General features: G+C 38.8%; 3 protein-coding genes across 3 annotated transcripts; all 3 read left to right on the forward strand.

Moving 5' to 3' along the window:
* The first annotated feature begins 3,938 nt into the window (after positions 1-3,938).
* On the forward strand, positions 3,939-7,311 carry LOC143851866 (acid phosphatase 1-like). Its single transcript, XM_077361368.1, has 3 exons — positions 3,939-4,390; positions 6,688-6,897; positions 6,994-7,311. The coding sequence occupies exons 1-3, from the start codon at positions 4,008-4,010 to the stop codon at positions 7,166-7,168; spliced, it is 768 nt and encodes a 255-aa protein (XP_077217483.1). The 5' UTR covers positions 3,939-4,007; the 3' UTR covers positions 7,169-7,311.
* Positions 7,312-39,799: 32,488 nt separating this feature from the next.
* LOC143865652 (vegetative storage protein 1-like) lies at positions 39,800-43,406 on the forward strand. Its single transcript, XM_077375886.1, has 4 exons — positions 39,800-40,504; positions 40,805-41,139; positions 42,926-43,135; positions 43,232-43,406. The coding sequence occupies exons 1-4, from the start codon at positions 39,800-39,802 to the stop codon at positions 43,404-43,406; spliced, it is 1,425 nt and encodes a 474-aa protein (XP_077232001.1).
* A 13,066-nt stretch (positions 43,407-56,472) lies between these two features.
* Positions 56,473-60,177, forward strand: LOC143851875 (acid phosphatase 1-like). The gene is made up of 3 exons (XM_077361378.1): positions 56,473-56,924; positions 59,554-59,763; positions 59,860-60,177. The coding sequence occupies exons 1-3, from the start codon at positions 56,542-56,544 to the stop codon at positions 60,032-60,034; spliced, it is 768 nt and encodes a 255-aa protein (XP_077217493.1). The 5' UTR covers positions 56,473-56,541; the 3' UTR covers positions 60,035-60,177.
* The last annotated feature ends 11,912 nt before the right edge of the window (positions 60,178-72,089 follow it).

A 72,089-nucleotide genomic window follows, 5' to 3' on the forward strand; every position in this document is an offset into this window, starting at 1 on the left:
AATCCTTATAATAAAGAATATCCTCCATCTTTGGTTTTCAAATCATCCAATTTGATCTTGTAAGCTTGATCATGGTTCCCGTAGAACTCTCAATCTCAATCCACACAAACAACTATGATTCCCAACAACCTCAGCTATGATACCACTTGTTGGGTTTTTCCCCGAAGAAAACCCACTTAAATTACGAAGCAAATATATGTGCGGATTAAATAATCAAACTAACAAGAGAGCAATCACACAAGAGAGCACAAAATATTTACGTGGAAAACCCTCCAACGAAGAGGGAAAAACTATAGGGCGAATTCGACGAAATATTCATTAATCAAATAAGTAACACAACATCTCTTTCTCAAGTTTTCACTCAAAACTTGAGCCAATACAAGAAACAAGAGAAATAAAAGGGTTACCTCATTGCGAACAACAAAACCCACTTTCTCACAAAAAATTACCCACTTCGATCTTCAAGTCGAAGAAACCCAAATCTTCTCGAAGTCTCCGTGCAACGAGAGGATCCAACGGCGCAGTGAAAATCTCTAGGAAGAAACGCTCCAAACGTTAGGTTTTGATCCCACACAAAACCCCCAAAAAAATGCACAAGAAAAACCCTAGATTTCTTCAACTTCTCTTCTCTCTCTTTCTTTTTTTCTTTTTTTTAACACACCCACGATTTCCACTTTTCTTGTTCCTTTCTAACTAGGAATACTTGGTTTCCTATTTAATTAGGATCGTGTGAAGGTGTGGGGCCCACATGGGCTGGACCCACTAACACTCAAAGTCAAGGAAAATTCCTTCTTGAAGAAAAAATATTTTAAAATGAAAAATTCATAAAATAACAAATCCTCTGGATGGAAAAATTATTTTAAAAAGTACAATGATAAAAAAAATTATTTAAAATTATTACAGGGAGCTGATATCTGCACTCCACTTACCTACCACATATATATATATATATATATATATATATATATATATATATATATATGAGGAAAGTGAAGCTACACTGCCGGTGTAGCTAACTTAGCTACACCGCCGGCTTAAAATACATTGGGCCCACATTGTTTTGGTGATCCAAACCATTCATTTGATAGGCCCTCACATAGATAGGGTGTCCACAAAAAATTAGCTCCATAGGATCATCCCAACCCTTCAAACTGTGGAGGCAAAAATGGACAAATTTGTAAAGGTTTTTACACGTTCATTTTTTCCTCCACAAATCGTAGGGTTGGGATGATCCTATGGAGCTGATTTTTGGTGGACACCCTATATATGTGAGGGCCAATCAAATGAATTATTTGGATCACCAAAACAATGTGGGCCCATTATATTTTAAGCCGGCGGTGTAGCTAAGTTAGCTACACCAGCGGTGTAGCTTCACTTTCCTCTATATATATATATATATATATATATATATATATACTCTACGTCGGCAACAATGGCACTAGGGCTGGCAATTTCACCCGAAAAAGTGCGGATCCGCCCCGGCCCGCCCTGTTTGGGGAGGGGATTCCCCAATTTGAGAGGGGAAGGGTAAGGGGAAGGGGATTTTAAAAATTCCCCGGTGTGGGGAGGGGAAGGGGATGGAGTTGTCCCCGCCTCGCCCCGTTAATCAATGCCATTTTTTGTATATTTTTAAGTATTTTTTTTTAAGGAAAACTACTAGAAATTCTGTGGATCGGCTACCAAATTCCCCCAAACATAGACTTAGCTTGTCTTTTCCTTTTAATTAGCTTCTGAGAGCATTTTGGGAACTATAATAACCTTTTGACAGATGTTGAAATAATAAAGACAAGCTGAGTGAGTGAGTTATGCAATTATCAAAAAATCGTAGTGCCAACATCGGTAGCCAAAATAAATTGCATTTTATTATTAAAAGTATGGTATGGTCCGCACCATACGATGATCCAAACCATCCATTAGATGGGGCACACCCTAAATAGGTTGTGCCCCAAAAATCATTTCCATAGGTTGATCCTAACCCTCCGATCTATAGAGGAATAGGATCATTCAGTAACTCTACAGATCGGAGGGTTAGGATCAACCTAAGGAAATGATTTTTTGGGCGCAACCTATTTAGGGTGTGCACCATCTAATGGACGGTTTGGATCATCCTATGGTGCGGGCCATACCTTACTTTTAATAAAGTCAGGAGTGCGATCATCAGAATACAGTAGTGCTCATAACATTTTCCAAAATTAATGATCCAAAATGGGGTTTGGATGTTGGGTACTCTAAGGGCAGGCTATGATACCACTTGATCTAAAATTGAAGTTGGATCGAATCCAATTAGCAATGTGCGGAAATCCCATCATCCAACAACAGCTACTGTCAGTCCAATGGGTCCATCCATCCATCGTCCACACACAAATACCGAATATAGATCTGCCCTCTCTTATTAAATCTTCAAGTAAAAAAACACTGCAAATAAGTGAAATCTGGACGTTCGTTGCTGCCCAGCATTTCAATCAATATATAAAGAAGAGAAGACAAACTCCTTATACCAATCTCTTGCTAATTTAATTAACAGCCAGCCTATCGATTGTTAGTTTATAACATTTTTATACATTGAAATTGCATCAAGTTGATTAGGGACACCCAGCATTAGTGTATCAATGACTAAAGAGGGGGTGATGTTGGGGCGGGGCGGGGCGGGGCGGGGATTTTGTCCCCGAAGGATGCGGGGAGGGGAAGGGGATTAGATATTCCCCGCGGGGAGGGGAGGGGGATTCCCCACCATCCCCGCAGAGGGGAGGGGGGAAATTCCCCGCAGAGGGGAAGGGGTAGGGGACCCCAACATCCGGCCCCGCCCCGCCCCGTTGCCAGCCCTAAATGGCACCCACTCTTACGTCCTTTTCTAACATTTATTTTCATAACCTTTTACAATCAGTCCAAAACCATGAGAATATTGACAGCCATGCCTGTTCCTAAAGTTATTTTTACTAACTTTCAAATCGAGCTGGAAAAAAAGAGCGGACAAAAAGTACGTGATGTGAATGACCTGTCACTGAGTGATAATGACTCATAGCCTTGTTTTTTTTAGCATAAAATTACCAAAATAACTGGCTATTGCATAAAAATGACCGGTTTATATCATCGATTCATCATGGGAAATGGGCCCTTGTGCACTTTCTTAAAAATACTGGACATCACGCTCACTCACCATAATATCGCTTAACAGCATCTCTCTAAGACCAGTTTTTATATGATGTGTGCACGTGGGATGATCCGAACTGTTCATTAATTGGGCCAAAACATAAATAGGCCGTAGCTCATAGATCATCTCTGCAGGATGATCCCAACCGTCGAATCTATAGAGGTTTCTATAATGCGCAGCCCCCCTACAGATATGAGGATTAGGATCATCCTATTGAAATTATCGATCTACTGGTACATTCTATTTACGTACCCCAACAAATGAACCGTTTGGATCATCCTATGAAGTGGGGCCCACTGTACTTTTTCAAAAATATTGGATTTCACTCGCTCACGAGTCACAGCATGTAAAATCTCACCCATCACAAGTAAGGTACTTTCAACCATGGTTTTAAATTTCGATCGAAATCCAAAATTTCGACCGACACCTAAATGCATCAAAACCGAGACGGTAATTTATTTCCGCTGAAATTTCAAAATTTCGGTCGAAATTTTAGTTTTTCCGAAATTTGACCCAAAAATTCTGTTTTTTTAATATTAATTTAATATTTCACCTAAATTTCGACCGAAATTTAAATATGGAATAAAATATTCGTTTCGGGTTATGTACCAGATTTAGACCAAAATTTCAAAAAATTGAAATTCCGGGGGCTGAAACAGGTACGAAACCGAAATTTTAAACCTTGCTTTCAACATGCCTAATCTAATTCTAGGAGTGGCAATATCATTTTCACTACGGCTAGCTTTCTATTGGTCCTTCAAATTCTATTTAAAGGACCACTATAAGGAACCTCAAAAGAGATAAGACTAAGAGACAGTTGTAAATCTCTAGCAATAGGTTCATTGTCCCCTTAGTCATGGAAGGCCTTGCTCTCTTTTTTATCCTTACTACAGCCCTTTCAGTTTCACAAGCGAGAGAGCCCCTCCCAATTCACTTTCTCCGGTCACTCTCCGGTACCGGAGCTGAGCATTCCGATGGGGTCTCGTGCCTGAGTTGGAGACTTGCTGTGGAGACTTATAACATTCGAGAATGGAAAACAGTTCCCGAGTCTTGTGAAGACTATATGGGAAACTACATGATGGGTAATCGCTATCGTAAGGACTCCAAAGTGGTGGCAAATGAAGCCACTTTGTATGCTAAGAGTTTGAAACTCGGAGGTGATGGCAAAGATGTTTGGATCTTTGATGTTGATGAGACTACACTCTCTAATCTACCTTACTATGCTCAGCATGGATTTGGGTCCGTACTCTTTCTCTCTCTTTCTTTCTCATAGTTTAGAAACTCGGCTAGACTCAAAAGTTGGTTGGGTTGAGTCAACTCGGACGAGTCAATGGTGATTTTATAATAAATACTGGTATATTTTGCATCTAAGGCCATTTTGGCAACCATGATTTTTTTGGCTATTGATGATGTTGCTAGTCGCTACCATGTTTTGATAATTGCACTAACCCAGCTTGTCTTTTATTATTTGAACGGGTAATTACAAGTTCCCAAAATGTTTAGCTGAGTTTGTGCGATTATTAAAACATGACAGTGCGCCAATATCACTAGCCTTTTTTGTGGAATATTTAATTTACCCAATGGTGAGGGAGGATGATAGAGGGAAAGACCAAAGAGGGATTTGGGGAGGACTGATGAGATGGACCCAATGTAAATAGGCCCAAAAATCATCTCCATATGATGATCCTAACACCCCGATTTGTATAGGTTGATCAAAGGGTTTGGATCATCCTATGGAGATGATTTAATGGGAAAGGCGTATTTACGGTGGGGTCCAACAAATGAACGGTTTGGATCTTTGAACCAGGTGGTCCCAAGTGATTTTTTATTTATTTAAATACACTTTTTTATAGTGGCCACCTTGTTCAAAGATCTAAATCATTCCTTATTGGCCCCACTAAGGGTTCGTGCTCAAATAGAGAATTAGAGTGAGAATAGGGGTGTAACTCGGGTCGGGTTGGGTCGGATTAAGGCCAACCCTATCCCAATTCCCAACCCGAGATAGCATTCCCTCAACCCTAACGCATCACAACCCATCCCAACCCAACCCGCCTCCCGTTGAGCGTGGTCAACCCTAACCCAACCAAGGTTTTAAATTTAACAGAAATTTCAGCCGAAATTTTGAAATTTCGAACGAAATCTAGTGAAATCGCTTAACACCTATTTTATCTCGTCCATAATTTCGCCTGGAATTTCTGAAATTTCAGCCGAAACTTAGGTAATTTCGGCTGAAATTTCAGGATAATATTAAATATTTATCAAGAACCCAAATTTTTGGGTGAAATCCCTTAAATTACCCAGAAGATTTAGATTTGGATTTCTCACATTTGCAGTTAAGATTTTGAACTAGATCAAATCCTTTGATTTCCAAATCAACTACAACAGTGAAAAAAATTCGATTTTCAAATCTGTTTTGTGAGACATTATTTGGAAATCAATATTTGTGGCAATTGCCTTCACCCCCGCTGCTCCTCGACCTTGCTGCTGCAGCAGCCAGACGTCCCTCCAGCCCTCCTCCAGCCCCCCCCTCTCTCTCTCTCTCTCTCTCTCTCTCATTTCCAAATCTGTTCTGCGAGACATTATTTGGAAATCAATATTTGTGGCAATTACCTTCACCCTCGCTGCTCCTCGACCTTGCTGCAGCAACAACCAGACGTCCCTTCATCCCTCCCTCTTTCCATATCTCTTGTACAACATGAGCATGAATATGAATGATGTATTTTTTTATCCAAAATTCAAATCCAAATCCAAATACAAATACATGAGGTATCCAAACGTGGTCTAACGTTTCGATTTCTACGGATTTCGATTTCAGTCTCGACCGAAACCCGAAATGTCAGATTTCGGTCGAAATTTAAAACCTTCAACCCAACCTGTCTCTAAATCTCTCAACCCTAACCCATCACGTCTAACCCGAAATCGGGTTGGGTTCTCGGGTTAGGTTCGGTTTCACTTAGTGCCAAATAGAAAATGCAATAACTCAAAGAAAATAGAGATAAAATTAGAGGACAGAGATCGGGTTCGGATCTGGTCGCCAAGGCCTCAACCCTAACACAACGCGAAATTAAATTGGATTGGGTTGGCTTGTCCCAATCCTAGCCCATCCCAACCTGCGGAAATGCCAACCCAACCCGAGCCAAAATCAGGTTGAACCCGTCGGGTTCAGGTTGAGCCCGACCCAAGTTGCACCCCTAAGTGAGAATAACTACAGGTGGGGTCTACTTGTTCAAAGATCTATACAATTCACTTGTTAGGCCCCACCAAAGGTTCATACTTTGTAAAAGGGGTTGAATTAATCCTAGAAGAGGGTGAATTTATCACCTGTGAAACCATAAATTTCATTACTTTTTTTTTTTTTTTTTTTTTGATAGGTAAGCTGGGGCTAGGCATGGACCCCTAAAGGCAGAATGGGCGCCTTATCTTTTGAAAGGCAGACTTATCTAATCTAATACTATTTCTTTCCTTATTTCTATTTTGCCTAGCATTGAATAGTGTGGTTTCTGTGGGGTCGTCTAATGGTTTGCTGGTAATTTCAGTGTGGAGACTTACAACTCTACTAGTTTCAATGAATGGGTGTATCTCGGAAAAGCACCTGCATTACCAGAAAGCCTAAAATTATACAAGAAATTAGTCTCTTTGGGATTCAAGATCATCTTTTTAACTGGGAGAGGCGAAGCACAACGAAATATTACTGTCACCAATCTCAAGAACGTTGGATATCACACCTGGGGAAAGCTCATACTAAAGTCTCTTTTCTCTCTTTACATTGATTTTTTTCTCTTAATCTCAGACAATATCATGATTTAACAATATATGTGGCTTTTGGTGATAATATTTTGCAGAGGTTCGAGTGAGGCAGGGACATCTCTACAGTACAAATCTCGGCAGAGGAAGGTACTTGTGGAAGAAGGGTATAGAATTCTGGGGAACATGGGGGATCAATGGAGTGATCTTCTTGGGAAGAGCATTGGAAATCGTACCTTCAAGGTCCCGGACCCTATGTACTACATTGCTTGAGATTGCCCCCTGTTTTTTCTATGTGGCTTTGTTTTATGTTGTTTGATGCTTTGTTTTCAAGGTATTAACTTTGTTGTGAAGCCTCCCTTGAGCATTACTCTTGTTGTCAGGTTTGGATTTGCCTAAGAAATTTGATTCATGAAGTAGTGAATTATATAGATGTAGATGGATGGAAAAACAAGGGATTTTTGTTGATTAGTCCCTACATGGAAAAATAATTGCTTATAAGTCTCTCACAAAAGCATATTAGCTGAACAGTCTTACTTTTAGAAAATATTTGCCAAAAGGTCCCTAAAACTCACGAACTTCAATTTTCTCCGTTAAAAATTTTAAAATGGCAAATTCACCCCACATCCCATTTAATTAGTTTTAGCATTTTTTTAATTTCCCTTCCAATATTTTTGGAAAAAAACTAGGTGTAGACATCCCCATTTTGCTCCGCTTTAATCAACAAAGAAGTTAGCGTTTTGCTATTGGTTTTTCAAGTGTTTTCCATTCCCGTGTCCGTCCCTTATGCTTTCTCGATCTTTTCAATCATTTCCGCCATGTTTCGCATTTTTCCGCTAAGTGTTGAGAGGGTTTATTCACAAGAATCTGAGCAAGGGAGAGATTGGACCCGTCGGTGGGCCCGCATTGAACATTTATTTAAATTTGGATCAACAGGGGGCCCGCATATTGTTTTAGTGAAAAATGAGTTTTGAACCTACTTCGATCTAATGCCTAAAGATGACCATCATGGGAACGGTCAAGATCTCAGAGAAGTCATTTTAACAACAAATTTTGTTGCGATCATCAAGTTGAATTGTTCGGATAATTCTCGGAAATAACTTTGAGGCATAACTTTATAAATTATTGGCTCAGATCATCCCATGAAAAATGATTTGAGGGCCCAACCCATTGGTATTGCAGCCCACTAATTGGGCGGATTGGCTCATCCAATAGTTGATTTGTGGGGTATGACCATCCATGTTGTGACCCATCAATTAGGTAGTTCAGATCATCTTATGGAGATAATTTCAAGGGTGCAACTCATTTATGTTGCGGCCAATTCAAATGGACGGTTTGGATCATCTAATGAAGAAGATCTAGAGGGCGTGGTTAATCAATTGGATGGCTTGAATCATCCCATAGGATTGATTAGGGGAGTACGATTAGTTCGCACTTGATAGCCAGATATTTGAACGGCTCGAATCAGCCCATTGAATTGATTTAGGAGGACACATCATCCTAATTTCAGAAAATAAAATTTGGCAGCCTTATTTCTATAAGAAGGATATTCGGACACATGGGAAAGGGATCAAGCTAGCTTAATTTAATTGCCTCTCGTGGGTCCCAGGTAGACCAATTCAAAATCCCTTTTATTTTATGTTATTCGAATTCTATAAATACTGGTGATATTATATGGGAATTGCTACGTGAGAATTTAGTCTTTCTAAGTATAGAATCTCGGCATTTTTTTTAGTGGGTAACATTCTAACCTAGGGATATAGGTAAGGAAGGAAAGGTTGGGAAAATAGAAAGAGGTTGATTAGGGATTCTCTCGAGCATATAGTGAGGAAAGGAGTAGATATAAAAGAAAAAGAAAAAAAAAAGAGAAAAAAGGAGAAAAATATACAGCAAGCTCTGGTGGGTGGGGAGATTGGAAAGACGGCTCTCTCTCGAGACACTCTTGAACCCTCTCTGTCTATCTTCCCCTCTCTTATCCTTCTCCATCTCACTTTCTTTCGCTCAAAAACAGAATGCCGTAAATCTCTAACTCTCAATCTCTCACAGCTCTCTCTGGTCTCTCGGCTACAAGAAAAAGAAGGAAAAGCCGAGACTCTGTTTTCTCCTCAAAAAAACAGCAGCCTTGTTAGAGAAGAAAAAGAAAAATGGTGGCCTTCATCGCTTCCTCGGTGTTTCCCTCTCCCCCTCATAGCCTCTAACTTTTTATATTCTCCTTTCACCCTCTGTTTTTCCCTCTCATTATCTCTTCCTCTGTTTTTCTCTATATCCCTCGTTCTCACGTTCTGCTTCTTCCCCACTCTCCCTCTGTTTCACTATTTCCCTCAATCCCTCACCCTCTCACACCCAATCCTTCTCCATTAATCTCACCTTCTTAAACCCACCCACATATAAAAAAAAAAAAAAAAAACAAAGAACAGAGTATCGTGTTTCACTCTCTGTGTTGCTCTCCATCTCTCTGTTCCTCTCTGTGTCTCTATCTCTCTATACTCCTCCCCATCTATCTCACTTCTGTTACTCTCCCTCAACCCCTTTGTTTGTCTTCCACCTATTTTCGAACTCTTTTTCTCACTCGGTTTCCCTCTGTCCCTCTCTCACTCTCGGACTCACCATCCTTCTTATTCTCTATCTCTCTATTGCTCTCGGTTTCTCTCTCTCTCTCTCTCTCTCTCTCTCTCTCTCTATATTCTTCTCTATCTCTCTCACAAACTCTATTTTTCACACTCATTCTCTCACTCCCCTCTAGACCTCTCATAGGTCTCACACTCAACAGAGGAGCGGCACTCTCACAGCAGTAAGAAAAACAAAAAGAAAAAAAGAAGAAGAAGAAAAGCGGACTTCGGATCGAGCATCGGCAGGATTTTCGGATTCTTCGGCTCGTGGATTCGGCAAGAATCTCGATCAAAGGTAGGTGCACTATTCTCAGATTTTTTCAGGATTATTTGGTATTTTTAATACATTTTTGCATGATTTTAACATTTAATTGAATTTAATTCAATATTATATGTGTGTGCTCAAAATCATGATCTACATGAGTGTTTCAATTCCGATTCGTCCCGAAATTTAATACACTGATCTATTTAAATAGACTAAAATAACCATCGGATCAGATCGGACGTTGGATCAAAGGATTTCGAAAATTTGAGTGAAGAATGGAATTTCATTTAAAATAATGGCTGAGAAATTACAAAATTTGAAAAAATAGTTATCTCGGGATGATTTATTTTGTGGAATTTTAACTTTTTTGTGTGTTCATCACATCAGAACAAGGTTAAAGGACATTTTCCGAAGTCGTAATTTTCTCAAAAATCATGTTATAAAAATAGAAAACTCTTCAAAAATGTCTGTTTGACAAAGAAAAATAAAATATATACTAAATAGATTCCAAAATTAATGAAATTTTGTGGGACAATAATATGGTACCGATACCTTCTACCATGAATTTTTAAGAATTTTTGGATTTTGTTTGGTATATTATTTGATGCTTTCTTTAAAAACAATCAGATTTTGTGAGATTTTTTACTAACATCAGATCATAATTAAAATTCTCAAAAGTTTTACAGTAGTCTTATATTTTATATTTATTTCTGTTGTAAAATTTTCAATTGATTTGAATCTTTTTTCTTAAAGGATGTAGTGTAAATTCATAATCTGGGCTCCAAATTGAAAAATCCGAAATCAATAGTAAATAGTCTCTAAAATTCATGAAAAGCTCACAACATGCTATGTTTACTCATATCTTATTACTGTAGAAATTTCAATGAATTTAAATTTCTATTTCTAGTAGTTTCTGTGTTATTTTTATAATCTGGTCTCATTATTGTTAAATCAAAATTAAATAGGAGCTTAATGTAAAAATCTGTAAAACTCTTCCAATAAGCTACATACATTTCCATCTTGTTGCTGTAGAAATTTCAATTCATTTCGAATTCATTTGCAATAATTTCACTTGTAAAATCACTCATATGGTTTAAAATTGATAAAATCCATTGAAAAATTAAAATTAATTAAAAATCATCATAAAGTTTCTAAAAAACCTTAAATTTCTGTCACATATTCACTCCTTAATTCATTGAAACAAAAATCTTAGGATCCTTAGATTTCCCTGGTAAAATGGCCAGTGCATCCATAATCGTATCCCAATTGCAATCGATCTTTGACAATTTGAATATTTAAGCCATATCATGTTATTGGCTCCGAGGTTACTATCCATGGAAATCCTGAGATATGCCAGGCAATAAGGTGCTATAACCTAAGTATTAAATTGCATAAAGAAAGAGCACACGATTCCCTCCCGTGGATGCTATTCGAGGTCGAAATTGGTGAACTATAGAACCTTTGGTATTCCTTAAATGTCCAGAAACCGAAAATCCTTGAAATATGAAATTCATTAACTTCATAAGAACCATTAGAGCCCTATTTAGGAACACTTACGTCGTGCCGTGTCCTAGGTTTTAGGGAGTCCTAGAGTTAGGAGTCCAGCCTCATCACGGACGTTCGCTATAGATAGCAACCGTGCCATAGGTCTAGTCACACTAGTCACCCAATCTTTCCCTAGGACAAGCCTAGTTACCTAGGATGTAGGTTAACCTGCATTAGTCTAAGGGACAACTTGCACTTAGATAGGATCATATAGCATCTTAGATGAAATCCTAGGATAATAAAATCTTCAACTTGAATTAAATAACTTCTCTTAAAACTGTTGAAACAGTCAATCCAGTCTAGATCGGTGTCTTAGTTGAGTTAGGCATAAGTAGCTTAGCTTAGGTGCACCGAACTACGTCGACTCTGATCCCAGTGAGGCTTGGGTACGTAGGCAGCTTGGATGTCTGATGGCATACCAACCGCGAGTCGGCTCCATAACAAATTGTGGGGTTTTGTATATTAATTTTCTTGTAAATGCTTAATTAAATCACTTAGGATTTTCCATGAAATTAGAATTTTAGGAGAACTTTCACTTAGATTGAATTCAAACAAATAAAGAAATCAAGATACACATTTAGGATCTACATTGAAATTAGATTTTAGGATGCATGTCACTTAGTTCGCACATTAACAGAGAGTTGAATGAGCCATTTAAAAGAAATTCAAAAGAGCTAACTTTTGGAATTGAAGACCGATTATCGGGCAGGAATGGTGCATGTGGTGGATAACTCCCCATGCCTTCCATTCTTGTAACCAGGTAACGAGTCTAGATTTCTGGTTAATTATGGGTCCTAGATCCCACATCTAGGTGGCGACTCTGTCACTATCTTTTGTGTGGAATTCGGATTGCTTCAGTGATCCCAAGTTCATATAAAAGATGAATCAAAGTCAATAATAAAAGAGCACACGCCAATCGCGTGGGTACGAGAGACCAAGAGAAGGCATGGCGGCTCGCGCCCCACCCCTCTCGCGAGATCGGGTCCCACAGTTTGGCGACTCTGCCGGGGACCACCTAACTTCGTTACAATTCCAAAGAATAACTCATTTGAATTGATTTTAATTGGCTCATGAAAACTCTATCTTATATACTTGTTAGATTAGTTTTTTATTTTCTCATCACATTTTACTCAAATTTAATCTAACAAAACCTGAAGGCATCATAGATTGCGCAAACTTATTGCACACACTTACATCACTTGCATCTAAACCCTTGCATCTCACATGCACACACGTCCTACTTTTCCCAGCCATGTCCATTGGATCCATATGCTAAGGTTTGAAATTATTTCAGATCGTGATGCAGCCAAAAAAATCCGAAGGAGCGTCCTAGATCCGAATGTAGGGCACCGATATCTAAAAACACCGTACACTAATTTTTAATCTGAAATTTTTTAATATTGCTTGAGTCTTCAGAGGAATTATAATCATTACATTCACAAAGGACTAAGTATCGGTAATGTGCAACTCATTATTGGACTCAAAATTAAATGCAAGGTCCTGTTCATTTCAGATTGTGATAACTGAGTGTGAGTGCCAAACCGATTGTTGGACTCAAAATTATGTTTAAATTTGAGTCCAATAATCAATTTGGCACTTAAATTTGAGGCCAACACGATTTAGGCCATGTTTGTTTCATATTGTTACAACCGGATTGTGAGCTCTCCCAACTGATTATTGGCTCAAAATTTCGTTTATTTTTTAGCCAATAATCCGTTGGGGGGGGGGGGATGAATATTTTACGTGAATATTTTTCCCTGTAAATTTTGAGCCAATAATCAGTTGAGGGGGGGGGGGGGGGAATGAATATTTTTCCTTACACGGAAGTTGAGGGGGGGGGGGGGGGAATGAATATTTTTCCTTACACGGAAATGAATATTTTTCCTACCAAACTTTTTCACAAAATTCCTACAATCCAATAAGGGCCTAGGGTAATCAAATGGACATGGCCCACTGAATATTTTACATGAATATTTTTCCTTCCAAACTTTTTCACAAAATTCCTGCAATCCAATAAGGGCCTAGGGTAATCAAATGGACATGGCCCACTCCAACCATGTGAACAATCAGCATCGACCAAACATTGGAGCTAGGGGTGCAACTCGGGTCGAGTTGAGGCCAACCCGACCCGACCTAAGGAGCCCTTTTTCCAACCTGAACACAACCCGACCCAAGGAACCCTTTTTTTCCAACCCGAACCCGACCTGAGTTCAACCCGACCCAACCCGAGTTTTTGCACCCCTTATTTGGAGCCCACTGTGTTGGCTGGCATGCCGCTTTCTGCCTTTCTCTGTATTACGATGAGGTACAGAGAAAGCGGATTACGGTCAAGAATTGGGTTTTTGTTTGTTTGATGATTTGGGTCTTTTGGGGTTTTCACGTGTTGCATTGAACGGAAATGATAAACCATTGCGGGGTTTCTTTCTAATTTTCTCATTTTTCTTGATGTAAGTAGTGGTTGTGCTGATCGAATTTTTTTTCAATGTGTTTTGAACTTGCGTATTGAATAACGATTAACGAATAGGTTTTATTGAGGTTATCGAACTTTATCAGATTTTCCGAATGTGGGTCCTTTCACATTTGTTGGACTTTGGAATGGAGTTTTGGGATGCTATTGATCTTTAATGAAACACAATGAAGAATGATATTAGTAAAGCAGTGAAATATACAACAAAGAATGATGTTACATGTGAGTGCATGGAATAAGGAGGATGTTTGGGTAAATGCTCATCTTTTATTGTATTAACGCATTTTGACCTTCAGGATGGAAAGGACGGGTGCGAAGGTGTTTTCTGCGGAGGCTAGCAAATCCCTTTAGAAAATAAAAAGTCTATTGCATATCATGAATTCTGATGTATCTTTCAGCATGTTTTATTTTGTAAATTAAGGATGAGCATGGGTGCGAATTTTGTTGTGAGAGATTATTGATTTCATTGCATATTGAGATTCCATGGAAATGTTTTGACCCAGTTGGGGTTGATTGTGATTTGATTTGAATCATGTATGCCATTAGTCCAGCCACGTATTGAGGTAACCTACCTACCAGTGGGGTTGATGCACTTGAACTACACAGGATACCTAGCTACCTCTCAGTGGGGTTGTGGCACTGGCGTGTGATCACACAGATCGATCAATTTACGCTTTGTTTATTGGTGGGAGTACCACTGGCTGTGGCCATGTTAGATCGACACCATTACCTGTCAGTGGGATTGTGGCACTGGCCGTGGCCATGTTAGACTAAGGCCATTACCTGTCAGTGGGATTGTGGCACTGACCGTGGTCGAAGGCTATTGGGGAAAAGTGATTTGTTGCATAGTGTTTGAATGGAAAATATTGTTCAGTTTAATTGTTCAAAAGTTATGATCTCTTTCCATGACAAATGACTTTGGAAGTTTGAAATGTTTTAATCATGTTTTACTTTTATGCACATATTTGATTTGCTGATCGTTAAGCTCACCCCGTTATTATCTTATGTTATTTCAGATCCTAAGTACTAAATTGGACGCACTATGGAAATCTTGGGGGCGAGTGAGAAATTTAGCTGATAGGACTACCATCATATTTATTATTTCTTTAAGATCACTGTGACAAAATTTTAATTTTCTTTAACTATCCTTAGCGAAGTGATATGAATGGTGACTTTATGGAGATTTATTTTTATTGACTGGTTAATTTAACTAATGTAGATATTTGTAGCTCTGCATACAATTGATACAAACGATGTGGTTGGATAGCCTCGCGCTCGTGCGGTTGAGTCATGGGCGTGTGGTGCTGTTGTGCACCTGGCCACGACCCTGGTTTGGGGTGTGACAATGTACAACCACATTGGTTTAGAAAACTCACGAAAAGCTGATTTTTTTATTTTTTTTTTAAACACATGCTGCGGTCTCATTGTCGTTTCCTTCAATCGGTCTTACTCTTGGTGCCAATATCATTTTCTATGTAAAATCAAACTCAAAGGGCCCGTTTGGCTGCTAGGAATTGTTTTTTCATGATAAATTGGTCGTCTCCAAGTGGAGATGAGAGTGAAACCGGCTAAAAATCCGGAATCAAAATCGCGGAAGCAGTGTCTCCGGCGAGGAGAAGTTGCTAAAAATTGGGAAACCAAAAACTCTTCTCAAAACCGGATCAACCTTTTCCCTTTCCTGGTTTTTTAACAACTTCTCCACTGGTCCAGCGATTTTGATTCCGAATTTTTAGCAGACTTCCTCCTCATCTCCACTTGAAGATGCCCAATTTATCATGAAAAACAATTCCCGGAAGCCAAAGGTGCCCAAACTGTTAATACATCGTCTTTTTTCCCTTTAAAAAAAATTACCTGACAGGACAAAACAAATCCCACGTTTTTTTTATGACAATAATGTAGGTTTTGGTGCTTAAAGTAGCCTTTAATAGCCAAGGAGAAATATGTTAAATACAGAGGCATGACAGAGTTAAAACAAGAAAGTGTAGTTATCATCCTCCCTTTTTGGTTTTTGACTTTTTGGAGGTGTCTCTTTTCTTACATGTGAAGAAGTCCATAGTTTGCTGTCTTTTTAGGCAACTTTGTAAGTGGGAAGTGATAGCGTACATGGCAGAAGACATTCCGCGGCTTGTTTGTAGCACCTTAGACCAGCCACCTCGTGAATGGAGACAACAACTTTTATCTCCATTCACGACGTGGATGGTCTTACATGCGACAGACCAGCCGTAAAATGCCTTTTGTGATGGACCTTAGCAAATCCCATTCAAATGGGGTTCAAAGTTAAATATAATTATTGGTCTTACATGCGACAGACCTCCGATCTGAATGTTAGAAGGTTAATCGTAACCCTCTATAGATCGGAGGGTTATGATCAGCCTATGGAAATAATTTTTGGGGCACAGTCTATTTAGGCTGTGGCCCATCTAATGGACGGTTTGGATCATCCTATGGTGCGGGCCATGCTGTACTTTTAATAAAGTGAGAGTGCCCTCATCAAAATATAGTAGTGCTGATAACATTTCCCTTTATATGTTGCATGGTTGTCTAGTCCAGTATTTTTCATAAAGTACTGTATGGACCACTCCATGGGATGATCCAAACCGTTCATTTGTTGGGCCACAATGTAACTTGCTCTTTACATATCTTCTCTCTTCATCCTTGGGAACTTTTCCGTTAACTGCGGTGGCAATACGTTCTTGTACCTGATTCTCAGAGGTAGGGCGATATGTTGTGGTTTTATCAGTCATAACGGTGAAAATTTTGCCTTGATTCGCATGTACAGTTGGGGCTCTTATATTTTATATTGCTAGTGGTATTCTTTTTTTATATATGGGGGCGAGGTTTCTGACATATCGCGCAGGGTGAGCAGCCCTTTATAAAACACCATCTCCATGTAGCTTCACTCATCCAACCCATTCATTCTATAGAACCTCACATAGATTAGGTGTCCCTAACAAACCATAACCCATAACCCTAACCATAACCATAACCATAACCATAACCCAAATAATTGTTAGAGTAATTAGGTCAAGCAAGAGGTTGCTTGAAGCATTACACCCAAGGTATCTAATTTGGAATACCAAGTTTGTTGCCTCCAGCCCCTATATATATTAGATACACTAGGGTTTTAATAGGTTAGGGGGCTCTAGCCCAGATAGGCCCACTACACCGGTTCATTATCTTATTGGGCTTATATTAGAACATACATGGGTTATATTATATACCCAACAATCTCCTCCTATGTTCTACATATAGCACAATCTAATAGATAGATAGTGTAATGTTCAAAACAAAATATTGAAACATCCACATCACCATATGGTCTATATCATAAACGATCTGTAATCCAACTGAAAACACGAATCCTTTTATGACAAACCAAGAGTTCTAGATATACAACAAGCTAAACTCAACCAAAAGATAGTGTCACATATAAGTGAACCCCACTGATCTTAGAGGAATTCATTCATGAGGTATGATTCTCATCGAGATCCAAAATAAAGTTCCACAAAAAGGTGAACTCTATACATACTGAAATAAAAGCATAGTCTTTATGACTTAGAAGATTTAAGTAAGTCATCTTCATCAAAGTCCAAATCAAGACAAGCTCCTCCTTTTTCGCCAATCCCTGTGAATTACCAAATATGGATTGCATGAAAATGAATCCAACCAATAGTGTAAACATAAAAGTATCTAGTTCTACCTGAAGAAGAACTTAGTGCAATTCCATAATTCACGAAAGTATCTAGTTCTACCTGAAGAAGAACTTAGTACAATTTCAAAATGGCTGAAAAAGTATCAGTATCACTCTCTCCAGCTTCTTTTGCAAAGAACCATTCATCATTGTCAAGTTTCAATAAAGAACAAGACCTAATAGTTTCTTTTGCAAAGAACCATTTCATGTTTCTTTTTGGAATGTTACAGTCATCTTATCCATATTTGAGTTAAGCTGTATCATCAAGTTTGGAATATACAACCTTTCCCAAAAAGGACATGTCATCAAATGTGGAATGACACACAACAACTGTAAACATCATCGAAACATATCAAGTGCTTATCTTGGCCAAAAGGGAGATTCGAAGATTCAAAATAACATGGATGTAGGTTAAGTCCTGTCTATACAGACTTTAACCCCATCTGCCCCACAATTTTGAATATTCGATCTTTGGTCAACCTTTTGTGAGAGCTTCGACCTATTATCATTCGATTTCGTATCAATCAAAGTGATAATCCCGTGTTCTTGAGATAATTCAGCATGTCATTTTTCAGCCTAAGATATCTCCTCTTACCATTAAAGAGTGAGTTCTTCACAACCATAGTTGTTGCTTGATTATCATAGAACACACTAAAGGAACTAATCCTCAACCGGGTCAGTGGAATATCCATAACCATAATTAGATTCTTTATCTCTTTTACTTCATTTGCATCTGAAGTTAGAGCATAAAGTTCAAATTTGACTTCCACACAACAGCAGTAGATTTGCTGTCGCATAATTCTAATCCTCATGATTCATCAGAATATTCTTCCACGAGAAGTGGATGGTCACCATAGTTTTGAGCATACTCTTGAGTATACGAAAGGTATCTCATCAGCCTCATAAGGGCATCTCTATGCTCATGGCCAGGATTGCTAGTAAAACGACTCAGCATGCCAACTATAAAGGCTATGTCTGGCCTAGTGCAACTTATAGCATACATGAGACTACCAATCAGTTGAGAATAAGTTAACTGATTCACACTGTCTCCTTCATTAGAGATCAGCTTCTTGGTATAATAAAATGGTGTCTCAATCGGTTTGCACTCACTGCATCCCCATAAAGAAAGTAATTTTTCAAGATAATAGGCTTGGCTAAGGGAAATCCCTTGCCTGTCAAAACTTACTTTCATACCAAGAATGGTGTCAACAACACCCAGGTCTTTCATGTCGAATTCTTTACCCAAGGTTAGTTTCACATTACTCACCAGAGAGAGAGAGATTGGAAACAAGAATAAACATCTATATACAAGCAAATAATCATGACCTTATTCGACACAAAACGATAGTAAAGACATTTATCCGAGTAATTGATTAGAAAACCCAAGCTCTTTACTACCTTGTCAAATTTTTGATGCCACAATTTAGGTGCTTGTTTAAGACCATACAAAGATTTGTGTAACTGACAAACTTTGTTCCCGAAACCTTCAATGACAAAACCTTCAAGTTGGTTCATGTAGATTTCCTCTGACAGTTCTCCATTGAGAAAAGCTGTCTTTACATCCATTTGATGCACAATAGAATGCTCAATAGATGCCAAAGCAAGAAGAATTCTTATCGTGGCCAAATGACAGACCGGTGAAAAGACATCAAAGTAGTCTATCCCACTCACTTGAGTATAGCCCTTAGCTACTAAACATGCTTTATATCGAGCTATGGATCAGTCATGATTAAGTTTCTTCTTCAATATCCACCTACAGCCCACAGTCTTAGCCCCTTTTGGCAAATTGACTAGCTGCGAGTTTAGATTTTGCAACAGAGAGCTCATTTCATCATCAATGGGTTCTGCCCACAACAAAGAGTTCCTAGATCTCATCGCTTCCTTATAGGATGATGGATCATTCTCTAAATGGTAGGTTACAAAGTTTTCACCAAATTCTTGGGTACTCTATCACATGGAGGAGCATATAGAGATTTAGGATGTGATTTGCAGTCAAAGCTGCCTCTCCCCAAATGCAAATAGGCATGCCAGCTAACATTAACATGGAGTTTAACATTGAAGTTAACGTCCTGTTCTTACACTCAGCTATGCCAATTAATTGAGGCGAGATAGGAGCAGTAGTTTCAAGGATTACGCCCTGAGAGGCACAGAATTCCTTGAACTCTGTCAATGTGTATCTTCTCCTTCTCTATCACCCCTAACTCTCACACTTGTCAAATGTAATTGGCATATATAATGGTATCTTATGAGTATTAGTAAGTTAGACCATTTTCTGATAGTGCATATTGTAGACACCCCATTTTGACAGTACCCTAAACCTCACTTGTTTGAGCAAAATCCCACAAAACCAATGTTTTAAAACTCCAAATTTCATCCCAAGCTAGCTTAGGGTCCCACCAAGATCCCTGCAAAATTTTGCTGAAATCCGAGTGTGTTTGCCTAGCAAACGAACCCAGGAAGTGTTGTAGTATAAATTCGGAAGGGGGGTGAATGTATCCTGAGAGGGGGGTAAGCTTATCCTGTGGAGGACGAGCCCGGGCCAAATAAGAGAAAATTTGCGGGCGCGCCTTATCAAAATTTCCGCGCGCCCATCAAGTAGTTGTGCCAATATCATTTCCCTCTTTTGCCTATATATATGAAACCAGGCTAATTTAAAAAAAGAAAAAGAAATCTCTTCGTTTTCTTCTTTTAGAGAGAGAAAGAGAAAGAAAAAGAAAGAGAGAGAAAGTAGATCTGCCGTCATCTCCAGCCATTCTCCGACCAATCTGCGGTCAGATTCCGATCATTCTCCGGCCAGTATAATCCTCTAGTTCAGCTAGCGTTTCCTCAACATCAAATGTTCATTTGAAGCTTTAAAAACCTCATTTTCATCCTTTGAAACCCTAACTCTCCTCCGTACTCTTTCTTCTCCGGTCAAAGCTCGTCTTCTCCGATCAGAGTGTTCTTTTCCAAATTTGAGTGATATCTCTGAGATCTTGAGAATCAATACTTCATCTAGTGTTGAAAACTCTGTTTGTACCTCAAAATAGCTGAAATTTCGAATTAAATTCGGTCATCAAGAAGACTATTATTGCAAGAGAAAGAAAGACCGAGCAAAGAGAAGCTCAAAATTTTGAGGAATTAAGAAGAAAGATTTCAATCCTACTTTATTCTACAGAAAAGCTCAAAGGAAGGTGTGATTTCCATTTTATTAAAGAAAAAGCTTCACAAATTCAGGTATGATTTATTATTTATTATTTTTTTTATTGTTTGTGAAAGGAATTTGATTTATAAAAGGTTAATCTGCTAATGATCTTTCGAATTTTAACCTTGCTATTGATTGAAATGTTTGATAATTATGTTGATCTAAGTGCATAAATGAAATTAGGTTTAAATAGCCATATTCGTTAATTTGTGCTCTGTGACATCTTATTTTTGAGTGAATCCTCATGATTTCAAATCTTGAGGGTATTATTTTTGTGTGAGCAAGGTATAGTTAATAGCTTCAAAGAATAATATCTATTTGGATGCCTGAGTGAAAATTTGAAATTCCTTTGAGTGAATTTTCTTTTGGAAATTATAGACAATAGCTGATGCAAATTTTTATTATAAAATGCACATTTTCTTATTTGTTTGTATGTCTGTTTAGCAGTTGATGTATAATAATAATTGCTTTATGATTTTTATTTATGAGAAAATTATAAATAATAAACATATATAAGATTAAGAGTGAAATGAGTTGATAGAGTTAAGGATATTATTTTTTGATATGAAAAGTATTATTCTGTTTAGCTTAAGACCGCAGTTAAGATAATATAACTTGAGAATTGATCATGTATGCATATGTGAGTGTATATGTGTGTACTTATGAGTGCGTGTGTAATTTGTTTGTTTTAAATTCTGAAACCTGTCTATCATAAATGGTTAGTGAGATTTTCTTTTTAGTCATAATTTTTTTATCAAGTTTCTATTTTCATGAGTAGCTATAGATGAGTATAGTATCATTAAATAAAAAGGAAAGAGGGCATTGGACTAAATTGCCATTTGGCTTCACTATCGTCACTGTTTAAAATTTGTCATCATTTCTTTCTAGTAGAAGATCTCAATAGAAGTAATGGTAAAGATAAAATGAGTTCTCTTCATTTTCACATAAGCTTAAATAAGGAGTCAGTTGTTCAAAATGCTTTCCTCTACCCCTTTGTGTGAAGAGTTGTTTACATATCTGTGAGTGTAATACCTCTGTTTTAAAGGATTTTAAGCATAAAATAATACTTCTATTTAAAGTATAAGGTAGTCCCCCATTTAGCCTTGGTCATTTAGAGTGTTGGTTAACTGAAAATTTGGCATTAGTTTAAAGAAGTTTCCAAAACGTAACTCTTTTACACTTGTATAGTTCTGGTGAATTATATTCTCTCGTTTTAATTGTTATAATAGTTTTTTTTTTTTTTTTTTTTTTTTTTTTTTTTTTTTTTGAGTCTGTTGAATGTAGAATTAAGATATTATCATATAAGGGACATATCTGCTCTTGGCTTTTGTTTATATACTTGAAATGTGTGCATACAATTGTATGCATCTGTATTGTTATCTCTTGGTTTCATCTTGTAATAGCATGAGCAGCAAATAGGATATACACTTTAAAATTTAGTGAGATAGCTCATACGATTATTTTCCTTTAAGGCAGTTAGAAAAAAAAAAGACATTCAATAGATGTACACTTGATGTTGGGGATTTTATTTTGATGGTTGGGAAGACTGAAAAAGCTTAATGATTTGGGAACAGATTGAAATGCTTTGTCCCCTTTCATTTTTTTCCATGGTAGCTCATTCTTTTGTCAAGACATGACAGTGCCTATTTTAGCACATTCTTTTGTCAAGCCATGATAATGCCCATCTTAGCCCTTCATTTTGTGGTTGAGGCTTAATGATGACAATGTCAGCCTCCTTTGTTAATATCCCCTATTTTCTGAATCATGGACTGATATTAGAATTAGTGTACTTAATTCATAGAGATTAGATCAATGTGCACAAAGGATTATGGTTACAGGTTTTACCATATATTGTAAAATTTCATGGAGTTTCTTTGATGGTGTAAGGCTGAATTTTACTTGATTCATGTGTCAGTTTTTTTTGTATAAAATTATTATTCACATACACAGCCAATCTTGTATAACACCTTGCTTGCATATGGTTCAGTTTTGTGAAAATCATTACTCACTTAGACAGTCACCCTTGTGTAACTCTTTGTTGGCATATAGTTCAGTTTTTATCAAAACCATTGCCCATATGCATAGTTTAGTTTTGTATAGTTTCTAGCAATAATATAGTTCAGATTTTGGTTTCCTTATGTTTGTACAAGATTCCGAAAGGGCTTTTAGTGTAGTTTAAGATGCTAGAATAGCTATTTTTTATCTTTCATTATACTCTAGTGTATCTATAGTTTTACATATGTGAAATTATACTAAAAGGATTATGATTTGAAGTGCATAAAGCATCACTGGGCATTGGTTATACATGAACATGAATTAGAATCAAGTTTTTTTTATATTATTATTATGACCATGTTATGATATGTATGACTAGTTAGGTTTATTTCTTGTGGGCATGAGTGAAATGACACTGAAATGGCCATATTTCAATGATTAAAATAGTCTTAATACTTTTTTTCTTTTTAAATAAAAGATGGTGTGAACTTGTGTCATAGATGGAGTGAGGTTATGGTAGCAATATTTCATAGGTTGTTGATATGTTGTAAAATTACTCTGTTCAGAAATTCAATCAGGGTATGTTTTTGCATTTTTTTATTTATTATCCTTGTGAGAGTACTGAACTTGTCACTCGTTTCTGGTGTATTTTTGCCGGAATAATTTTCCCTTTAAAGGTTCATTTTGTTGGATTAAGTGCCCTATATTGTCATTTTCCTGAAACTCCTTAAGGTTTTGAACTTGTTTGAAATGTTAGGTGGCAATTTCAATTATACCTTTTTATTTTGATGATATGAAAATGGAAATTAAGATGGTCTTGACCGATATTAAATCAATTGATTTGTCCTTTTGTCATACATATTTTCTTAAATTGTATATGTAATAACATTAAATTTTAAGAAATTTTGAAATTTCATCTCTAAGTTGATGATGATTTTATCCCAGTTTTATGATTAAATGATTTTCAAAATAATTTAGTTTAGTCTGTAATAGTTTCTAAACTAACAGTGTCTCAAAGTAAAATTGAAATAAAATATTTGAACCTTTCAGTTAGATACATATCCTAAAGTCAGAGACTTGCCTAGTCTTTTAGATGCATATCCTGATATATCATAGCCATGGCGATGAAGGCGCTAGCCCAAGCCCATCCTTAGGGAACTCACTTAGTCCAAGTAGCACTCCCCTCTTTCATTTAAAAGATTTGCCCAGTCTTTTAGATGCATATCTTTTAAGACCTTAGGTTCCCCTTTTCATTGCACGGGCAATGAAAGAGTTATTTAGAGCCCCCACTAGGAGACACACTATGTCTCGTAAGGCACTCTTCCCTTGGAGACAAGCCTTGTCTAGAGCTTACCCTTTAGGAAATTTATCCAAGTCTCACAACTCATACCTCTTAGGGGACAAGCTGTGTCTCAGAAAAATCAAACCCTTTTAGGAGACAAGCTATGTCTCATGTAGAAACGCCACACCCCTTTTTGAGGAGACAGGCTATATCTCATGTAGGAAAATTCACCCCCTTTGGAGACAGGATTTGTCTCATTGGCCCTAGTTATCTTTTTGTTTTAGGAGACATGTCATGTCTCATTAGAGCCCTTCTCAGAGTCATTAGCATAGGAGTCTGTCGGTTAGTGTTAGGGGTCAGTCTTTCAGTTTCCGGAGTCAGTCCTATCATCATAGGGGTTAGGATTCTTTCCAACCTCTCATCAAATCATGTGATTTTTTTATCCACTCTTGCAAGGTATAGGATGCTGTCCAACCCTTGCAGAGTCGTGATTCTGTCATTTTCCCCCGCAAAGCATAGGATGTTGTCAAACCTTTGCGGGATATTAGGAGTCTGTCTTACCCTTATGATGATAGGATTATGTCCTCTTGTGTCAAAAACTCAAAAACATTCAAAAATTTTAAAAACATCAAAACATCTGAAAAACCAAAAATCTCAAAAATCAAGAGTCATTAGGAGTAGTTAGGGAATTCTGTTCCGAACTACGTTGGCTTGATCCCTATCCACAGGGTACGTAGTGCAGCTTGGGATTCACATCCCAAGTCCAGCCAAACCTTTAAAAATAAACATTTCAAATCTTCCAAAAATACAAAACTCTTCAAAACCTTTTCAAAAAGATCTTCCCCTAGAGTTAGGAGTATGTCCTAGTTGTTTAGGGTATTTTAGAATTAGGAGTCTGTCCTGATTTGTTGATAGGGTGTGTCCTGTCGTGTAAGTGTCCCTAGAGTTAGGAGGCCTCAAGTCGATTGGTTAGACATTCAGTCGAACCGATGGCTAGACTAGGAAGCATATAGTCAGCCCATGATTTTCCTTAGGTTGCACAGCCTAGTTACACATAGGATGTAGGGCCCACCTGCATTAGCTTAAGGCTAAACAACTTGCATTAGTGAGGGCATATAGAGAGTCCTAAAAATTACAATCCACTTAAACTTAAATAATCGTACAAAAAGCTTTAAAAATCAGTCGAGTCTAGTGGAATCGAGTCTAGGATAGCGGTTCTAGATGGTTAGGCATCGTAGTTTAGAATAGGTCATTGAACTACGTTGACTCCGATTCTTCCCGATGCCGGGATACGTAGAGCAGCTGGGATGGACGGCCATCCCGGTCCGAGTCAAGTCGCATTAGAGTTAGGATTTGTCTTGTCCTGTCATATATAGGATTGATTTGTGTTTTATGTTTTGATGTGTTTTCTTACTTTCTTGTACAGATCCTATACTTTTAGCTATAGCATGCATGTGTTCGCACACCAGAACTTAGACACCAATTAGGTATGACATTCATAACCTAGATACTTTTAGGTGACACTTATTTTATTTCTTTTTTAAGTGTGTTCATTAATCGTCTCCGAGACATGCATGATTAGGTAGACGTCTTTTCGGAGATATTCGTTCTCATTTTATATGACTTTCGCCCAAAACTCTTCAAAATCAATAAGTAAATGGCATAAGAGACCAGGTGTTTACACTTGGGCGGATGAGGTGCTCTTTAGACCTTCCGAATTCGTAACCAGGCACGAACCTTCTTTTATATCTCTGGTTATCCGTTGCAACAGAGCATAGTATGGGATCCTTGGCCCATTTCCTTGGATGGCGACTCTTCTTTGTTTAAGGTACGCCTCGAATCTGGGCTAGTCCCCGAATCGAGAGGTATCTCACCTTTTAACGCCACTCATACTGTGAGGGGCACTTCTTTCGAGAGTTCGTTGGTAGAGATCTTCATTCACGTGGATGATCCATAGAGACATAGCGTGTGGGGCTCGTCCCTCACCGCCTCTCTCGGATCGGGGTCCACACATATGTCCCAATCGGTTGTGTAACAACTTAGGAGCTTCAAGATTGTTAGAGTAATTAGGTCAAGCAAGAGGTTGCTTGAAGCATTACACCCAAGGTATCTAATTTGGAATACCAAGTTTGTTGCCTCCAGCCCCTATATATTAGATACACTAGGGTTTTAATAGGTTAGTGGGCTCTAGCCCAAATAGGCCCACTACACCGGTTCATTATCTTATTGGGCTTATATTAGAACATACATGGGTTATATTATATACCCAACAATAATTTCTAGCCATCTGTTTGAAAACCTCCACTAATCATAACCATAACCATAAAGCATAACCCTAACCCTAACCATAAGCATAATTCTACCTATAACCTACAAAACTAATGGGGTGGATGAGTCAACCAACTATGGGAGATAGGGTATTTAGAGGGCTGCTCAGGGTGAGCGATACCTCAGAAACCTTTTTCCTGTTTATATAAATATTAGAGCATATTAAGTATTAGAAAATAAGTTTATCAACAGATTTTTATTTCAATCTCATCACCCCTTGAATTTCATTTTTTTAGCTTCTAATACTAAGAGAGAGAGTGGGAAGAGAGAGATGAACGGTCTTATACTTCTTGTCATTTGAGAGAGACGAGCTGGAGAGATGAGTTGACGGTCTTACACTCTTTTGGTTAAAAACATAATGTATATACACACCCTCCAATCTTGTTAGAATGCTAATGGTATGAAATGCTATTAGGATCTGTGAATTTTGACACCTGTATTCTTTTTTATTTTATTTTTTCTCTTCCTCCTCCTATGTTATACCTACATATAGTATTGTAAAGTATATATACTTTGAACATTATTTTCTAAGAAGGTACTCTCTTATATCTTATATCAATAGATTTTTTTTCTATTTTTTCTTTATTAAGTATCAGAAATAGGAGATTATAAATTACCAACCTAGGAACAATGTCGGTTCCTGATCTAGCAATAGGATATAAGAGATTATAAATTTATGGAGCATTAATTATGAAAACCCCAACTGTAAATGATTTAGATGAGGAAATGATATATTATGAAAGGCAAGATCGAAGTTGAGTGTTACCAGATGTGTGTGCCATTGAGCGTGGGGGTACTCTTATAGAGAAGGAGTGCACAATGAAGTAGGAAACTTACCCTTTTAGGAGTCTTTCCTTATTGGGTGGTTTCCTTAGAGATAAACACCAAGTTTCCCTTCATGGGAGGATTTCTATCTCGAGCAGTCAACTTTTTAAGAAGGTTTCCCTATTCCAGTAGAACTCTCGGTGACGCTGACTTCCTTACTTGGAGACGTTATTAATTTATAGGGATGGGAGGATCCGTCCGGATATATCCTTCTCCAATAGATTCGCTTTCTAATCTGGGAGTAGCACCACTTTTTGACCATCCAAGGGAGGTACTGATTTTGCCCCTAACATATTGCCCCCACTCTCTTAAGCCATGATATGGGGTTGAGGGAGTAGCTTCTAGTTTTGAGGATCCTTCGGTACTGACCTTTAACGGATCATCGATTTGAGCTTACTGAAGCTCGGTGAGGTGAAGCTTGGAAGCATGAAGAGCATCTTAGCGTATCCGAGCTTCATGGAGGTTATGGGCAAACTTAGGCAAGTCTGACCATCGGGAGAGACCGTAGTTGCCCCTTCATGGAGATTGGTACGGCTCTTCTCATTCATTTTGGTCAGATTTAAACGAATTATGGTTTTTTAGAAAATGACGGTTGTCGCGGGCGAAACGAAGTGTTTCACCCATGTTTTGTCAAACCCCACTCCCACTTACACAACAAATAGACAACAACTAACATCTACAACCTAATACACATAACATATAACCACATAATTAACCCTACTGACATGCACATATAACATATAAGTCTTTTGTTTTTGTTTATTTGTGTTACGGCCGATTAGGCACGTAACAAATTGGTATCAGAGTGGTAGATCCTGTGCCATGGATGTGTCTTCGGAGCTGTGGGAATCCATACATGAAGATCTGCAGGAGATTAAAAAGCACTGGTTTTGAAAATGATGGAAGGACATCAACAATTTGTGGATTGAAAAAAATCAGCATAGTAGTGGAGGAAATACGCAGAGATGGAGGAAGGCTGAAGCTTGAAGATTTTGATGTTCGGACGGAGAAAAAAGCAACAATTGATGATAATGAAAAATCCTATGCCTTCTCAACTTTGATCACAACATATTTCCAAAGTGTGATTTGAAAGATCACAATCATATTTTATGAAGAACCTGAAGGCCTGATGTCAATTCTGATGTTCAACAAAATTGTGTCCCTTAGGATTGGAGACTCTGGTGGAATAACATATTTTCTCTCACAAATAAACCTTGAGGACAAGGTTGCTTGTAAGGGGGAAGGAATCATATGTTTATGTGTTACTATGGTATATATATGATTAACTAAAATGTAGTTATTATGAAGTTAGGGCTTATGGGTTTAGCGTAGTGGGAGTTAGTTGTTGATGATGTGTCTTGTTAGTGGGTGTTGGTTACTTATTAAGTGTTATGTAAGTGGGTTAATTGGGTAGTTATGTGGCACTACCTTTATGCTTGTATTTAAGAAGTTTATGTTAACAAATATGGAGAAAAAAAAATCTACAGCACAAAGGAAACTTTGTTCTAAGAGAGTTGTGGTTCCTCTCGAATCAAGCCATTAGGAGGTTCGGTTGCCTCGAATCAACCATCATCTTCTCTTTTCTCTCTTTTGTTTTTGTTCATTTGTGTCAAAGCGGATTAGAAATCTCTTACCAGGACGAGTTTTTATCTGCTATTTGCCACGTGTGAAGTCCATTTTTTTCCAAAATGCTAATGTGGGACCCACTTCATAGGATACTCCGAACGGTTCATTTATTGGCCCACAGCATAAATAGGTTGTAGCTCCTAGATCATCTCCGTAGGATGATCCTAATCCTCAAATCTATAGAGGTTTCTATAATGTGTGCAATCCCATTACACATCAGAGGGTTGGGATCATCCTATGAAAATGATCTTTGGGTACATCCTATTTCCCAACAATTGAACCGTTTGGATCATCCTATAAAGGGGGCCCCACTGTACTTTATAAAAATTATTGGATTTCACTGAACTCACAGCATAGAAAATCTTGCTGACCAGAAATGAGGTACTTTGCACATGCCTAGTTCTATCGAGTGGCAATATCATTTTCACTACTGCTAGCTTTCTATAGGTCCCTCAAATTCTATATAAAGGACCTATAAGGAGCTTCAGAAGAGAGACGAGTCGCCGTCGCCGTTTTCTCTCACCGTTGCCGTTTTTCGACGGCCTCGCCGGTGTCGCTGTTTTCTCCCTCCGTGCAATCTGACCCTCGGTTGCTGGAAGAGAAAAAACCTCCCGCTTGAGACATGGAACCTCCCGCTTGAGACATGGAACCTCCCGACCCCGGAAAGCAACCCACCTCCTTTCCCCGGAGAGTTGATGGGGAAGGTTGGCCTCTGCAATCTTCTCCCTTTGAATTTTTTTATAACTTTGTTGGCTCTCTTCGTGACAAATTTCAGGAGGCTAAATGTCTTGGAATGGAGCAAGATGAAGCCAACCCTGGTGTGGCTTTGACCATACCCTCTGGGCAAGAAGATACCCTCTGGCCTTCCTACTCAATCCCAAAGAACAGATTCCTTGAGTGCCCTGATTCCTCTCCGATTGAGGGGAAATCCATAGACTATAATCTAGATACCCACTCTAAAACCGGAACTCGTCTGCACAAAAAACTGATTCGACCTTCCCCTCACGGTAAACCCTGTGGCCCCTCCAGGAAACTACCGGAAATTTTTTCCAACCCAAAACTTCTTGCGCGAAGAACTTGTCTGAGTGAAAAGCGCTCACCTACCTCCCCTGCCAAAACCAAACCAGCCCCACCGCCCCCTACACTGAACCGATATCCCCAGACGAATCCTGGAACCCATTCCCGCCCTCTCCAAAATTCAAATGTAACTCCCCCCACCTTTGTGTTCTGCACCACCCCTCCATCTGCTACACTCAAAGTCCAAAACTCCCCAACTGCTGAACCACCGACAGCCACTTCTCAGGCCCACAAATCCCCATATGTTGACCCCCCTCCTTTGTCTAAAATACTCACCTCCCCCAGAGCTCCCTCTAACAGGGGGACAGACACTCAAAACCCCACTAAACCTGACTCTTCTCTCATGAGACCTTGGAGTACCCTTTTCCAAAAGGAAACCTCTCCAATCCCTCCAACTTTGAATTTTATAAACCCCCATGTCTCTCCTGAAGGAATCGAAAAAGCTAAATTCGGAGCTGATGAAGTCAGTACAGGAGGTGAAAAATGGAGGAACTGCCTTCTTGGCTTTTTTCTTGGGAAAAGACCGTACTTCAGGAATTTGAAAGATAACCTCACAAGGAAATGGAAACTCAAGGGAGAAATGCACCTCATGGCTCTCCATAAAGGATTCTACCTCTTCAAGTTCTCCTGCCCAGAAGACTGTATCTCTGTCCTTGAAACAGAAAATCACTCCTATGCTGGAAAACCCCTCATCATCAAAAGATGGACCCTAAAGCTCTTCTTGATCAGGGAAAAATAACCAGAGTACCTATTTGGATCAAATTCCCAGGTCTCCCACTTGAGTTCTGGAATCAAAATGGGATAAGCAAAATTGCCAGCTTGATAGGCACCCCCCTCTACATGGACTCCCATACTGCAGAATGCACAAGATTGAGCTTTGCTAGACTCTGTGTTGAAATACAAATTGGAGCCAAACTCCCTGATTCTGTAATCATAGAAACACCTGAAGGAACCCAATCTCAAGAAGTTCTCTACGAATGGAAACCCTCTGCTTGTCCCCAGTGCCTGACCTTCAGTCATTCCGCCAAAGCTTGCCCAAAATCTGTTAGAGAGGAAAAACCAAAAGACAAACAGGAATGGAGAGCAGTAGAAATGCTACCCTCCCCCGATGAGACAACCCAAACCTCAACTTTAAACCCCACTGAAACCTCCATCCCCAACCTAGTCCCAAACTCTAAGAAACCCAATCCAGCATCAAGCCCAAAGAAAACCACAACTCTGGAGAGCAATAAGGATAAACCCATAATCATTTCAAACAAATTTGACATCCTACTCTGTGAGGTCCAAGAAGAAGGAACAGATGAAGGAACTGAGAAAGATCTATCCAATCCTCCTCCAAGACCTGAAATAGAAAAGAGCAACCCAATTAGTGGCAAAGGCAAAGAGGTACCGATATCTTCTTCTGGTCTTGTAGCCAATGGAGCCACCAAACCCCCTCCCCACTTTGATAACTCCACGGACTTACCCTCAATGGCAGACCCAGTCAACATCCTGTGTTGTCCCGGACCCTCTCTCAAATCTCCCTCCCCTTTTCAAACCCATCACCCCTCCCCCCATCCATCCCCCCACCCATCTCCCCTTCCCCTGCGTCTGGATCATCAATCCCCCTCCACACTCCCCCTCCCTCTCAATCCTGCTCACCAAAACTTCCCTCTCAATCCTCCCCACTTGCCCAGGACCCGCACCTACCCTATGCAAAACCCCCATCAAGATGCTGCCTCAGTCCCCATTAAAATCCTTCCTACTCCAATGATCAAGCTAGGAAGCTGGAACATTAGAGGTATTTGCTCCTCTACAAAGAGAGGAGTTGCTCGAGACCTGATTGCCTCTGAAAACCTTGAGATAATCTGCCTCCTTGAAGTAAAAGCTAAGAAGGATGACCTCCTCCCCTTCATTCAGGAAATCTGCCCCGATTGGAATGTTGTTACCAACTACTCTCATGTGATCAAGGGTAGGATTTGGGTAGCCTGGAACCTCCACTACATTAACTTCACTCCTCTGGGGGACTTTGATCATCATATCCATGGAACTGTCCTTCACCTTCAATCACAAACCTCATGCTTTCTCACTGCTGTATATGCTAGTAACTTTGGGATTCTCAGGAGATCCTTGTGGGACAACCTCAACAGATCAAAGCCCCCAAACTCCCCGTGGCTGATAATTGGAGACTTCAACATCATCAGATACATCAACGAAAAACTGGGAGGAGCTGATCCTAACAGAGAAGACATGAAAGAATTCAATGACTGCATCGATCATTGCTCCCTTCTTGACCTAAAGACTATTGGTCCACTCCTTACCTGGTCTAACAAGTCAAAAAATGATAATCTCAAACTAAGAAAATTGGACAGGGCTCTTGTAAATGATGAGTGGCTCTCCCTTTTTCCACAGTCTTTTGCAGCCAACAAAAACCCCGGCATTTCTGATCACTCTCCAATCATTATCCACTCGCATCCGGAATCCTCCAGGGATCACCCCCCCTTTAGATTTTTCTCTGTTTGGCTGGAAGACCTCTCCTTGTATGAAGTTGTCGAAAGAATGTGGCAAATCAATCTTAAAGGGACTCCCATGTTCAGATTAGTCAGAAAGCTAAAGTTGGTGAAACAAGTTATCAAAAACTGGAATTACAAAATCTATGGAAGAATAGACATCACCCTCCCAATTATCAAGGATCAACTAAATGAAATTCAATCCAAAATTGTCGTTGATCCCACAAACTATTCCCTCAGAGAGACAGAAAGACTCATCAGAGAAAACCTCCTCATTGTAGCAAGGAAAGAGGAAGCCATTGTTAGACAAAAAGCAAGAATTGATTGGCTAAATCTGGGGGACTCCAACTCCAATTTCTTCCACTCAGCCATCAACTCAAGAAGGAACATGAACCACATCCACGGAATGACAAAGTCCAATGGAGAAATCTCTACCTCTAAATCAGAGATTGAAGAATCTTTCGTCAACTACTTCAAAAACACCCTTAACTCTACTGACTCTCACTTCTGGCAGGTCCCTGACCCTTTAAAGGTCATCTCCCCCCTTCAAGCTTCTTCCCTTACCGACCCTATCTCCAAAGAAGAAATTGAAAGAGTCATTCACCAAGCGGATGGAAACAAAAGCCCTGGGCCTGATGGGTTCAATGCTGATTTTTTCAAGGCTTTTTAGTATCTCATTGGGGAAGAAGTGACAGCAGCTATTCAGAATTTCTTCCATTGTGGTAAAATGCTCTCGGAGCTAAACACCACATTCATTACTTTGATCCCTAAATTAGCTGATGCAACCTCCCCAGACAAATTCCGGCCTATCTCTCTCTGCAATTTCTTATACAAAATTATCACCAAAATTCTAGCTTCCAGACTTAGTGGAGTCATTAGCGACATCATCAGCCCCAACCAGTTAGCATTCATAAAAGGTAGGCTCATTCAAGATAACATCCTCCTTACCCATGATGTCATGCACAACTTCCATTCAAAAGACTCCAAACAAGCCATCTGTCTTAAACTTGACCTCCAAAAAGCTTTTGACAATGTAAATCTCCAAAGCCTTTTGACTTTCATGTCCAAACAGGGATTCAATGATACTTGGTGCAACTGGGTATCTCAATGTATCTCCACCCCTCCTTTTCTATCCTCCTAAATGGATCCCCTAAAGGCTTCTTCAGATCCTCAAATGGTTTGAGGCAGGGAGACCCTCTATCCCCCCTCCTATTCACCATTGTCATGGAAATGATGTCTTGTTTCTTAAATGAAGCTCTATCTATTGGCTCTCTTGGAACTCCATTTTCTAGGGGCAAAATAAAAATTTCTCACCTCCTTTTTGTAGATGACGTGATGATTTTTGTAGATGCAAACCCATCCACAGCTAAAGCAATCCTTAGTTGCCTTGATAGATTCAAAATGTGCTCTGGCCTCGACATTAACAAAAAAAAAGCAAAATCTTCTTCAGTAAAGCATGCATCCATGGTAGAGAGACCATCCTTGATATTCTAAAAGTTCCTGAAGGCACCCTCCCAATCAAATATCTTGGTCTCCCCCTAACCTCCTCCAGGATGAACTCTTCTGATTGCATCCCCCTTGTTTCTAAAGTTAGGAAAAAGATCTCCACCTGGTGCAACAAAAACCTATCCCGAGCTGGGAGACTTGAGCTGATCAAATCTGTCCTTAACTCATTTCAGATTTATTGGTCCTCTTCTTTCAACATTCTGTGGGACCCGATCCCGCGAGAGGGGTGGGGCGCGAGCCGCCACGCTCTCTCTTGGTCTCTCGTACCCACGCGATTGGCGTGTGCATTTTAATTATTGATTTTAATTCATCTTTTATGTGAACTTGGGATCACTAAGGCAATCCGAATTCCACACAAAAGAGACTGACAGAGTCGCCACCTAGATGTGAGATCTAGGACTCGTAATTAACCAGAAATCTAGACTCGCTACCTGGTTGCAAGAATGGAAGGTATGGGGATTTATCCACCACATGCACCATTCCTGCCCGATAATCGGTCTTCAATTCCAAAAGCTAACTCTTTAAAATTTATTTTAAATGGCTCATTCAACTCTCTCTAATGTGCTAACTACGGGACATGCATCCTATGATCTAATTTCAATGTGAATCCTAGATGTGTATCTTGATTTCTTAATTGGTTTGAATTCAATCAAAGTGAAAGTTCTCCTAAAATTCTAATTTCATGGAAAATCCTAAGTGATTTAATTAAGCATTTACAAGAAAATTAATATACAAAACCCCACAATTTGTTGTGGAGCCGACTCGCGGTTAGTATGCCATCAGACATCCAAGCTGCCTACGTACCCAAGCCTCACTGGGATCAGAGTCAACGTAGTTCGGTGCACCTAAGCTAAGCTACTTATGCCTAACTCAACTAAGACACCGACCTAGACGGGATTGACTGTTTCAACAGTTTTAGGAGAAGTTATTTAATTCAAGTTGAGGATTTTATTATCCTAGGATTTCATCTAAGATGCTATATGATTCTTATCTAAATGGAAGTTGTTCCTTAGACTAATGCATGTTAGCCTACATCCTAGTTTACTAGGCTTGTCCTGGGGAAAGATTGGGTGACTAGTGTAACTAGACCTAGGGCACGGTTGCTATCCATAGCAAACGTACGTGATGAGGCTGGACTCCTAACTCTAAGACTCCTAAAACCTAAGACTCCCTAAAACTTAGGATAAGACACGACACCAGTGTTCCTAAATTGGGCTCTAAGGGTTCTTATGACAGAAACAGTAATCCAACGGTTCCGAAAGACACGAGATGAATCGATTTCAGTTCTTGAAGTTAATTAATTTCAGATTTCAAGGATTTTCGGTTTCTGGACATTTAAGGAATACCAATGGTTCTAGGGTTCACCAATTTTAGCCTAGAATGGCATCCACGGAAGGGAATCGTGCGCTCTTTCCTTGTGCAATTTAATACTTAGGTTATAGCATCTTATTGCCTGGCATATCTCAGGATTTCCGTGGACAGTAACCTCGGAGCCAACAACATGCTATAGCTTAAATGTTCAAATTGTCAAAGATCGAGTGCAATAGGGATACGATTATGGATGCACTGGCCATTTTTCCAGGGAAATCTAAAGATCCTAAAATTTTTGTTTCAATGGATTTAAGAATTAATATGTGACAAAAATTCAAGGTTCTTTAGAAACTTTATGATGATTTTTAATTAATTTCGAATTTTCATGGATTTTATCAATTTTAAACTATATGAGTGATTTTACAAGTGAAATTATTGCAAATGACTTTGAAATGAATTGAAACTTCTACAGCAGCAAGATATGATGGGATGTAGCTTACTGGACGATTTTTGCAGATTTTTACATTCAGCTCATATTTAATTTTGATTTAACAATAACGAGACCAGATTGCAAAAATAACACAGAAACTACTAGAAATAGAAATCTAAATTCATTTAAATTTCTACAGTAGTAAGATATAAGTAAAAATAGCATGCTGTGAGATTTTTATGAATTTTAGAAACTATTTATTATCAATTTCGGATTTTTCAATTTTCAGACCAGATTATGAATTAACACTACATCCCATAGGAAACAAGATCCAAATAAATGAAACATTTTACAGCAGCACGAAGTATCAAATATAAGACTACTGTAAAAAATTTGTGAATTTTAATGGTGATCTGATGTCAGTAACAATTCTCACAAAATCTGATAATTTTCAAAGAAAGCATTAAATAATATATCAAACAGAATCCAAAATTTCTTAAAAATTCATGGTAGAATGTATCAGTACCATATTATTTTCTCACGAAATTTCATTAATTTTGGAATCCATTTAGTATATATTTTATTTTTCTTCGTCGAAAAGATATTTTTGAAGTTAAAACACGATTTTCGAGGAAATTACGACTCCGGAAAACGTCCTTTAATCTTGATCTGATATGATGAACACAAGAAAAATTTTAAATTCCAAAAAATAGATCATCCTGAGATGGCTATTATTTTGAATTTTGTAATTTCTCAGCCATTATTTTAAATAAAATTCCACTCATCACTCAAATTTTCGAAATCCTTTGATTCAATGTCCGATCCAATCCGATGGTTATTTTAGTCTATTTAAATAGATCAGTGTATTAAATTTCGGGACGAATCGGAATTGAAACACTCATGTAGATCGTGATTTTGAGCACACACATATAATATTGAATTAAATTCAATTAAATGCTAAAAATCGTGCAAAAATACATTAAAAAATATCAAATAATCCTGAAAAAATCTGAGAATAGTGCACCTACTTGTGATGGAGATTTTGGGTATCCTCTGAATAGGACAAGATTTGAAGGCGGGGATATGGAGGATTTCTCTAGTAGTTTTCTTTGGGTCTTCTTCCTCTTTTTTTCTTTTTTTTTTTATTGCGGAGAGATGGAGGGTGACCGAGAGAGATGACACAGAGAGAGAGAGTTGAGAGAGTTAGATGAAGAGAGAGATAGAGATGGAGGGAAAGAGAGAGAGAGTGAGAGAAAGAGTGAGAGAGAAGTCGAGGGAGAGATGACAGAGAGCAATAGAGCGAGATATGACAGAGAGAAGGTGAAGGAGAGAGTGAGAAATAACAGAGATGAGAGAGGGTAACTGAGAGATGACAGATAGAGAGAAAGGAAGTGAGCGTGAGAGATAACAGAGGTGAGATTGAGATAGAGAGACAACAGTTATTGCAGGTTATTAGAAGCTTTCTATCATGGCGGGTCCCACTGAATTTTGAACAAATTCGTATGCTTCTTGGCTTCAAATATATGGACTCGTTCAATACTAGACCTGGCAAACGGGTGGGTCGGGCCGGGTCAACCCGCGGGTGGTGCGGGTGCGGGTCACACGGGTCAGAATTTTGGTGACCCGCATTTTTGCGGGTCAGAAATTTGATGACCCGCTGGTGGGCCGGGTTAACCCGCGGGTCACCGGCAATTTTAAGCAAATATAATATGGGATTTAAATTCTCCTGATTTGACGTGATTTGACCGCACCCAAGTTTTCCCTGTAATTGTAATAACTCTACACATGTTTGTCGTATTTTTCTCGTTATTTTATAATTACATAACCATTTATCCGTAATTTTTCATCAAAAACTTTATAACTCAGTTATTTACTTTTCTTTTGTGTAATGATTACGTTTTTTTTACTTTTTATTTTGCTAGAAACCTTCGCCCTCTCTGCGCATCTTTGCACAGCGTTAAAAAAAAAAAAAAACTAAATGTTACCAACACTGCTGAGGGCACTCTCACTTTTTTAAAGGTATGGTATGGCCCACACCATCGGATGATCCAAACCGTCCATTAGATGGGCCATAGGCAAAATAGGTTATACTCCAAAAATCATTTACATCTGATGATTTTCCAAGAGCCGATAACATTCTCCAATAAATTCTTAAAAATTACTTTAAAATGCGGGTGCCCGCGGGTACCCGCGGGTTGACCCGGCCCAACCCATGTTTTGCGGGTTGGGTTGCCCGCGGGTCAAATTTTGGCGGGTCACTAAAACCCAGACCCGTGCCTGCAAATTTGCGGGTGGGCCGGCTCAACCCGCGGGCATGGGTCGGTTTTGCCAGGTCTATTCAATACTAGCTAAATTATGCATCTTCCCCCATGATTCTCAAAAGCCCACTCCAAGCTTGGCCGAATGACCTGAGATCATTATGAGTGTGCACTCATAGACGCATGGGCTGATCCGACCCGTCCAAATAATGCGAGCCTTAATACATGAACTAGTTGCTCCCCCCTCCAATCGATTTCATGGGTTGATCCAAACCGCCCAATTGATGCATCACAATTTAAATTGGTTGTGCTCCCAAAATGACCTCCATTGACTAATCCGAGCCATCCAATTAATTACACCTAGCAACCCACCTCCATAAGATAAACCGAATTATCTGTTTGATGTGCCACAACACAATACATTGTGCTCCAAGAGTCTTCTCCACGGGATGATCTAAACCGTTCATTAGGTGGACCACTTCGCACAAACGGATTGCGTCCCATAGGCTATTTTTACGGGCTAATCCGAGCCGTTCAATTACTAAGCCATGGCACAAATTGGGCTTCGAAGTGATTTAGCAGCCTTTTCTATAAGATGACCCTAACTGTTCGTTTAATGGGCCATGTCATGAATTGGCGCGCTCTTAGAATCATTTCTATAAGATGATCCAGAGCCGCTCATTTGATGGGCGACAACTTGATGATCTTGACCGTTCAAATAACGGGTTGCAATGTGCACTAGTGGACCGCACCCCTTGAATCACTTTTATTGGATCAGAATAAGTTCAAAAACTCATTTTTCATTAAAAACAATGTGCGGGCCCCCTGTTTGATTCAAATCTAAACAAATGTTCAATGCAGGCCTACCAAACAGGTCTAAATTCTCCCTTGCTCGGATTCTCGTGAATAATCCTTCTCAACACTTAGCGGGAAGAAAAATGCAGAACATTGCGGGAATGATCGGAAAGATTGAGAAAACATAAGAGGCGGACACGGGAATGGGAAACACTGAAAAAGGATAACAAAACACTAACTTCTTTGTTGATTACAGCAGAGCAAAATGGGGTGTCTACACATTCCAGCTGGGGTGTTAGATGATATTGAAAAAATCTTGAGAAATTTCTTTTGGAGTGGAGAAGATAGGCACAAACAATTTCATGCCATCTCTTGGGCGGTCATTTGCACTCCCAAAAGAGAAGGGGGAGCTGGTCTGAGAAGAATCAGAGACACCAACCGTATTGGCCAAATGAAACAATTCTGGGGGCTGATATCGAACAGGAAATCCCTATGGAATGACTGGGTCCAACTCAAATACGTAAAAAAACAAAGCATTTGGCAAATGAAGATGCCCAGTCATCCTTCATGGGGATTTAAGGGAATCCTTCAAACCAGGGACACCATGAAAAATCACATTTGCTATTCTGTTGGAACAGTGGAAAACATCAACTTCTGGGACCACCCTTGGCACCCTGAAGGGACTATATCCAACCAATCCTCTTCTGCCTCACTTCTAACCAATATCAGTAAGAAAACCAACCTAAGTAGCATTTTCCTTAATGGCATCTGGGATCAGATGTTATCATTTCTTCTACAATCATCCGTCCTGGTTACCCTGATAAAGCTATTTGGAAACCTTGCTCAAATGGTATTTTCACCTCAAAATTAGCCTGGAACGAAGTCAGAATCAAAGCGCAGAAAGTCCCCTGGTGCTCAACCATTTGGTTTTCAGGAAACATACCCCGGCATGCTCTCACAGCATGGCAAGCCATTAGCAACAGACTCCCAACAAGAGACCGTCTGTGTTCCATGGGTACTACAACTGATCAAGCTTGCCTTCTATGTAACTCTGGGCTTGAATCAGTAAACCACCTTTTCTTTCAATGCGCCTTCTCCAAATGGATTTAGATCTTTCTGCTCTAGAGATTTAAATACAAAAGGAAAATTGGCAAATCTCTGTGTGATGAAGAAGCATGGGTGAGAAATCAATTCAGGGGCTCAAACCAAACTACCATTGCCATGAAAGTCTCTTTTGGGGCAGCCATATACTGTATATGGCAGGAAAGAAATTCAAGACTCCACGGAGGTACCCCAACACACAAAAGAGATATTCTTCATTTGATCATCGACAAGATTCAATCTAGAATTAGATTCCTCCACCTCCATGACAATCATTCCCCCAGAAGTCTCCAAGTTGCTCTCCATTTCAATATCCCTATCCATCTGAAACCTGATCTTATCCGAACCTGCTCCTGGATCAAACCCCCTGTCGGTGTTGCCAAAATTAACACTGATGCATCCCTTTCTGTTAATGGTGCCTCCTTGGGAGGTCTCATTAGGGACCCCAACTCTGTCCTCGCCCTCTTCTCTATTCCTGCTTCTGGAGACGACATCACAATCTTGGAACTGAAAGCTATTGACTATGGATTATCTTTGGCTCAGGAAAAAGCTCTCATCAGAATCTGGGTTGAATCTGACTCCCTCAATGCTATCAATATTATCAACTCTCAAGCCCCCTGCCCATGGAAGGCCCTCACCTTGTTGGACAAAATCTACCTTGGTCTGGCTGATTTTGTTGACTGGAAAGTCACTCATGTTTGGAGAGAAGCAAACTCAACTGCTGATTTCCTTTCAAAAGAGGACTGCCCTTGCAAGGGAGAAGACATCCCTCCGTCGTCCATCCCAATCTCTCTCAAAGATATTATTGCATCTGATTCCGCTGGAGTCCCCTACACAAGGACATAGCTCTGTATCTCTTATGTTTTTTATTGTCTCTTTTGTTCTTTTTGTTTCCTGGGAGCATGTTCCCCGCCTGTTGGCCTTTGAGCCCCCTTAGATTGTAATTCTCTTTCTCATTAATTTTAGCCGGTAGGGGTCCCCTAACCCCAACTTACTTACCAAAAAAAAAGAAGAAGAGATACGAGCTGAGCCACTTGTAAAATCTCCAATTAAGTAAGAGGTTCATAGCTTCCTTAGTCACGGAAGCCCTTGCTCTTTTCCTTATCCTCTCAACATCCCTTTCAGTTTCACAAGCCAGAGTCTCTTCCAATTAACTTTCTCCGGTCAGTCACTGGCACCGGAGCTGTGCACTCCGATGGTGTCTCGTGCCAAAGCTGGAGACTTGCTGTAGAGACTTACAACATTCGGGATTGGGAGACAGTTCCTGAGTCTTGTGAGACCTATATAGGCAATTACATGTTGGGTGATCGCTACCGTAAGGACTCCAAAGTAGTGGCAAATGAGGCTGTTCTTTATGCTGAAAGCTTGAAACTCGGAGGTGATGGCAAAGACGTTTGGATCTTCGACATTGATGAGACTACACTCTCTAATCTACCTTACTATGCTCACCATGGATTTGGGTTAGTCTCTCTCTCTCTCTCTCTCTCTCTCTCTCTCTCATGGGTTAGAAACTGTTGTCCCCAATTCCATGAATCGCTTATGCATGTTGTGATCGTAAGAGAATGGAAAGGGAGCTTAGGAGATGGACGGAAATAAGAGATTACGACACCTGTACGTTCTCCCTTAAGCCTTCACCCTTGAAGCTTCTCTCACATTTTCCACATAGAATAACTAACTTGAAGACTACATAGACTTTCCACAAAATAATACAAATATTAATTTTGATTTACTATTTCCATCGTACTCGGCTAGACTCGGAAGTTGGTCGAGTTGAGTCAACTCGGTTGAGTCAATGGTGATTTAATAATAACATATTTTAGATCTAAGGCAATGTTTGGCAACCATGATTTTTTTTTTTTGGCTAATGATGTTGGCACTAACGCACTACCATGCTTGTTTGATAAATGAACTGATCCAGCTTGTCTTTTATGTTTTAAACAGCTGTTAAAGGTTATTACAGTTCCTAAAAGGCTGTCAGAAGCCAATTAAAAAGGAGGAGATAAGCTGAGTTTGTGCAATTATTTAAACATGGCAGTGCCAATATCACCAGCCTTTTTTCAATGGAATAATAGTTTAGGCATTGGTGAGGGAGGATGGTAGAGGGAAAGACCTGAGAGGATTTGGTGAGGGCTGAGTAGAGGGTTAGAAAAGGCTGAAAAACAAGGAAAAAAAAAAGCTGCCTCATAGGCCCCAATGTAAGTAGGCCTTTCCCAAATATCATCTCCAAATGATGATCCTAACACTCCAATCTGTAGAGGACTAGAGGTTGATCGAAGGGTTTGGATCATCCTATGGATATGATTTTATCGGCAAGGCCTATTTACGTTGGGGCCTAACAAATGAACGATTTGGATCTTTGAACCGAGTGGGCCCAAGTAATTTTTAATGAAAAAATAAACTTTTTATAGTGTCCACCTTGCTCAAAGATCTACACCATTCATTATTGGGCCCCACTAAGGGTGCGTGATCAAATAGAGTTTTAAAGTGAGATTAAGTATAAGTGGGGTCTACCGTGTTCAAAGATTTATACAATTCACTTGTTAGGCCCCACCAAAGGTTCATATTTATCACTTTGATGATTGTAAAAGGGGGTGAACTAATCCTAGTTAAGGGTGAATTTATTACTTGTGAAACCAAAAATTGCATGACTTCAATAAAAAAGGAAAGTGATTTAGCCATTGGAGATGAAGCCAAGAATATACAGTTGTCTTTAGTTCCCTATGTCAGGCTTCAAGCTTACCATAATGTGATTTTTTCCTCGACCATTGAGATTTAAGATCTTGCAATATCTCGAGGCAGAATGGGCAGTACTACTGGGTGATTTTTTTTTTTTTTGAAATAGCGATTTGTATTAAATGAAAGGGAGCACCCGAGAAGGGGCAACCCAGAGAACAAAAACAAGATAGAAGAAACAAGAAAGAAAAAGAAAAGAGACAACAAAAATTACAAAATTATACTACGAGAGAAGATGATCGAACCAGAGAATACTCTCCCCCCCAATTCACTGCTTGGTTAACACATCCGCTTTTTTGTTTGCTGACCTCCAAACGTGTTTAAAGACAATAGCCGAACCCGCAACAAAATGTAGTATTAGGTGATTATACACTATAAAAATAATGTAGTACTGCACCTTATATTTTAAAAGGTAGATGGATCTAAACGATATCTTTCCTTATTTCTATTTTGCCTAGCAGTGAATAGTGTGGTCTTTGTGGGGTCATCCTAAGGGTTTGCTTGTAATTTCAGGGTGGAGAAATACAACTCAACCAGTTTCAATGAATGGGTAGCTCTGGGAAAAGCACTTGCATTACCAGAGAGCCTAAACTTATACCAGAAATTAGTCCATAAGGGATTCAAGATCATCTTTTTAACAGGGAGAAACGAAGCACGACGAAATATTACTGCCACCAATCTCAACAACGTTGGATATCACACCTACGAGAAGCTCATATTAAGGTCTCTTTCTCTCTTTACTTTGTTTTTTTTTTCTCTAAGCTTAGCCAATGTGTCTGTTTAACAATGTATATTGCTTTTGGTGGAAATATTTTGCAGAGGTTCAAGTGATGTGGAAACATCTCTAATGTACAAATCTCGGCAGAGGAGCAACCTTGTGGAAGAAGGGTATAGAATTCTGGGGAATATGGGGGATCAATGGAGTGATATTCTTGGAAGCAACATTGGAAATCGTACCTTCAAGGTCCCAGACCCTATGTACTACATTGCTTGACGTTGCCTTTGATGGTTTATGTCATTTGATGCTTTATTTTAGCTGTAGTAACTTTGTTGTGAGAAGATTTGCCTAAATAAAAAAGGAGCATTGCTCTTGTGTGCTTCTAGTCTTGTTGTCAAGTTTAGATTTGCACCTTTTGTCATGCCCCAAGCCGGGGTGCCTGTAACCATGGTTTAAAATTTCGACCGGAATCGAGACCGACACCGAAACGTTCATTTATTTCGGCCGAAATTTCAGTTTTTCAGAAATTTGACCGAAAAAAATTGTTTTTTTAATATTAATTTAATATTTTACCGAAATTTCGACCGAAATTTAATATTAAACAAAATATTCATTTCGTGTTTTGTACCAAATTTCGACCGAAATTTTACCGAAACCGAAATTTTAAACCTTGCCTGTAACAGTGCCGCATGCCCTCCAACAAAATCGACAACTAGGGCATGCAAGGCCAAAACAATTAGCCACATTCCATTTTCAGAGCAACTAGCAGAAGACAAATTTAATATTTCAAAAAAATCCATAAACATCCATAATAATTAACCTGTGACTCAAAATGCTTGCATTCCACAATGATAAAATAAATCCCTACTACCTGCATAAGCAAAGGTCTACTAATAAAATAAATTCCTAAGCAACTATTGAACTGTGAAATCTAAACTCTTTGAGCTGTGAAATTTGATTCATGCAGTAGTGCATTTATATAGATGTAGATGGATGGAAAAACTGCCTAGATTTAAGGCCATTTTGACAGCCATGAAATTTTTTTTCCACAGAATACTAGTTTATTAAGTGAGCTGAGAGGACCAAAGAGGGTGGGAGAGGGAGAAGGAGAGAGAGTGGGAGTTAATTGAGAGGGCATGAGAGGATCATAGTTAGCAAAACGTGATTCGGATTAAAAAAACACGGGACTAGAAAAACTTTGAGTGAATTGGTTATAAAAAAAAAGGGAAAATTACATTTACACCCCCTCTAGTTTCTGACACATCCACTTCCACCCCTATAGTTTAAAACGTGACAAATACACCCCTGTAGTTTCAATTTGTTTAAGGTAGGCCCCCTCAGCTGAAGGTTCGTCCATAGATTGAAGGGTTAGGATGATCCGATGGAGCTGATTTTTTGGGCACACCCTATCTATGTCAGGACCCATCAAATGAACGCTTTGGATCATCCATAGATTGAAGGGTTAGGTACATAAGGAGTCACCATGGCATGTTCATCTCCAAGCTCCTTCTTGACACTTGTTGGGAACTTGTAGGATCTTCTTGTTGAGCTTCTTACTTGGACATCTTCAAATGATCATGTCCAACGTAGGTGCAAGCTCTTAGTTCTTTTGCTTTCTTAATCCACAAGCCATGTGTTGAGAAGAGTTATGTAACGGTGATTATGACATGAAAATCCTATATACAACACAACATCTCAAGGCAACACATTAGTCCATAAATGTTAATCAATTTGGTTTGCTAGCATCAAAACAAGAAGGTAAGGTGAATGATTAACCCATGGGAACTCTTGGGCTTATAATATTATCTTGTCATTATACTATGAGGGAGTGATTTATTCACCCTTTTTTTACTTGGGAAAGCCCCTCTAGTGTATTTTTTACTACCCTTTTACACTAGTGGGAGTTGTCCCAAGTAAACAAAGGGGGCGACTATATCATGAGAAGTGATATTTACACCCCTTTTGATCACTAGGGACACCCCAGTGTACGGGGCAATCATATCCACTGGATTTTTCGGACGTCAAGTACATTAGCCTCCCTTTAGTCATTGATACATTGGCGCTGGGTGTCCCTAGTGATCAAAAGGGGTGTAAATATCACTTCCTAATATCATTTCTCTAATATTATCTTGAGATAAGTTATTGCCACGGCGTGAAAATCACAAAGGTGAATTTCCTTACTATAGGTACCTCTGAACATTATTTGCATATAATGCTATATAAAAATGGCTTCGAAGTTAAATATAATTATTCCTATAGAATAGTTAGAATAGTTGTAGAAACTATAGAATTGATTGTTTCCAAAGAGACCTTAAAGTCCCATTTGTAAGTAAGATTAAATTAAGAAAATTTTATATGCAAATTAGTACCCATTTTACTTTGGCATCCAAAGTTACGTGCATCATGCAAATTACGGATAAAGATATAATTTTTATAATTGCGTACTTTATCTGTTTTTCAATTATTTTAATTATTTTAAGGCATGATTTCATTAAATTTTATTAAAAAAAAGATACATAAATTCCCCATTATTAAATTTCATTAAAATAATATGGAATAAAGTGTCGGTGCTAAATCTTCTAGGAAGAAACGGAACAAAAAATAAATAAATAATTTTCCAATTCCCTTTACTAAGAAATGAATAAATCGCCTGGTGGATATGTCGTGGATAGGGGTAGGATTATAATTAGCAAATTGCATTTCAAACTCCATTTAGAAGAATAATGATATGGTAACCTAAGTAGGGGACCGAGTATGGAACCGAACAAATACCCTATTCCCATATTAGCATTTTTGCTCCTTGATTTTTGGCTTTTAATTCCTTGAAATGGGAAAACTAGCCCTCCCGTGTCATGTGGCATATGGGGATTTGCTCGGTTCCACACCCGGTCTCACTCTTGGTCTTCATAGCAGCACTCTTTTTATAAAAAAAAACGTTTTATTGGTTTGCAGTTTAATACTCCGTTTAAAACAGTTACAGTAAGAAAACTCCATTTTTTCTGAAGAAAATGTTTTAAAAACGTTGAAAAGCACATTTAAAACGTGTTTTAAACGCGCGTTTCCCCAACTTTTCAACTTAACCCGACTGTATTTTTTAAATGAAAAAAATTTAAACTCTTTTTTTTGTTTTTCCATTTGTTTTACGACCTTTTTTTTAACCCATACAGTATTAAACTCAATTTTCCCTTCCCATTTTTGGCTGAATCCCGTTTTGTACATGTGCCGTACATAATTGACTTGTTTGATCAGTCTCCGGTAACTGAGAGATCTGATTGCATATTTCAAAATCACGTGGTCATAAGGTTGTCAAATTTGTAATTTATTTGATGGGAATCTTTTGTCTTTACTCATGTCCTCACTGTTGGGTTTTTCACTGAAGAAAATGCGCTTAAATTACGAAGCAAATATATGTGCGGATTAAATAATCAAACCAACAAGAGAGCAATCACACAAGAGAGCACAAAAGATTTATGTGGAAAACCCTCCAACGAAGAGGGAAAACCCAAGGGGCGAATCCGACGAAATATCCACTAATCAAATAAGTAATACAACGTCTCTTGAGAACAACAAATCACACAAGAGAAATAAAATGGTTGCCTCGTTGAGAACAACAAAACCCACTTTCTCACTAAAAATTACCCATTTCGATCTTTAAGTCGAAGAAACCCAAATCTTCTTGAAGTCTCCGTACAGCGAGAGGATCCAACGGCGCGGTAACCAGGAAGAAACGCTCCAAACGTTAGGTTTTGATCCCACACAAGACCCCAAAAAAAGAGCACAAGAAAAGCCCTAGTTTTCTTCTTCTTCTCTTCTCTCTCTTTCATTTTTTTTTGTTTTTGCCAAAACGGCAAAAACACACCGATTTCCACTTTTTCTGTTCCTTTTCTAACTAGGAATACTCGGTTTCCTATTTAATTAGGATCGTGTGAAGGTGTGGGGCCCACATGGACTGGACCCACCAACAATCTTCCCCTCCAGGCCCATGAAGAGGAGACACCAACCTCGACTCTCACTTGGAGTCCATACGAGCTATGTCTATGCATAGCCTAAGCTTTTCTTTGGGAACAACTTTAGTAATCATATCAGACAACTTCCTATCGGTATGAATCTTCTTCTGCACCAATCGCATTTTGATCATATCGCAGATCCATCGGTTCCTGAAAATCCATTCCACTACTACCCAATATTCTTTGCCTTTGTGAGATTGTGTCTCATGAAACCTTTTTCGCTCCCCCTCATTAGCAACCAACATATAATCTGAGGTAGGATATCTCGTTGATGGCCGATGCTCTCTAGTAGATATTCTAACCTGAGATTCCACTATCTCTGTCTGTGGGGGTTGCTCCCCCTGCTCATGATCTATCACAGTATCATGATCACCTGCATCTGATCCATGATCACTACCATCTTCTTGCACTTCTCCCCCATGTGTAACATGCTCGAACAGAGAACGAACAAATGTAAGATATTACCATCAACCACACTCTTAGATTTTTCAACCCTCTCAAAATTTGCAAAAGTCCGGTCTTCATGGAACACCGCATCTCTGCTTCTGACTATCTTCTTCTTTTTCAAGATCCCATAGTCTGTAACCAAATTCTTCATTTCCATAGCCCAAAAATACCCGAAGTAACTTTATCATCAAGCTTTAACCTTTGTTCTTTGGGCAAATGAGCAAAAGCTTTACACCCAAACACCCTCAAATGAGAGTAGGAAATATGTGCGAAACCAGAGATTCTGGGTTCGATCCCCAGCAGAGTCGCCAGCCTGTGGACCCCGATCCTGAGAGGACGAGTGCGGCGAGGGACGCGAGGTCCCCCTGCAATCCTCAAAGATCTCCACATGTGAAGGAGAGCTCTACCAAGGAACTCTCGAAACGGTGTCACTCTCACAGCATAGCATGAGTGGCGATACAAAACGAATGAGATACATCCTGATCTGGAGCCAGGGCTCGAAACCAAGATGTACCTAAAAATAACTCAGAGTCGCCATCCATGGATACACTATGGAACCAAAATAAATGCTCTGTCTGCAACGGATAACCAGAGATACAAAAGGTCCGTGCCTGATTACGAATGTGGAAGGTCCGAAGAGCACTACCTATTCGTCCGAGTAGAAGCACTTGGTCTCTTATGCCATTTATTATTAACCTCGAAGAGTTTCGGGCGAAAATCATATGAAATGAGAACAAAATACCCCCGAGAAGACGTCTACCTAATCATACATGACTCGGGGATGAAATATTAAGCACATATAAGACAAAATAAAAGATGTGTCGCGTAAGCATAGCTAGGTTATAAGTGACATGCCTAAATGGTGTCTAAGTTCTGGTGGACAAACGCATGCATGCTACAGCTAAAGGTATAAGGTATGCGCATGAAAGTAAGAGAGCACAACAAAATACAAATCACGACAACACAATAAATCCTAAACTCTAAACGATTTAGCTAGAGTCCTCGGATGGTCTGATGTTCATCCAAGGAAGCCTACGTATCCCCGCCTTCACGAGAATCAGAGCAACGTAGTTCTTCGCGCCTATTCTAAGCTATGATGCCTAAGACACCTAGACCTCTTATCTTAGACTCGATCTAAAAGACCGGACTAGTTATTAAAGCTTCTTGAATGATTATTTAAATTCTAGTGAATTGTGGATTTTAGGACACCCTATATGCCCTAACTAAATGCAAGTTAGCCTTAAACTAATGCAAGTGATTCCTACAACCTACGTGTAACTAGGCTGTATGTCCTGAGAAAAATAAAGGGTGGACTAACGCATCATATTATAGTCATCAGTCGGCGATGTGAATCGCCAACTGACCGGACGGAGGCGCTCCTATAACTCTAGGACAAACCCCTAACTCTAAAACAAGCACACAACAAATCAAAGACAAACTCCTAACTCTAAAACTCTCTATTTAGGACAAACTCCTAACTCTAGAGGAAGATCTTGTTGAAAACAAGGTTTTAAAGAAAAAGGGTTAAAGTATATTTATTTACAAAGTTTGGCTGGACCTGAGATAAGAATCTCAAGCTGCACTACGTACCTCTTGGAAGAGGATCAAGCCAACGTAGTTCGAAAATCGAACTCTCCTAACTAAAACCTAACACTTCAAATGATTTAACGGTTTTAATGTTTTTGATATTTTTTAAAATTTTCAAATGTTTTTGAGTTTCAAATTTCTAATGTTTTTGGATTTTAAAGCTTTTCCAATGTCTTTTTTTTGTAAATTCAAATGATCTCAATGTTCTTGTGATTGTAAATGATTTCAAAGTTTATAGATTTTAAAATTTTAAATACTCTCACCCTTTTGGTCCAAGGCCAAAGGGAACACACAAAGCAACACCCTAGGGCAAAACCCTTAGGGTAAAGGAGAAACCCCAAATCAACAAACTAGTATTCCATAACAAAATGCAACAATCCACAAACAAGTAGACGAGTACTGCAAGAACAGAGAAAACATCCTAAAATTCCAAGCGAGCACAGCTCTAATAAGACTGAGCTAGTCTTTAACAAAGAAGAAAGACTACAACTCTAAGGGAGAAACTCCCAGCTATCAAAAACGAAGAAGGGGTGCAAGTGAGTCAATGACTCTCTAATAACGCCACCAAGAATGGGGGTAAAAATAGTCAAAGACTCGCTAAAAGAAAGGGGGATTCTAACATGAGGCTGGGTAAGCCTCCTAAAAGGAAAACTCCCTACCAAACTAAGGTAACTCTTCTATGGGATAGACTCTAAACAACAAGGCTTGTCTCTGAAAGAGAACTGCCTTTCGAGACGAAACACATCTCCTAATGGGGGAATCAAATATCTAAAGGTAACTAAAAGGACTTGGAAGGCTTAGCTAAGGAAAGAGGGGAGTGCTATTAAGACAAGGCAAGTCCCCTAATGATGGGCTTGGGCTAACGCCTTCATCGCCATTGCAATGAAAAGACTACTAATGAAAAGGTTAGGGTGTAAGAAAATGAAAAGATCCCATACTTTCTAGATTTTCTTAAGGCCATTACTCATATAAGAAAGCATCTCCCCTAATTATCTATCTTGAAGCAACCTGAAAGACTTTATTGATTTCCACTAATGATATTCTCGATGAAAAGAAGAAAATACCACTAAGAAAATTATACCAAAGCTATATGATGACCACAAAATAAGAACATGCTATGATTTGCAATAATCTTTCCACCATAAGTACACCATACCTTAAAGCAAAGAGACACGTATAGACATTGAATCACAAATTATGAAACCTGAACACTGCTCATATACAAATAACGAGAGTTAATGCCATCGTCTAAGAGCATGATACTATTAACTCTCTCATCAACTATTCTGAAGTTATCTTTTTCTTTAGTAACACATTTCCAAATAAATATAATAACCCCGATAGCCTTATTGTTAGGCACCTGATTTAGTACAGACAATTACAAGAAGTTCAATTCTTCTGGCATCAAGACAAGATAGTACAAAGATTGACAATCAAAGTATGCAGTATCAGCGAGACTTTGTACATTTAAATTAATCCGGATAATACACCCCCTAATTTTATTACACACTAATCTGCACACCCCTATATCTCCCTGGACAACCCATTACGGAAAATTTGAACTGGTTTTCTAGGTTCCTGCGCACCCCTGTTTCTGGCTAAATCGCCACCCTTATTCCTACACCACGCTTTGCTACAAACCTCGCTTGTTTGCTAGGCAAACAGTGACGGATTCGGAGGAAAATTTACAGGGACCTAAATGAGACCCTAACCTATTCTATGAACAAATTTGGGACATTAAAACACCAGTTTGATAGGGTTTCTACCCTAACGACTCTATTAGGGTTCGGTCAAAATGGGATGTCTACACCTGTCCACACTCTTACTGGAATATCAAAAATCCAAAGCAGCAAAGGGAGACCTGTTAATTAAGTAGCAAGCAGTGCGAACTGCTTCACCCAAAAATGACTTTGGCAACTTAGCCATCTTCACCATGCATCTGACTGTCTCACTAATAGTGTGGTTCATCTTCTCTGCCACCCCATTATCAGGAACTGTCTTTTCATGTCTTATACCATGTTTAGAACAATAACCTTTAAACTCATTTGATATATACTCTCCCCTGTTACCAGTACAGAGGCACTTCAAAGGCTTTCATGTCTCTCTTTCTACCATGACATGAAATCTCTGAAAACATTGGAACACTTGATCTTTTGTTTTCAAAAAATAAACCCACACTTTTCTCGATGCATCATCCAAAAAGGTGACAAAATACCGATTGCCACCAAGGAATTCCACCTCAAAGGGACCACACACGTCAGAAAAGACCATGTCTAAAATATCAAATTTTCTTTCTGACAACGTAACAAAAGAGACCCTATGTTGTTTACCAAATAAACAATGATCACATGGGTTAAGATGCATACCTTTGACGAATGGAATAAGTGCCTTCTTTGCCAAAATCTGCAACTCCTTCTCACTGATGTGAGCAAGCCTCTTATGCCAGAAGCTAGGAGAACTATCTTCAGTAACATTTATCATATCCTTGCACACTTTTGCATAAGTCTTGTATAATGTGCAACAAACCTTCCCCTTTGCAACGACGAGTGAACCTTTGGTAAATTTCCATCTTCCCTTAGCAAAGTAGCTTTCATAACCTTCCCTAATCCATGGCTATCCCAGAAATACGATTTACGCTTAAATCAGGAACATGTCACACATCTCTCAAAGTCAAAGTGCACCCAACATTGGTTTCTATGCACACATCACCAATTCCAACAATCTTTGAGAGACTAGTGTTACACCCATCTTCACCATACCAAAGTCTCCTGCTTTATATGAAGTGAAGAACTCCCTGTTGGGAGTAGCGTGGTAAGAAAAACCTGTATCAACAACTCACTCTATACCCTAATCTGCAACATGTAAACACTCTTCTTCTCCAAAAGAGAGTGTTATCACATCTTCATCAGACACGGTAACCGTAGTGTCTTTATCATCATCCTTTTTCTGATTTTTACCTTCATTTTGTTCTCTTTTGTAAACCCAACAATTCATCCTTATATGGGCCTCTTTGCCACAATGGAAGCATTTTTTCTCCTCTCTTGTATTTGACATTTCTCTGGATTTGTCATAATTTTTTTACTCTCTGCTTTTACTTCTACCCCTGTTCTCTATGAGGAGAGCCTGTGCATGGTCTGTACCCGTTGATTTTCTTCTAGTCTCTTCATTAAGCAAGCTACTAGTAACTTGGCTCATACTAAGTACACCATCTGGAGCAGAGTTACTAACTGACACCACCAAAGTTTCCCAACTGTCAGGTTACGAGCTGAAAAGTAATAATGCCTGCAACTCATCAACTAGAACCATCTTCATTGAAGACAACTGATTCACTATGCTCTGAATTTCATTCAAATGCTCTGCAATTGAACCACCTTCTTTGAACTTTAGGTTCACAAGCTTTCTAATCAAGAAAGCTTTGTTCCCAGCAGTCTTTCTCTCATAAAGACTCTCTAACTTTGTCCATAGAGAACGTGCAGATGTTTCATTAGACAAATGGTGGAACACACTGTCATCCAATCATTGCCTAATATGTCCGATAGCCTTTCTATTTAATTTTTGCCAATCTCTATCAGACATGCTAGTAGGCTTGGCTTTTTCACCTTCAATGGGTTCATACTAATCCTTATAATAAAGAATATCCTCCATCTTTGGTTTTCAAATCATCCAATTTGATCTTGTAAGCTTGATCATGGTTCCCGTAGAACTCTCAATCTCAATCCACACAAACAACTATGATTCCAAACAACCTCAGCTATGATACCACTTGTTGGGTTTTTCGCCGAAGAAAACCCACTTAAATTACGAAGCAAATATATGTGCGGATTAAATAATCAAACTAACAAGAGAGCAATCACACAAGAGAGCACAAAATATTTACGTGGAAAACCCTCCAACGAAGAGGGAAAAACCATAGGGCGAATTCGACGAAATATCCATTAATCAAATAAGTAATACAACATCTCTTTCTCAAGTTTTCACCCAAAACTTGAGCCAATACAAGAAACAAGAGAAATAAAAGGGTTACCTCATTGCGAACAACAAAACCCACTTTCTCACAAAAAATTATCCACTTCGATCTTCAAGTCGAAGAAACCCAAATCTTCTCGAAGTCTCCGTTCAACGAGATGATCCAACGGCGCAGTGAAAATCTCCAGGAAGAAACGCTCCAAACGTTAGGTTTTGATCCCACACAAAACCCCCAAAAAAGTGCACAAGAAAAACCCTAGTTTTCTTCTTCTTCTCTTCTCTCTCTTTCTTTTTTTCTTTTTTTTCTGTTTCTGCCAAAATGGCAAACACACCCACGATTTCCACTTTTCTTGTTCCTTTTCTAACTAGGAATACTCGGTTTCCTATTTAATTAGGATCGTGTGAAGCTGTGGGGCCCACATGGGCTGGACCCACCAACACTCAAAGTCAAGGAAAATTCCATCTTGAAGAAAAAATATTTAAAATGAAAAATTGATAAAATAACAAATCCTCTGGATGGAAAAATTATTTTAAAAAGTAAAATGATAAAAAAAATTATTTAAAATTATTACAAGGAGCAGATATCTGCACTCCACTTACCTACCAAAAAAAATAAAAAATATATATCTACTATAAGCTGGGAGGAGAAGCCCAGGCTTTTCTGATTTTCCTGAAAATTCTGTGGAATTTACACCTCAGCTGAAACAGATAAATGCCTCATATGCCCTCAAATTCACACTTTTCTGAGTTTTAAATACCTCATGTGCCCTCAAATTACACGCAGCTTCTGTGTATACATCAGAGATATTTTTGGCATCAGACCCTCTCTCGCTCTGCACGTATTCCCTTCTCTTTCACGAACTCTCCACAAAAATCTCTCTTCCCCAGTTGTCTGACTTGAAGATCCCTCTCAATCAAGGTATGATATTGACAAAATCTGTGATTCGAGGGTTCGACGAAATTTTGCGTTTTCAAAGTCTTTTTTGCTTATTTTTTTGGCATGTGTATACTGTAAAAAAAACCGATCCAGCTGCTTCGGAAATTTATCTACTGATTTTGAGGAAAGCCGGAAATTTCTGATCGATAGTTCTAAGGTTCTTGCTCTCTCTTCCTAATATTTTTTATTGGGTTTTTTTTTAGATTGTGAAACTGAGACAGAAGAAGGTACAGAGGCTTTCAGTTCACTTCAGATAGGACTTGAAGTTTTCTCTTTCAAAAGAAAGACCGGAAGTTTAAGGTTTGATTCTTATGATTTCTCTGTGAGAGAGCCTTCACCACGCTAGAAGATTTTTAGGTCTTTCACGCTATGTGTTGGATCATCTTATAGATTGTATCTTGCTTTCAAAGTAGAGAGGGCTGGGCTACTTATTTGTAAATAATATTACTTTTTGATAATTGTATTTTGTAAATAGAGGCGTTAATGAGGTCACTTTGTAACCCATTAACTGTATCTTTTCTAAAACTGTTTGAGCATTAGTTGCAATTAATTTTAGGATTTGTTTGGAGGTTATTTTAGGAATGCATGAAGACCTAATTTTATTGTACAGAGACATTCATGCTTTAATAGGAAATCCATTATGATGCCTTAATTCATATAGTCTTTCACATTTTAGTCATTTAATACTATCAATATAATGAATCTGCTTCTTCCAAGCCATTGATGTAATGGGGGCAAATGCTTGCATCTGCTACCCGCCATTTGTCTGATGAAATGCCTAAGTGAGATGAAATTATATGGACGACTATAATTACTGGGTACATAATCTCAAGGGTTCGCCTTTGATTCGCATTTCGATGATGGAATTTTCACTATTATTACTGGGTACATAATCTCAGGGGTTCGCCTTTGATTTCCGTTTCAATGATGGAATTTTGCGAGGCTCCATAGTTTTTTGGGAGTTATGTGTATTGTGAAGGTTTGTACTCTCTTTCAATGTTGGTTTCTAATAACATGTGTTGTCTTCTCATTTGAAAATTTGTCAATTTGCTGGGTTGAAAACACAATACAATCTATTGATGTTTGTTCGATCAATGATCTCTTTTGAGTATGTTTCGTAGGTTTTGTTTTGCCTTACCTTCTTAATTATTGAGCTTGCTGACAGATAGTTTGCAATTGGTCAAGTTTCTGGCTTGAAAACACAATCCCATCTATTGATTTTATTAGATCAAAACAAATCTACTACTATAAGCTGGCAGGAAAAGAAGTGAATTTTTTGAATTTTTTTGAAAATTATATAAGAATTACACATCACTTTCTTTGTCGGCCCGTGCGATAACGGGTTCTTTTGCTTAGTATATATATATCTGCACTCTACCTCCGCAATAATGGCGCCCACTCGTACGTCCTTTTCTAACATTTATTTTCATAACCTTTTACTATCAGTCCAAAACCAGGAGAATTTTTATGGCCGACAGCCATGCATGTTACTTAAGTTATTTTTAGTAACTTCTAAATCGAGTTGGAAAAAAGAGCGGACAAAAAGTACGTGATGTGAATTCTTGCTATAAAAAATCAAATATAAAAGTGGGAAAAAAGGTACGTGTCAAGCCCGTTACTGAGTTAACTCATCGCCTCTTTTTTTTTTTTTTAGCATAAAAATGACCGGTTTATATCATCGATTCATCATAAAAATGGCCCTTGTGTACTTTCTTAAAAATACTAGACATCACGCTCACTCACCATAAAATCGCTTAACAGCATCTCTCTAGGACGAGTTTTTATATGATGTGTGCACGTGGGATGATCAGAACTGTTCATTAATTGGGCCAAAGCATAAATAGGCCGTAGCTCATAGATCATCTCTGCAGGATGATCCTAACCGTCGAATCTATAGAGGTTTCTATAATGTGCAGCCCCCCTGCAGAACAGAGGATTAGGATCATCCTATGGAAATTATCTACTGGTACATTCTATTTACGCACCCCAACAAATGAACCGTTTGGATCATCCTATGAAGTGGGACCCACTGTACTTTTTCAAAAATATTGGATTTCACTCGCTCACGAGCTACAGCATGTAAAATTTTCGGTTTTCCGGAAATTTGACCCAAAAAATCTGTTTTTTTAATATTAATTTAATATTTCACCGAAATTTCGGTAATTTCGGCCGAAATTTAATATGGAATAAAATATTCGTTTCGGGTTATGTACCATATTTAGACCGAAATTTCAAAATTCTGGTCAAAATTTTGAAAATCCGGGGGCCGAAACCGGTACGAAACCAAAATTTTAAACTTTGCTTTCAACATGCCTAATTCTAGGAGTGGCAATATCATTTTCACTACGGCTAGCTTTTTATAGGTCCTTCAAATTCTATTTGAAGGACCACTATAAGGAACCTCAAAAGAGATAAGACTAAGAGACAGTTGTAAATCTCTAGCAATAGGTTCATTGTCCCCTTAGTCATGGAAGGCCTTGCTCTCTTTTTTATCCTTACTACAGCCCTTTCAGTTTCACAAGCGAGAGAGCCCCTCCCAATTCACTTTCTCCGGTCACTCTCCGGTACCGGAGCTGAGCATTCCGATGGGGTCTCGTGCCTGAGTTGGAGACTTGCTGTGGAGACTTATAACATTCGAGAATGGAAAACAGTTCCCGAGTCTTGTGAAGACTATATGGGAAACTACATGCTGGGTAATCGCTATCGTAAGGACTCCAAAGTGGTGGCAAATGAAGCCACTTTGTATGCTAAGAGTTTGAAACTCGGAGGTGATGGCAAAGATGTTTGGATCTTTGATGTTGATGAGACTACACTCTCTAATCTACCTTACTATGCTCAGCATGGATTTGGGTCAGTACTCTTTCTCTCTCTTTCTCTCTCATAGTTTAGAAACTCGGCTAGACTCAAAAGTTGGTTGGGTTGAGTCAACTCGGACGAGTCAATGGTGATTTTATAATAATACTGGTACATTTTGCATCTAAGGCCATTTTGGCAACCATGATATTTTTGGCTATTGATGATGTTGCTAGTTGCTACCATGTTTTGATAATTGCACTAACCCAGCTTGTCTTTTATTATTTGAACGGGTAATTACAAGTTCCCAAAATGTTTAGCTGAGTTTGTGCGATTATTAAAACATGACAGTGCGCCAATATCACTAGCCTTTTTTGTGGAATATTTAATTTACCCAATGGTGAGGGAGGATGATAGAGGGAAAGACCAAAGAGGGATTTGGAGAGGACTGATGAGATGGACCCAATGTAAATAGGCCCAAAAATCATCTCCATATGATGATCCTAACACCCCGATTTGTATAGGTTGATCAAAGGGTTTGGATCATCCTATGGAGATGATTTTATGGGAAAGGGGTATTTACGGTGGGGTCCAACAAATGAACGGTTTGGATCTTTGAACCAGGTGGTCCCAAGTGATTTAAAAAAAAAAATACACTTTTTTATAGTGGCCACCTTGTTCAAAGATCTAAACCATTCCTTATTGGCCCCACTAAGGGTTCGTGCTCAAATAGAGAATTAGAGTGAGAATAGGGGTGTAACTCGGGTCGGGTTGGGTCGGATTAAGGCCAACCCTATCCCAATTCCCAACCCGAGATAGCATTCCCTCAACCCTGACCCATCACAACCCATCCCAACCCAACCCGCCTTCCGTTGAGGGTGGTCAACCCTAACCCAACCAAGGTTTTAAATTTCGGTTTCGGTACTCACCGAAACAGAAATTTCAGCCGAAATTTTGAAATTTCGGACAAAATCTAGTGAGATCGCTTAACACCTATTTTATCTCGTCCATAATTTCGCCTGGAATTTCTGAAATTTCAGCCGAAACTTAGGTAATTTCGACTGAAATTTCAGGATAATATTAAATATTTATCAAGAACCCAAATTTTTGGGTGAAATCCCTTAAATTTCGGACGAAATTATAAGCGAAATTTCGATCGAAATAAAGTAAGGCGGATACCCAGAAGATTTAGATTTGGATTTCTCACATTTGCAGTTAAGATTTTGAACTAGATCAAATCCTTTGATTTCCAAATCAGCTACAACAGTGAAAAAAATTCGATTTCCAAATCTGTTTTGCGAGACATTATTTGGAAATCAATATTTGTGGCAATTACCTTCACCCCCGCTGCTCCTCGACCTTGCTGCTGCAGCAGCCAGACGTCCTTCCATCCCCCTCTCTCTCTCTCTCTCTCTCTCTCTCTCTCCCCCTGATTTCCAAATCTGTTCTGCGAGACATTATTTGGAAATCAATATTTGTAGCAATTACCTTCACCCTCGCTGCTCCTCAACCTTGCTGCTGCTGCAGCCAGACGTCTCTCTCTCTCTCTCTCTCTCTCTCTCTCTCTCTCTCTCTCCCCCCCCCCCGATTTCCAAATCTGTTCTGCGAGACATTATTTGGAAATCAATATTTGTGACAATTACCTTCACCCTCGCTGCTCCTCAACCTTGCTGCTGTTGCAGCCAGACGTCTCTCTCTCTCTCTCTCTCTCTCTCTCTCTCTCTCTCTCTCATTTCCAAATCAGTTCTGCGAGACATTATTTGGAAATCAATATTTGTGGCAATTATCGTCACCCTCGCTGCTCCTCTACCTTGCTGCAGCAACAGCCCCTTCATCCCTCCCTCCCTCCCTCTTTCCATCTATCTTGTACAACATGAGCATGAATATGAATGATGTATTTTTTTATCCAAAATTCAAATCCAAATCCAAATACAAATACATGAGGTATCCAAACGTGGCCTAACGCTTCGATTTCTACGGATTTCGATTTCGGTCTCGACCGAAACCCGAAATGTCAGATTTCGGTCGAAATTTAAAACCTTCAACCCAACCTGTCTCTAAATCTCTCAACCCTAACCCAACCCGTCTAACCCGAAATCGGGTTGGGTTCTCGGGTTAGGTTCGGTTTCACCTAGTGCCAAACAGAAAATGCAATAACTCAAAGATAATAGAGATAAAATTAGAGGACAAAGGTCGGGTTCGGATCTGGTCGCCAAGGCCTCAACCCTAACACAACACGAAATTAAATTGGATTGGGTTGGCTTGTCCCAATCCTAGCCCATCCCAACCTGTGGAAATGCCAACCCAACCCGAGCCAATTCAGGTTGAGCCTGACCCAAGTTGCACCCCTAAGTGAGAATAACTACAGGTGGGGTCTACTTTGTTCAAAGATCTATACAATTCACTTGTTAGGCCCCAGCAAAGGTTCATACTTTGTAAAAGGGGTTGAACTAATCCTAGAAGAGGGTGAATTTATCACCTGTGAAACCATAAATTTCATTACTTTTTTTTTTTTTTTGATAGGTAAGCTGGGGTTAGGCATGGACCCCTAGGCAGAATGGGCACCTTATCTTTTGAAAGGCAGATGTATCTAATCTAATACTAGTTCTTTCCTTATTTCTATTTTGCCTAGCATTGAATAGTGTGGTTTCTGTGGGGTCGTCTAATGGTTTGCTGGTAATTTCAGTGTGGAGACTTACAACTCTACTAGTATCAATGAATGGGTGTATCTCGGAAAAGCACCTGCATTACCAGAAAGCCTAAAATTATACAAGAAATTAGTCTCTTTGGGATTCAAGATCATCTTTTTAACTGGGAGAGGCGAAGCACAACGAAATATTACTGTCACCAATCTCAAGAACGTTGGATATCACACCTGGGAAAGGCTCATACTAAAGTCTAATTTCTCTCTTCACATTGATTTTTTTCTCTTAGTCTCAGACAATAGCACGATTTAACAATATATGTGGCTTTTGGTGATAATATTTTGCAGAGGTTCGAGTGAGGTAGGGACATCTCTACAGTACAAATCTCGGCAGAGGAAGGTACTTGTGGAAGAAGGGTATAGAATTCTGGGGAACATGGGGGATCAATGGAGTGATCTTCTTGGGAGGAACATTGGAAATCGTACCTTCAAGGTCCCGGACCCTATGTACTACATTGCTTGAGATTGCCCCCTGTTTTTTCTATGTGGCTTTGTTTTATGTTGTTTGATGCTTTGTTTTCAAGGTATTAACTTTGTTGCGAAGCCTCCCTTGAGCATTACTCTTGTTGTCAGGTTTGGATTTGCCTAAGAAATTTGATTCATGAAGTAGTGAATTATATAGATGTAGATGGATGGAAAAACAAGGGATTTTTGTTGATTAGTCCCTACATGGCAAAAATAATTGCTTATAAGTCTCTCACAAAAGCATATTAGCTGAACAGTCTTACTTTTAGAAAATATTTGCCAAAAGGTCCCTAAAACTTAGGGCTGCAACTCGAGCCGGGTTTTACCCGACCCGCATCGACCCGGCCCGAAAATAGCCTGGGTTGGGTTCAGGTTTCATGGGTTTCGAGTCGAGCCGGGTTGAGCATTCAAAAGCCCGCATGAATCTCGGGTCGAGCCGGGTTTGAAGTGGCCCGACCCGACCCGAGTTACATAAGTTATAGTATGTACATTTTTTTCTATTGTTAGTTAAAAGTTAGAAGTGAAAACCCACGCACTCACTGTTATTGTATGTGAGTATAATTTCTGCTTCTATGAGTTGAGTTGATTCAAGTGTTTGATTCAGCATTGTTTGATTGTAATTACAGCATTGTTTGATTACAGCATTGTTTGATTCAAGTGTAATGTGAGTGTAATTACATCATTGTTTGATTCAAGTGTGATGTGAGTGTAATTTCTGCTTCTATGAGTTGAGTTGCCTTGCCAAACAAGAATTTTCCTTAAAAAATTGCGTTAACGTGAAAAAACCCGACCCGAGATTTATAATGGGTAGGGCCGGGTTTGGAAATCGTGGGTTTTCCGAAAAAAAACCCGACCCGACCCGACCCGAGATATTTCTCGGGTAGGGTTGGGTTCTCCAAAACCCGACCCGCCCGACCCGAGTTGCAGCCCTATTAAAACTCACGAACTTCAATTTTCTCCGTTAAAATTTTTAAAATGGCAAATTCACCCCACAACCCATTTAATTATTTTTAGCATTTTTTGATTTCCCTTCCAATATTTTTGGAAAAAAACTAGGAAATAAGCAACAATATTATCTCTTCCAATATTCTCGTAAAAATAACTCCAACAAAAAAAATCATTTTAGGAATTAAATAAATTGAAATCCCTCTATAATAAATTAAATAAGGTCGGTTTGAGTTATCTTTTCTTCATAGATAAATAAAGTAAGAAATTGTAGGAATATTTTTTGTTTTTAACTTTTATAAGAAATTCCTATCTTGGTTGGATTGCAAGAAAATATCTTTGATGGAAAATTATTTCTATGGAAATTTTTTTCATTGAGGAATTATGTCTGATTAATTTAGACGGATAACATCATTAACCGAAGGTCCCTAATTGAAAATTGAATAGGGTTAGTTTACCTTTTTTTGTGTGTGTAAGAAATTTGAAATTTTAGAGTATTTCCCTTTCCGAACTTTTGTTTTGCGAATAAAAACTAGGGTTTGGCTTCTAATCTTAGGAGAAGAAGAAGGGAGAATGTCAAAGGGAAAGTCAATATTAGAAGAGATAATATTGTTGCTTATTTCCTAGTTTTTTTTTCCTGAAAATATTGGAAGGGAAATTTAAAATGGTGGGGGAAGGGGGGGGGGGGGGGGGGGTTATAAATTTGCCATTTCTATTGGGTTTTTGCAAATGAGGTATGCTACTTTGCTTTATTTGCAAAAAGAGTCTTTTAGTTCCACAATTTGCAAATAGAGTTGTATTTATGACCAAAATATCCAATTGTAGATTTTTTTTAACTCTTAAGCAGCCCAAAATGTCGTTGCATATGAAAAGATGAAATTTATCTTTTAAAAAGGCCAAAATACCCATGATGCTCACGGATATGCTTTGATAAGGCAGGTCAGACCAAGTCAACTCAAACCCATGCATTTGGTCGGGCCCACCAATTTGCCTTATGTTTCTATGGGGTGGAGCCCATGTATAGGGTAGGGTTCATAATTTTACAGCTTATGTAGTTATGTTGTGATAGGTTGGGCTCATTTTTTATGCAAAGGCCAAGAATGCTATGATTGGGTAGGTCCCACGATCTCCACCCGAGCCCATGTATAGAGTAGGGCCCATAATTTTTGTCTTTTAATGTATAAGAATGCTAGTATATACAGAAGGAATTTTGGTCTTTTTATAAGGTAGTTTATCTTTTTAAATACAAGGACATTTTGGTCTTTTATGAGTAAAGAAATCTACCATGGGCATTTTGGTCACAAACAAATGACATGACCTGATTTGCAAAATTCATTCAAACGTTACGACTCTATTTGCAAATTGTCGAACAAGAAGACTCTTTTTGCAAATAAAACAAAGTATAAGACTTCTTTTGCAAAAACCCCTTAAAATTTTTAACCGAGAAAAATGAAGTTCGTGAGTTGTAGGAACCTTTTAGCAAATATTTTCTAACAGTAGGACTGTTGAGCTAATATGCTTTTCTGAGATACTGATTAGCAATTATTTTGCCATGTAGGGACTAATCAGCAAAAATCCCAAAAAAAAACAAAAAAAAAAATTATGGTTGCCAAACATGGCCTAAGTTTTGGATATAAGTTTAATTAATAGTTGGAATTTATGGTCAACAAATTATATCGCTATAAAAATGAGTTATTAGATAGGCAAGGGTATTTATTCCAATGAGGGTAAATACGAGAGGGTAACCTATTTCAAGGTAAACCATTCAGAGGAATCTACTTTTTTGTATGATCTAATTTTCATTGTTCTAATGGGCAGAGTAAACTAAGAGAAGTATTTGATTTCAAATATTCCACTTACCACATGTTTTAGTGGTAAATGAATGACTTTTCTAAGCTATCCATTTTACACCAAGTAGATCAGAGGGCTACGATCTCAAGAAGATTTTTGGGCCACAATCTACTTACAGCGAGGACCACTAGATGAATAGTGTAATCATTCAAATAAGCGGGCATGTTGTATGATCATTTCCTAAGCACAAGACTGATTGTAAAGAGCGAGCACATGGAGAGAGAGAGAGAGAGAGAGAGAGAGAGAGAGAGAGAGAGAGAGAGAGAGAGAGAGAGAGAGAGAGAGAGAGAGAGGATTTCTTTTTTGGGTTCCTCTTGGGTTTTCCTCTAAAGTTCATCTTTCGGGTTTTCGCAGGTACTCTCTTGTACGATCTTGGGTGAGAGGGCAAGGAAAGGATTGCGAGCTTGGGTTAATCGATAGTAATTCTTATAATTTTGCTTTTCTCATAGTGGAAGATTGTGTTCTCGCCCGTAGATGTGAACATCTTGGCCGAACCACGTAAAATCTTGGTATGCATATTGTGGTTTGCTTCTTGTTTTTTACTTTTCCATTAATTTATGCACAACTTAATCGGATTCACCAGATGAATTTTCTCAGCAACATCATACAAAAGAAGAAAAAAATAATTCTGTACATGCTAAGAATTGAAATTGGAAATGATGTTATGGCAGCAAAATAGAGAAAAGGTTTGCCTTGTCGTATATGCTTTAACTACTTATCAAAGGTTGTTAACAACATCTTGGTTAAGCATATAGGACAAGGTCAGTCCGCACTTATTATCAAAATATGGTTGGGGTGATATCATTTCCCTAATAATATTTGTATTTTGCAACATGCAAATTCAATGGACTCCAACTAAGTCGATGTACTTCAACATAGGATTGGATCCTAAGATCAACATTAGGCCTCAAAATGTAATGCTTCTCTTAACAAACCCCAAATAAGGATCGTAGGTCAATTTTTGGGAATTTTGCTTGATCTTTTACCATAAAACTGGGTCAACTTTCGGTGGAGGCCAATTCATTTTTTAGCAAATTCACAACCCGGCCTAACCCAAATTGCGACATGACGACCCAAATTGCCCCCTACAAAGCAATTGGGAAATTAATTGAGAAAATTTTTGGGGCATGACGGGGAAAAATAAATTAATGGTTTAGATCATTGAGTCATTGGTCACCACCACCAGTACTTTGCCTGCCCTTATTAATCTTGGGGTTGTATAAATTTCTTGTCTTATGTCCTCAAACAAAAAAATCACGTACTAGAACATTCAACAAATATTGAAAGCTAGACAGAAGTCTATTTCTAACATGGAAAAATACAAGTGGTTCTTTTTTTTCCAATTTGTGAAAGTGTGAGCGATGAGTCTTCCCTACATTGTCGTATATTCTAGTGATTCATCAACGGGAGATAAAAAGATGTTAGATTTTGATTTTCAAAATCTTACTTTTTGGGTCAAAAGATGGTATATGTAAAAGGTATTCTAAAGTTGTATTGGAAAAGAAAAACCCGTCTTTTGGAAAAAGTTGCTTTTTAGTTGTGAGTGTAGAAGTGATGGGAAAAAGATAGTCCCACATAGGAAGTAAAGAAAGAAAGAGTTGGGTTTATAAAGCTTTACTCTTTTCTCTTCTTTGTTATGGTGCACATTTGGTCATAGCCATGGGTCGAACTGCGGTAGAGTCATGAACTGAAAGGATGCCCAGAAAGGGTGTTTTTCAACGTAAAAAGACACCAAAAGCTCTATTTAAAGAATTCAGAAGCGATCTCACTCTCTGTTATCCCCTACAAAGTCTTTATTTTACTGTTTTACAAATCCCTTTTAAAGTGTTATGTTGTTCTGTCCCCTACAAAGTCTTTATTTTACTGTTTTACAAATCCCTTTCAAGTGTTTTGTTGTTCTGTCCCCTACAAAGTCTTTATTTTACTGTTTTACAAATCCCTTTCAAGTGTTCTGCAGAAACAGACACTTGGGTCTCAAATACTTGCAGAATCTAAAGGTGATTCAAGCTTGATTCCGTTCGGTGCAGAACGTCAACAAGCAACCGGTTTGGAACCATGCTTCATTGTATCGTGGAGGCTTATCCCCTACAAAGTCTTTATTTTACTGTTTTACAAATCCCTTTCAAGTGTTCTTTTGTTCTGCAGAAACAGACGCTTGGGTCAAATACTTGCAAAATCTAAAGGTGATTCAGGCTTGATTCTGTTTAGTGCAGAACGTCATCAAGCAATCAGTTTGGAACCGGGCTTCATTGTATCATGGAGACGAGTTCGTGATCCCCTTTGCACACTACTGGCGGGGTTGAATATCGTCTTAAGGAAAACGTTTACACACCTTGCAGCATCTTCTTATCTTCTTCTCATTTCTGATCAACTACTACATCAAATTTCTCCAACAAAAGCGTCATTGAACAAGTCCATGTAGCAATTGAAATGCATTCTGAAATGAACGACTTTAAGGCGTTAATCTTATAAGGTCTTGATTATCTTAAATTAGCCATTATCTTTGTGATTATCTCATAAGGTGGGTCCCACCTCTTTCTTTTCGTACAGTAGGCTCCATTATTTATACTTAAATCTAGCCTTTATTTTAACAAAACGAGAAATTGAGATCAACGGGTATCAATGGACCCTGATAGTGCTGTGGATCCAAAGGATTGAAACGTTAATGGACAAGATTTAGGCACAATAGTTGGATCCCAGCCATGTCCATTGGATCCATATGCTAAGGTTTGAAATTATTTCAGATCGTGATGCAGCCAAAAAAATCCGAAGGAGCGTCCTAGATCCGAATGTAGGGCACCGATATCTAAAAACACCGTACGCTAATTTTTAATCTGAAATTTTTTAATATTGCTTGAGTCTTTAGAGGAATTATAATCATTACATTCACAAAGGACTAAGTATCGGTAATGTGCAACTCATTATTGGACTCAAAATTAAATGCAAGGTCTTGTTCATTTCAGATTGTGATAACCGAGTGTGAGTGCCAAACCGATTGTTGGACTCAAAATTATGTTTAAATTTGAGTCCAATAATCAATTTGGCACTCACAATCGGTTGTTTTAATATTAAACGAACATGGCCTAAATTTGAGGCCAACACGATTTAGGCCATGTTTGTTTCAGATTGTTACAACCGGATTGTGAGCTCCCCCAACTGATTATTGGCTCAAAATTTCGTTTAATTTTTAGCCAATAATCCGTTGGGGGGTGGGGAGGGGGATGAATATTTTACATGAATATTTTTCCTTCCAAACTTTTTCACAAAATTCCTGCAATCCAATAAGGGCCTAGGGTAATCAAATGGACATGGCCCACTCCAACCATGTGAACAATCAGCATCGACCAAACATTGGAGCTAGGGGTGCAACTCGGGTCGAGTTGAGGCCAACCCGACCCGACCTAAGGAGCCCTTTTTCCAACCTGAACACAACCCGACCCAAGGAACCCTTTTTTTCCAACCCGAACCCGACCTGAGTTCAACCCGACCCAACCCGAGTTTTTTAAACTTAGAAAAAATAATTTTCATAAAATATGTCGGGTTTCACTTGAGTCGGGTTGCCCAAACCTTTATCCTAAGCACGACCCGAACTCAACCCGAACCCGAACTCACTTGAGTCGGGTTGCCCAAACCTTTTTTTGCACCCCTTATTTGGAGCCCACTGTGTTGGCTGGCATGCCGCTTTCTGCCTTTCTCTGTATTACGATGAGGTACAGAGAAAGCGGATTACGGTCAAGAATTGGGTTTTTGTTTGTTTGATGATTTGGGTCTTTTGGGGTTTTCACGTGTTGCATTGAACGGAAATGATAAACCATTGGGGGTTTCTTTCTAATTTTCTCATTTTTCTTGATGTAAGTAGTGGGTGTGCTGATCGAATTTTTTTTCAATGTGTTTTGAACTTGCGTATTGAATAACGATTAACGAATAGGTTTTATTGAGGTTATCGAACTTTATCAGATTTTCCGAATGTGGGTCCTTTCACATTTGTTGGACTTTGGAATGGAGTTTTGGGATGCTATTGATCTTTAATGAAACACAATGAAGAATGATATTAGTAAAGCAGTGAAATATACAACAAAGAATGATGTTACATGTGAGTGCATGGAATAAGGAGGATGTTTGGGTAAATGCTCATCTTTTATTGTATTAACGCATTTTGACCTTCAGGATGGAAAGGACGGGTGCGAAGGTGTTTTCTGCGGAGGCTAGCAAATCCCTTTAGAAAATAAAAAGTCTATTGCATATCATGAATTCTGATGTATCTTTCAGCATGTTTTATTTTGTAAATTAAGGATGAGCATGGGTGCGAATTTTGTTGTGAGAGATTATTGATTTCATTGCATATTGAGATTCCATGGAAATGTTTTGACCCAGTTGGGGTTGATTGTGATTTGATTTGAATCATGTATGCCATTAGTCCAGCCACGTATTGAGGTAACCTACCTACCAGTGGGGTTGATGCACTTGAACTACACAGGATACCTAGCTACCTCTCAGTGGGGTTGTGGCACTGGCGTGTGATCACACAGATCGATCAATTTACGCTTTGTTTATTGGTGGGAGTACCACTGGCTGTGGCCATGTTAGATCGACACCATTACCTGTCAGTGGGATTGTGGCACTGGCCGTGGCCATGTTAGACTAAGGCCATTACCTGTCAGTGGGATTGTGGCACTGACCGTGGTCGAAGGCTATTGGGGAAAAGTGATTTGTTGCATAGTGTTTGAATGGAAAATATTGTTCAGTTTAATTGTTCAAAAGTTATGATCTCTTTCCATGACAAATGACTTTGGAAGTTTGAAATGTTTTAATCATGTTTTACTTTTATGCACATATTTGATTTGCTGATCGTTAAGCTCACCCCGTTATTATCTTATGTTATTTCAGATCCTAAGTACTAAATTGGACGCACTATGGAAATCTTGGGGGCGAGTGAGAAATTTAGCTGATAGGACTACCATCATATTTATTATTTCTTTAAGATCACTGTGACAAAATTTTAATTTTCTTTAACTATCCTTAGCGAAGTGATATGAATGGTGACTTTATGGAGATTTATTTTTATTGACTGGTTAATTTAACTAATGTAGATATTTGTAGCTCTGCATACAATTGATACAAACGATGTGGTTGGATAGCCTCGCGCTCGTGCGGTTGAGTCATGGGCGTGTGGTGCTGTTGTGCACCTGGCCACGACCCTGGTTTGGGGTGTGACAATGTACAACCACATTGGTTTAGAAAACTCACGAAAAGCTGATTTTTTTATTTTTTTTTTAAACACATGCTGCGGTCTCATTGTCGTTTCCTTCAATCGGTCTTACTCTTGGTGCCAATATCATTTTCTATGTAAAATCAAACTCAAAGGGCCCGTTTGGCTGCTAGGAATTGTTTTTTCATGATAAATTGGTCGTCTCCAAGTGGAGATGAGAGTGAAACCGGCTAAAAATCCGGAATCAAAATCGCGGAAGCAGTGTCTCCGGGAGGAGAAGTTGCTAAAAATTGGGAAACCAAAAACTCTTCTCAAAACCGAATCAACCTTTTCCCTTTCCTGGTTTTTTAACAACTTCTCCACTGGTCCAGCGATTTTGATTCCGAATTTTTAGCAGACTTCCTCCTCATCTCCACTTGAAGATGCCCAATTTATCATGAAAAACAATTCCCGGAAGCCAAAGGTGCCCAAACTGTTAATACATGGTCTTTTTTCCCTTTAAAAAAAATTACCTGACAGGAGACATTCCGCGGGAAGTGATAGCGTACATGGCAGAAGACATTCCGCGGCTTGTTAGGCAACTTTGTAAGTGGGAAGTGATAGCGTACATGGCAGAAGTCCATAGTTTGCTGTCTTTTTAGGCAACTTTGTAAGTGGGAAGTGATAGCGTACATGGCAGAAGACATTCCACGGCTTGTTTGTAGCACCTTAGACCAGCCACCTCGTGAATGGAGACAACAACTTTTATCTCCATTCACGACGTGGATGGTCTTACATGCGACAGACCAGCCGTAAAATGCCTTTTGTGATGGACCTTAGCAAATCCCATTCAAATGGGGTTCAAAGTTAAATATAATAATTGGTCTTACATGCGACAGACCTCCGATCTGAATGTTAGAAGGTTAATCCTAACCCTCTATAGATCGGAGGGTTATGATCAGCCTATGGAAATAATTTTTGGGGCACAGTCTATTTAGGCTGTGGCCCATCTAATGGACGGTTTGGATCATCCTATGGTGCGGGCCATGCCGTACTTTTAATAAAGTGAGAGTGCCCTCATCAAAATATAGTAGTGCTGATAACATTTCCCTTATATGTTGCATGGTTGTCTAGTCTAGTATTTTTCATAAAGTACTGTATGGACCACTCCATGGGATGATCCAAATCGTTCATTTGTTGGGCCACAATGTAACTTGCTGTTTACATATCTTCTCTCTTCATCCTCGGGTACTTTTCCGTTAACTGCGGTGGCAATACGTTCTTGTACCTGATTCTCAGAGGTAGGGCGATATGTTGTGGTTTTATCAGTCATAACGGTAAAATTTTTGCCTTGATTCGCATGTACAGTTGGGGCTCTTATATTTTATATTGCTAGTGGTATTCTTTTTTTATATATGGGGGCGAGGTTTCTGACATATCGCGCAGGGTGAGCAGCCCTTTATAAAACACCATCTCCATGTAGCTTCACTCATCCAACCCATTCATTCTATAGAACCTCACATAGATTAGGTGTTCCTAACAAATCATAACCCATAACCCTAACCATAACCATAACCATAACCCAAATAATTGTTAGAGTAATTAGGTCAAGCAAGAGGTTGCTTGAAGCATTACACCCAAGGTATCTAATTTGGAATACCAAGTTTGTTGCCTCCAGCCCCTATATATATTAGATACACTAGGGTTTTAATAGGTTAGGGGGCTCTAGCCCAGATAGGCCCACTACACCGGTTCATTATCTTATTGGGCTTATATTAGAACATACATGGGTTATATTATATACCCAACAATCTCCTCCTATGTTCTACATATAGCACAATCTAATAGATAGATAGTGTAATGTTCAAAACAAAATATTGAAACATCCACATCACCATATGGTCTATATCATAAACGATCTGTATTTCAACTGAAAACACGAATCCTTTTATGACAAACCAAGAGTTCTAGATATACAACAAGCTAAACTCAACCAAAAGATAGTTTCACATATAAGTGAACCCCACTGATCTTAGAGGAATTCATTCATGAGGTATGATTCTCATCGAGATCCAAAATAAAGTTCCACAAAAAGGTGAACTCTATACATACTGAAATAAAAGCATAGTCTTATGACTTAGAAGATTTAAGTAAGTCATATTCATCAAAGTCCAAATCAAGACAACCTCCTCCTTTTTCGCCAATCCCTGTGAATTACCAAATATGGATTGCATGAAAATGAATCCAACCAATAGTGTAAACATGAAAGTATCTAGTTCTACCTGAAGAAGAACTTAGTGCAATTCCATAATTCACGAAAGTATCTAGTTCTACCTGAAGAAGAACTTAGTACAATTTCAAAATGGCTGAAAAAGTATCAGTATCACTCTCTCCAGCTTCTTTTGCAAAGAACCATTCATCATTGTCAAGTTTCAATAAAGAACAAGACCTAATAGTTTCTTTTGCAAAGAACCATTTCATGTTTCTTTTTGGAATGTTACAGTCATCTTATCCATATTTGAGTTAAGCTGTATCATCAAGTTTGGAATATACAACCTTTCCCAAAAAGGATATGTCATCAAATGTGGAATGACACACAACAACTGTAAACATCATCGAAACATATCAAGTGCTTATCTTGGCCAAAAGGGAGATTCGAAGATTCAAAATAACATGGATGTAGGTTAAGTCCTGTCTATACAGACTTTAACCCCATCTACCCCACAATTTTGAATATTCGATCTTTGGTCAATCCCTTTTGTGAGAGCTTCGACCTATTATCATTCGATTTCGTATCAATCAAAGTGATAACCCCGTGTTCTTGAGATAATTCAGCATGTCATTTTTCAGCCTAAGATATCTCCTCTTACCATTAAAGAGTGAGTTCTTCACAACAATAGTTGTTGCTTGATTATCATAGAACACACTGAAGGAACTAATCCTCAACCGGGTCAGTGGAATATCCATAACCATAATTAGATTCTTTATCTCTTTTACTTCATTTGCAACTGAAGTTAGAGCATAAAGTTCAAATTTGACTTCCACACAACAGCAGTAGATTTGCTGTCGCATAATTCTAATCCTCATGATTCATCAGAATATTCTTCCACGAGAAGTGGATGGCCACCATAGTTTTGAGCATACTCTTGAGTATACGAAAGGTATCTCATCAGCCTCATAAGGGCATCTCTATGCTCATGGCCAAGATTGCTAGTAAAACGACTCAGCATGCCAACTATAAAGGCTATGTCTGGCCTAGTGCAACTTATAGCATACATGAGACTACCAATCAGTTGAGAATAAGTTAACTGATTCACACTGTCTCCTTCATTAGAGATCAGCTTCTTGGTATAATAAAATGGTGTCTTAATCAGTTTGCACTCACTGCATCCCCATAAAGAAAGTAGTTTTTCAAGATAATAGGCTTGGCTAAGGGAAATCCCTTGCCTGTCAAAACTTACTTTCATACCAAGAATGGTGTCAACAACACCCAGGTCTTTCATGTCGAATTCTTTACCCAAGGTTAGTTTCACATTACTCACCAGAGAGAGAGATTGGAAACAAGAATAAACATCTATATACAAGCAAATAATCATGACCTTATTCGACACAAAACGATAGTAAAGGCATTTATCCGAGTAATTGATTAGAAAACCCAAGCTCTTTACTACCTTGTCAAATTTTTGATGCCACAATTTAGGTGCTTGTTTAAGACCATACAAAGATTTGTGTAACTGACAAACTTTGTTCCCGAAACCTTCAATGACAAACCCTTCAGGTTGGTTCATGTAGATTTCCTCTGACAGTTCTCCATTGAGAAAAGCTGTCTTTACATCCATTTGATGCACAATAGAATGCTCAATAGATGCCAAAGCAAGAAGAATTCTTATCGTGGCCAAATGACAGACCGGTGAAAAGACATCAAAGTAGTCTATCCCACTCACTTGAGTATAGCCCTTAGCTACTAAACATGCTTTATATCGAGCTATGGATCAGTCATGATTAAGTTTCTTCTTCAATATCCACCTACAGCCCACAGTCTTAGCCCCTTTTGGCAAATCGACTAGCT

The sequence above is a fragment of the Tasmannia lanceolata genome, unplaced genomic scaffold (genome assembly GCF_043159265.1).
Source record: "Tasmannia lanceolata isolate RefF3 unplaced genomic scaffold, GAP_Taslan_0.1 ptg000003l, whole genome shotgun sequence".
NCBI lineage: Eukaryota > Viridiplantae > Streptophyta > Magnoliopsida > Canellales > Winteraceae > Tasmannia > Tasmannia lanceolata.

Bases quoted from the DNA above. Each gene is read 5' to 3' on its own strand.
- LOC143851866 (XM_077361368.1), top strand. From the start codon at position 4,008: ATGGAAGGCCTTGCTCTCTTTTTTATCCTTACTACAGCCCTTTCAGTT. The intron at 4,391-6,687 runs GTCCGTACTCTT...TGGTAATTTCAG, and splicing joins TATGCTCAGCATGGATTTGG to TGTGGAGACTTACAACTCTA. The intron at 6,898-6,993 runs GTCTCTTTTCTC...AATATTTTGCAG, and splicing joins TGGGGAAAGCTCATACTAAA to AGGTTCGAGTGAGGCAGGGA.
- LOC143865652 (XM_077375886.1), top strand. From the start codon at position 39,800: ATGAAAGTCTCTTTTGGGGCAGCCATATACTGTATATGGCAGGAAAGA. The intron at 41,140-42,925 runs GTTAGTCTCTCT...TTGTAATTTCAG, and splicing joins TATGCTCACCATGGATTTGG to GGTGGAGAAATACAACTCAA. The intron at 43,136-43,231 runs GTCTCTTTCTCT...AATATTTTGCAG, and splicing joins TACGAGAAGCTCATATTAAG to AGGTTCAAGTGATGTGGAAA.
- LOC143851875 (XM_077361378.1), top strand. From the start codon at position 56,542: ATGGAAGGCCTTGCTCTCTTTTTTATCCTTACTACAGCCCTTTCAGTT. The intron at 56,925-59,553 runs GTCAGTACTCTT...TGGTAATTTCAG, and splicing joins TATGCTCAGCATGGATTTGG to TGTGGAGACTTACAACTCTA. The intron at 59,764-59,859 runs GTCTAATTTCTC...AATATTTTGCAG, and splicing joins TGGGAAAGGCTCATACTAAA to AGGTTCGAGTGAGGTAGGGA.